This window comes from Macrotis lagotis, chromosome X (assembly GCF_037893015.1).
Source record: "Macrotis lagotis isolate mMagLag1 chromosome X, bilby.v1.9.chrom.fasta, whole genome shotgun sequence".
NCBI lineage: Eukaryota > Metazoa > Chordata > Mammalia > Peramelemorphia > Peramelidae > Macrotis > Macrotis lagotis.
This window is the reverse complement of record NC_133666.1, coordinates 332,561,479-332,633,567: the sequence shown is the minus strand read 5'-3', so window position 1 is coordinate 332,633,567 and position 72,089 is coordinate 332,561,479. Positions and strand designations below refer to the sequence as shown.

The following is a 72,089-nucleotide window of genomic DNA, read 5'->3' as shown; positions in this document are numbered from 1 at the left end:
GACTTGTTCATTTCAAAGTACAATAATCAAAGATAATTCTAAATGATTGATGGAAAACACCATTCACAACCAGAGAAGGAACTATGGAGACTGAATACAGCACAAAGCATACTATTTTCAATATTTTAAATTTGTTTTATGTTTTTTTTTTCCTTCTCATGGTTTTTTTGGTTCTTATTCCTCTTTTACAATATGATAAATATGGAAATGTTTAATATGGTTATATATGTGTATAACCTATATTAGATTGCTCTCTTAAAAGGGTGCGGGCAGGGAAAGGAGAGGGGGAGAAAAATGTGAAACTCAAAATCTTTCAAAAATGATTCTTCAAAACTATCTTTGCATATAGTTGGAAAAATAAATTAACTCAAAACTAAAAAAAGAATAAAGAAGTGTTTAAAGTAAAACAGTCCATTTAGACCTCTCTCTTCCCAGTAGGAAATTGTTTTCCCTTTTTCTTTTAGCACAAGGGTGTTTTCTACTTTTCTACTTTCTACTTTCTACTGTGCACAGAAAAATAAATAAAAGGTAACTTGAGAAGGGACTAACAATAATTTCAGGCTATACTAACCCAAGGAACATAATGCATTATGTGTCCTTTCAAGATTGGTAGGAGGGTGGAACCAAGATGGCAGCAGGAGAACAGCCTTTCCTAGGAGCTCTCTCAAAAATATTCCAAAACACAGACTTCTGGCCAAGATGGTGGAGAGAAGACAGGCCCTGTGCTAAGGTCTCCTGATCTTCCCTCATATATAATATGAAATAAACCTCTTAATTTGGTCAACAAAAGCAAGAAAAAGAAGCTAGGAGGAGAACATCTACAAACCAAGGTCTGTCTTCAGGGATTGTGGGTGAACTCAGAGCAGAGAGAAGAGAGCCAGTGGGCAGGCTCCTCACACCTCTCAGAATGATCAATATGACCAGAAAGGACAATGATCAGTTTTAGAAGGGATGTGGGAAATCTAGGACACTAATACATTGTTGGTGAAGCTGTGAACTCATCCAAACTTTCTGGAGAGCAATTTGGAATTATGCCCAAATGGCAATAAAAATGTGCATACCTTTTGATCCAACAATACCACTACTGGGTCTATACCCTGAAGAGATCATGGAAAAAAAGGTAAAAACATCACTTTTACAAAAATATTCATAGCAACCCTGTTTGTGGTGGCAAAGAATTGGAAATTGAGTGAATATCCATCAACTGGGGAATGGCTATTGTGGTATATGTATGTTATGGAACACTACTATTCTATTGGAAACCAGGAGGGATGGGAATTAAGGGAAGCCTAGAAGGATTTGCATGAACTGATGCTGAGAGAGATGAGCAGAACCAGAAGAACACTGTACACCCTAACAGCAACATGGGGGTGATGATCAACTTTAATGGATTTGCTTATTCCATCAATGCAATAATCAGGCACAATTTTGGGGTATCTGTGAGGGAGAATACCATCTGTATCCAGAGAAAGAATTGTGGAGCTTGAACAAAGATGAAAGACTATTACCTTTAATTTAAAAAAAACTCATTATCTTATTATGTAATTTTGCTATCTTTTATACTTTATTTTTTTCCTTAAGGATATGATTTCTCTCTCATCACATTCAACTTAGATCAATGTATACCATGGAAACAATGTAAAGACTAACAGACTACCTTCTTTTGGGGGGGATGGGGGGAGGGAAGTGAGATTGGGGGAAAATTGTAAGATTCAAAATAAATTAAATCAAAAAGAAAATAAGGAAAAATATTCCAAAAACCTTAAAATTATGACTTGAAATTTCCAAGAGATAGAATCCACAGAAAGATCCAGTAAGGCAATTCTCCAGCTCAAGGTAACCTTGAAAATAGTAGGAAAGCTCTATTCCATGTTGGGGCACAGCACAGCCAGGATTATCATGCCAGAGGGAAAGAGTTATAGTCTTCTGGGAACAGTCCGCTGGGCACCTAGATGCCTGGGTCACAGGGAGCACCAGCTTCCAGCAGCAAAAGCAGTTTCCTGACCTGGCAACCCAGGGAACACCAAACACAACTTGGAAGATCAGCAAGGAAACCTCTGGCTAAGTGAGTAGGAGCCAGCATGGCCCTTAGCATAGCCATTGCCATCAGCATAGCTGTGGCCCTCAGCACAGCCCAGATCCCAGGAAATGGAAGCAGGTACACAGAGCCGACTGGCACTGCTCCCAGAGTTCTCTAGGCCCATGGAAGATAAGGGGGTGGGGGAAGACTGCTGATGTCTCTCCTCTGGCTCTGGGATAAGACTCTTGTGCTTTATCCATATTCAGACCCTGGTCACAGTCTGGGGTCCCCCTATTGCCAACCACATACCAGAGCACAGGTAGGACAACAGTCAGAGCCTCACATAAGACCTTTAATGAACTGGACACCTTTCAGAGTCCCAATAATATTCAAAAACTCAGAAAGCACCCCAAACTAGGCACAGGCTGGGGAATTAAGTAAACAGGAAAAAAAAAGGAACCTGACCATAGACAATTACTTTGGTCCCATGGAGGACCAAAACACACTATCAAAAGATGAGAAAGTTTCAGCTTCAGCATCTAAATCCTCCAGGAAATATAGAAGTTGATCTCAGGCTATTTCAGAACTCAAAAAAGATTTTGAAAATCAAGTAATGGAGGTAGAGGAAAAATTGAGAAAAGAAATGAGGGAGATGCAGGAAAAACATGAAAATCAAGTCAACAGTTTAGTCAAGAAGATCCAGAAAAATGCTGAAGAAAATAACATATTAAAAACTAGTTTAGGTCAAATGGAAAAAAACAATTCAAAAAGTTGATGAGAAGAAAAATACCTTAAAAATCAGAATTGGTCAGATGTAAAAGGAGATAAGAAAGCTCTCTGAAGAAAACAAATCCTTCAAATGTAGACTGGAGCAAAAGGAAGCTGATGACTTTGCAATGAATCAAGACATAATAAAACAATATCAAAAAAGAATGAAAACTAGAAGAAAAGTGAAATATCTCATTAAAAAGCAACAGATCTGGAAAACAGATCCAGAAGAGACCACTTAAAAATTATTGGGCTACCTGAAAGTCATCATCAGGAAAAAAGCCTTTATTTCATTTAAAAAAAAAAGAATTTCTACAAGAAAATTGTCCTGATATCCTAGAAGTAGAGGGCAAAATAGAAATTGAGAGAATCCACCAATCTCCTGCTGAAAGAGATTCAAAAAAAAAAAATAACCCCCGGGGTCCAGAATTCTCAAGCCAAAGAAAAAATACTACAAGCAGCCAGAACAAAACCATTTAAATATTGTTGTGCTACAGTCAGGAATACGCAGGACTTAGCAGCATCCACATTAAGGACTCATAGGGCTTGGAATATAATATTCTGGAAAGCAAAAGAGTTTGGCATGCAACTGAGAATCAACTACCCAACAAAAGTGAACATTCTCTTCCAGGGGAAAAAGATGGACTTTCAATGAAACAGGAGAATTTCAAATGTTCCTGTTGAAGTAGCCAGAGTTGAAAAGAAAGTTTGATCTTCAAGTACAGGACTCAGGTGAAGCATAGAGAGAGAATGGATGAGAAGGGTAAATTATGAAAGACTTAATGATGATGAACTGCGTTTATTCCTACATGGAAAGATGATACTGATAATACTCATATGAGCCTTCTCATTTAATAGAGCAGGTAGAAGGAGATTTTATAGAGGTGACACAGGAGAAAGCTGAATTTGAAGGTATATATATTACAAATATATTATATATTTTTAAAATGGAGTCAATGGGTGAAAAGGAAATGTAGAAGAGAAAGGAAAGGAGACCTAGAACAGACTAAGATATTCCATGTAAAAGAGTCAAGAAATAGCTTTTGCACTGGTATGGAAGGGAGGGGGGAAGGTGAGGGGGATTGAGGGAGCCTTCATTCTCATTGGAAATGAATCAGAAAGGAAACAACATATAAACTTAATAGGGCATAGAAACCTAGAAGAAAAAGGAAAGAAAGGGGATGGGAGAAACGGGACAGGGGCAAATTGAGGGGGGGGTAGGGAATAGAGGAGAGAGTAGATCATGGGAGAGGATAGTCAGATATAATACATTTTCTTTTTTACTTTCTGCAAGTGCTTGAATTAGATAGCCTGTCCAGACCACAGGGATGGGTAGTTGCTGGGTCTCTGGGGTGGGATGTAAGCTTGGGGTCTCTTGGTCTCAGGGCTAGTGCTTTGTCCACTGTGCCACTCGGCTGTCCCACAGCACACTTTTGATGAGGGACAAAGTGAAAGGACAGAGAAAATATAATAATTGGTAGTTGGGAGAAATGGATGGAGAGAATTACAATTAGCAACATCAACTGTAGAAGTATCTTCTCTAATGGACTTATGATAAAGAATGTGATCCACCACAGAGACAGAGCTGATGGTGTGGGAACACAAACTGGAGCACATTTTTTTCTTTCTTTCACCTTATTTCTCATGAGGTTTTTTTGTTGGTGGAGGGGGGATAATGTTTACTCTTACAGCAATACTATTTTAGTAATATATAAATAATTTTTAAAATAAATAAATAAATATGTTTTTAAAAAAGATTGGTAGGAGATGATGTGGTAGTAATAAATGGTGGGCTAAGGAATATAGAGGCAAAATTCAGGAGTATAAACTGGAAAAAGATGGTGACCATCAAGGCCCTCCAGTTCTGTCTTTTGCACAGCATTTCAGAGGCAATAAGACCATACTTCCTTGTCTGCCAAGGTACATCCCAGAGTGGAAAAAAGGATTGGGCAAAAACTGTTTACCTACCTAGGTTCAAAGATGAATGCATAAAAATTACGTATTATGAAATATTTAATTCTGTCTGGGTCCAAAATTACAAAACTCTTCAATATCCCTAACTCCAAATTGTGTTTAATTACATGTAGGTGTTTAATTCGTTCCTCTTTGGTTGGCAGCACATATATTTTCCATGAAAAGTGAAAGTTGGGGCCAGACTACCAAGGAGCAAAAAGGACTATAATAAATAGGACCACAAGAGCCAAGGCTGGAAGTTGTGGTTCCAAGGCCAGGAAAGTTAAAGTAGGAAATAGGAATCAACTGACCAGGAAAACAAAAGAATATAGAATATCCCTTTAAAATGTTAGCAGCCAAAGAAAGATAAAGAAAATTATTGTTCCTTTCTGAGATGGAGAGGAAAAGGTAATAAAAGGAAAAATCAAAAAAGAGCCATTTAATATCCAGTTATCACTCAATTAGCAGAATAAATATATGTCAGCAGAAGGTTTCTATTACAAAAACCCACTGACATCCGTTAAAAAATTGAAGGTACTTCATGTACAGATAATATTGACTCCTAGATAAAATAAAATTGTAAATAAGTTTACAATATATATTGAGACACATGAAAAGGGAAAATATGGTAAATTTTCCATAAAAACATTATCTTCACAGTGCAGTGGGAAGGGTCCTAGATTTAGAAGGAAAGATTTAGGTTCAAATCCCAGTTACACTAACTAAATGCATGACCTTAGTTGAGGTACTTCAGTTTTCTTGATCTCAGTTTCCCCTTTCCTAAAATGAAAGGGGTGGACAAGATGATCTGTAAGATCCCCTTTTAGCTCTAAATCATACAGTATTTTCCTAACTGTATTAACTGTAATATTGTCTAAATATAAATTATCAGAAACTGACAATATGATATTGTTCCCACAAGAGAAAAAAGCTCTAAAACTGGAAGTAATTTCATATTTTTTCACTATTATCAGATTCCCATGCCACTTTTACCTCTATATCCAAAAGATTTATCTCTTTTTTAATTGCATTTGTAACACTTGGGCATACCTCAAAATGAGAAGGTCCTCTGGACAAGTCCATCCTCAGATTCAAGATATGCTGTGGGTTCCCATCCACTCAAAACTATAGCTTATGAGCTCTAACCAAAGTGTTTAACTCTATTAGTTTGACAGAGGACATAAATCAAAATAAAACACTGAGTGAAATGGTATATTAAAGCATTTCACAAGTATACATCCCTTAAGCCTCTAAGCAAGAAGACTGGTCTCACATGAAGAACATAGCATAAAGACATCCAAGGGGGCCACACCTGTAGGAAACATGGGCCCAGTCACATATGGAAGAACAACTCAAATCCAATGCCAGAGAGTTGCTTGTATCTTCTGGTGATGTTAAAGCCCTGCTCTTGCAAGACTTGCTCTTTGTTGGTCTCTGCTAAGTGCATGGTCTCTATCAAACAGTGCTAGGCTGAATATGTCTCTGCCAGATGTTGCTCCACAGGATACATAGTTCCAGGACACGCTGCATTAAAGCTACTCTGCTTAGTTTCTGTCTTCAGTTGGAGTTCCCAGCTATAGTATTCCCTTCTCCATAGAAAGAATGTGCTCTAACATGTTTTTAAGTTCAACCTCGAACACTTTGAAAAGTTCTTTTAAAAAAAGAAGCCCTTAACATACTAAAACCACACCAGAAAATTAGTTTCTTATGTGGAAGAAACCCTCATGGTGTGGTTTGTCCTATTCCTTTCAGGCTTGAAAATAGACTTTTTTCATTTTCAGCAAGCAATTCTTTGCCTCATACACCAAGCTCTTTGAAATACAGGAAAGAGGCTTTACAAGCTGACTAGAAACAGTATCCTTGAATTTGCTTTTTGAACTTTGTTGTTCCTCATATGCAGCTTTTTATCTTCCATTTTCATGCTTTAGCAGATTTATCCCCATAATTGGAATACACTTCTCACCTCCACCTCTTAGAATCCTCAGCTCAAATATCATCTTGAGCTGTGTGGCCTTTTCTAAACTCTCTCTTCACAGGCTAGTATCTCACCCCCACCCCCCAACAAATTTCCTACTATGGAAAGAATGTCTCTTGAGGGGAAAGACTCTTACTTTTGCCTTTTTATCCCCAAATTTAACATAGTAACCAGGACTTTTGTTGTTTTGGGACTAGACTTGAAGATATTTGACTTGTGTTAGGAATGTTTAGAGAGGAAACTCCTTCTTTCAATGCATATGGATATCTGCTCTGCAACTTAAGGACAGAAGAGAGTTGTCTAAGTCCTAAGAGCTTTAGTGACTTGCTTAGGGTCACAAAATCAATTTGTGTCATAGGAGAGACTTGAGAATCTTTCCAGTCTCTAAGGTATGCCATAAATGCCTTAGTCTGGAACATAGTAAACTCTTAATAAATGTTTCTCAATTGATTCACTGATCAACTGGTTGAGTTAATTCCATTTCTTTTTTTTAGGGTTTTTTTTTTTTTGCAAGGCAGTGGGGTTAAGTGGCTTGTCCAAGGCCACACAGCTAGGTAATTATTAAGTATCTAAGGCCAGATTTGAACTCAGGTACTCCTGACTCCTGGGCCAGTGATCTATCCACTGCACCACCACCTAGCCGCCCCTTAATTCCATTTCTTAATAACTGTAGTTTGCATTTCTCCACTGACTGCCTCAGTATAGCTTACAATAGAGATTCTTTGTGCTTTCCTTTTTGTCTATGATGGTTAAACTACTAACCATCTCCTACTGTGGAAGTCAACCTCCCTCAAACTGCTAGGACTCTTGGTTTCTCTGATCCCAAGGATCCAGTTTTTCAACGTCTTAAGCTCTGCCATGCAGATGAGTGGGGATAAGGGAAAGCATAAAAGGGGAAAATTAAAATCAAGATTGAGCACAAAGTTATCTTCCCCCTTTTGTGTCAATGTTCTCCCTTTTGTGTATCTCCCTTTTTAAGGTTTTCCCCAACATTTAAACTAACTTTACTCCTTCCAAACCTTTTCTCATGACTACTGGGTACCATTTGTTACTGTCTTGTGAATGAGAAGAGGTAACACATAAGGACTGATAATTTTAATTCATTCTTAGTAATGGACACTTGCTCATCCCAAAATCTTTTTGACAGGATAAATTTGTAGGTTGGGTCTGTGATGAACTTTCATTTCCCAATCTACATGAGTTTGTTCCCAGTTTGTCCAAATTAGAGTTGTTAGCACATCAAACATCTTACCCCTACTTCCAATCTGTGATTTCACCTGCATAGAGCTGCAAACTTGCTGCTCTTCAATTTATAATCCTGGGATATTAAAAGGTTAAATTGATTGATTCTGATCTTAAGTCAGAATGTGTCAGAGGTAGGAATTACAGAAAGGTCTCACCTTACTTCAAGGCCACCCCTGAATAGACTTCTCGATGCTGCCTAAAATGTTTGCTGAGTCTATCAATCATGCTGATCTTTGTTATACACTAGCTAGTCATGAAAGTGTAGCAGGTGGAACAGGTATTGAGGAAAGACAATACTCTTAACTGGCTGCAACAATAGAGGACAAGAAAGAAGAAAGATATGAACTAAACAATATCTCCAGCCCCACTTCAAATCTAAAATTCTATTATGATTAGGCTAAAAATAATTCCTCTGAGCTTTATATGAAAAAGACAGAAAATCTCAAAAAGGAAAGTCAAATAATATAATTATTAAAATACATTTGAATGTATATGAAATAATCCACTTAAGCATCAGTTAGTTCAGATCTCCCTTCTACATTGTATCTCAACTCCTATCTCTGCTTTTTTATTTCCTAATGTCTACAGTGTGACGTGACAATTCCAAAAGCTGATCATCTATATGAAGATTAAATTGTTCTAAAAGTTCTTAAGACTCCTTATCCATATTTTATAAGACTTTTGTGCATTTGGAGAATGATCAACTGAAATTTAATTGGGTTAGACGTTATCATTTTAAATTTTAAATAACTGCACAAAAATGAAATTTTAAATCTAACCATGTCTAATAAATTAGTACTGTAATACTGATATTAGCCTCTCAGGAATCAAATTCAGTTTAGCATGACTAAAGAGGTACTGTCAGATGTGAATATTCCAGTAATCTGTCATTGCTACAATTCATAATGGGCTGGAAGTCATTGAAAGTTCTAAACACTGTTTAATAAGGTATGCATCACTTTCTGTTCTGGATAAAGCACCCTTAGATTTCAATGGTTCATTTTGTAAAAGATCTCAAAATAATTTGCTAGAGTTGTCATTACTGAGCAGAGAGAAAGAGAAAGAGAGACACAGTTGGGGAGAAGGGAATAGGGAGTGGGGAGGGAGAGAGACAGAAAGAAGGGAGAGAAACAGAAACTGAGAGATGGAGAGAGAGAGAGAGAGAGAGAGAGAGAGAGAGAGAGAGAGAGAGAACATATATATATATATATATATATACATACATACATACATACATATATGTCCTACTTGCCAGTGGATCTATTCAGTATTTCCAGGTCTTCTCTCTAGGTCAAGTCCAAGTCCAAATTAATTCTCTCCTTTGGATTCTCCTTAGTAGGAAAAAACATTTCCAAGGCTCTGTTAACCTGGGAACCTCAGACCCTAATCCTTTCACTGGAATGAAAACGGATTTCACTGAGTTACTAATGAGATACATTAGCAGGGATTTCTTTCAATTCTTTATTATGGTGATAAAACAGACTACCTTGAACCAGAAGTTGGTGTGTGAAGTATCTGATTCTGCCAGACTCTAAAGGAACAGTGGCAGGAAGAGCAAACAGGTTTTCCCCCTAAACCACCTATTGCATTCTAGGACTGACTCAGGCCAAGCATCTAGTAGTCTAGGTTGAATATCAAAATGTAACACATTCATTCATAGGTCTCTCATCAATCAATAAAAGGAGATTCTCATAGGTTAAACAAAGCTACAGCACTTAGCCCAGGTAGAGCTGCATGTCTGGTCAGCATGGCAGGGTAAGGTCCCCTGTCCTTGGGACATCCACCAAGTATGATACCTGACTCCATGTGGATTGGCTTATCTACATCCATAGATAAACAGGTAACCACATCAACCATAATGCTGCATCAAGCATGAAGGGATGAAGCCTTAGCCCTCAGGCCCATCAAACCTTGAGGGAGCCTAAATTACCGTTATCTATGTGTGGTTAGGTAACTATATGATACAAAAATGTAACTGGTCCGCATGTGATGATGCATCAGATATCTGGCTTGGTATCTGACCCACTCCTCATCTTTAAGGAAAATGGCAATTTCCTCTTCTATGGAGAACTGTGTCAGCAGATCCAGTAGTCTAGTGAGAAAAGGAAAAAGTTTCCAGGACTAATCTTTCCTTCACTCTCTTATCTTCAAGAGATTTATTGAACTAGAATTATATCTCTCACACACAAAAACATGTAGTCTAAGAGTTCAGAATGAAAAGTGATCACTTTCCACCAGACTGGTTATACAAAAGATCACCACAAAGAGCTAGTAAACCTCTTTATCAAAGTAAGTAGTAAATAGAAATTGGAGGAATTATACAAATTAGAATAGACTAATGTATGTACAAGAGTCTGTGTTCTTTAGTTATGTAAATTCTCATATCTCTCAAGAAGAGATAGAATGATCTTAGGAGATCTTAGCGGTCTCTAGGGTTGCAGGATCTAGGAATCAAGGAGCATGATTGGGACCAGCTTCCCAACATGCATTCAGCTCTGGGTAGATCTCCAAACCACTATTCCAGAGTGCTCACTTGCCTCTCTTAATCTGTCTCTTCTCTTCTGATAGAATCTCCAACAATCTGATAGTCTTCTTCACAAATGCTAGAGGCATCTCAGGTTCAGAGATCTATCATCCAATTAGGAGTCACATCCCCTTACATATATTTAGCATAGTATGCAACATGGGGTATTACAGTGTTCTCTTATGGGGCACCACTCAATCCAAATAGACAAAGATATTGTACTCTATGGCAGGGGAAAGGGAACCATTTGATCCTATCTAATTTCCCTTTTTATGTCCATCCTTCTAATCAGATTCCTAGCCAAGAACCATCCTCAACTCTTTACTCCCATTTGCCCCCAACCCCACCACATCCAATCAACTGCCCAATCTGTCAGTCTTATCAATTTACCTCCACATCATCTCTAGTATCAGTCCTATTCTCTCTATTCAACCCACAGTTCCCTTGATTCAAACTTGTTCATTGAGTCTTCCATGCTGTTTACCTGCATTCTCCCCTCTGCAACCACCTTTCCAAAGATGTCAAATTGTTCTCCTAAAGCACAAGTATGACCATGTCATTACCCTATTCAAGAAGGTTTAGTGGTTTCTGTTTGACAGGATAAAGTACACATTCATTTGTCTTTTAAAGCCCTTCACAAGATGGTCCCCATCTATCTTTCTGGGCTGATGATTTCTCTTCACACACTCTAAGTTCCAGGTAAACTATTCTCTTTGCTGGTCCCTGAATATGACATTCCCATCTCATTGCTGGCCTTTGAACCAGCTATTCAACATTTCTTCAGTGTTCTTCCTCATCCTTTTCCCTAATTCCCACCTAAGTCTAGGGAGGGGATATTTCAGTAAAATGTATTGTGCATTTTTTCAGTGATGCTCTCTATGTCAAAGTTCTATCACTTGCTCATGTCTTGAATTTTGATTCCTGTGAACTTCTGGGTATTTCAGATGCTACTTTTCTTTCTTTATTATACATACTCCCCAACTTTATGACTATACATTGGCATTTTCTTTTTTTTTTTAGTTTAACTTTTCACAGTTAACTATGCACTTTTCATCTGTGAGATCCTTGGGAAAAAGGACTGCCTTTTATCTTTTTTATGTATCCACAGAACTTAGAACAACACATAATAAAATATATATTATTGATAGTCTGATTTGCAAGGTATGCAGGAATTCTTACCATCCTTTACTAGGTGTTATCTTCCTGGTCTGAAGTTTCTCATCCATATATCTTAACCTGTGGTCCAGAATTACAAATTGCATTGCAAGGAACCATCTTTTTGACAGATGTTCAATTCTCAAATCACTTTTTTTCTTCTGTATATCTTCCTTTGAAGGAGCAACAATGAGGAAAATATAACCTATACCCCATAATCTTCTGTTTCTTGCCCCAAACTGCAATGTTTTGATACTTTTAGGTTCCTCCTGGAAGTGTCATTTATGTCCTAAGTAAATAATCATATGTAAATAACAACAATGTAATCTGATGATGGGAAAATAGCAGACCTCTCCCCCTTATTATTGCCAACAGGAGTACAAACAGAGCAGAAAAACCCCAACCAATACAATGACTCTTCTCTTCTCATTCTAACCCTTACTAAAAATGGTCTCTTACCTTTTAATTAAACAATTTTCTTAACCCTCATCCTTTTTGACCTCTCTAAACATCTGATTCTGCAGATCAATCCTTTTTCCTAGATAATCTTTCCTCTCTAAGTCTTCATGTCATGACTCTCTCCTAATATTCCTGTGTCATCTCTCTCTCTCTAGTCTCTATGGCCAAGCCATCATCATGCATCATCTGGGCCACCCAAAGGGCTGTAAAACTTCTCCAAACTCTTTGACTCACTACACCTAGGTTCATATGCCAAAGAAACTTAAAAAAAAAAAATAAAGGAAGAAGACCTATATGGTCAAAGGTATTTATAACTGGGTTTTTTGAGGTATGTATTGTCAGAGAATTGGAAATTGAGGGGATATCTATCAATTGAAGAATGGCTGAAATATATGATTGTGATGGCATAATATTATGCCATAAAAAGTTTTAAAAAGGATTTCAGAAAAACCTAGGAAGACTTATATGAACTGCTGAAAAATAAAGTGAGTAGAACCATTAGATCATTGTACAGTAACTGTAATATTGTAATAATAATCAAATGTGAAACTTGGTTGCTCTGATAAATACAATGATCCAAGAAAATTTCAAAGGACTCATGATGAAAACTGCTAACCAACTTGAGAGAAAATTGACTACTGAGTGCAAAATGAAGCATACTTCTTTTTTTTACTTTTTCTTGATTTATTTTTGGTAATGTGACATATGAAAATGTTCTGCATGTTTTTACATGTATAAATTATAAAAATTTTCCTGTCTTCTCATTGGGGGTGTCTGTAGGAAAGGAGATATTTAGAAACTCAAAAAAAATTTTTTTAAATGCTAAAAATTTTTAAAATATTAAAGTAACTGAGCATATTTAGCCTGGAGAAAAGAAGCCTTTAAGGGATGTAGCAACAATTTTCAGATTTTGAATTGCTGTCAGGTGAAGGGGGAATTAGACTGGTTTATTTTTAGTTCCAGAAGGCAGAATTAGGAGAAATGGATCAGAAGTTGCAAAAAACAGGTTAATTTGGGCTTTGCTATTGGGAAAACTTTCTAAAAATTAGAACTGTTCAAAGTGGAGTGGGTTGTCGCAGGAGGTGATGGGTTCCCCATCACTGGAGGGTTTTAAACTGGTTAATCACTTGCTAGGTATGTCATAGCAAGAAATTTTCTGTTGGACTAGGGGATGCTGAGATCCCTTCCAGCTCTTCAAACACACACATATAATTGTCTGCTTTAGGAGCTGCAAAGAAAAAGAAAACTGCACTCTTGGCTTCAAATCTAGGAAAAACTATCATGGAGTGAGATTGCTTTTACAAATTTCAGGGCCTCTGAGAGATAAGTTTCCTTATCTGTAGCTTGAAGAGTCTACAGTTATTATGATTCAATGAGATTACATACAAAATTTTAATAAAAGTTTTGCCCACTATGAGACATTATATTAACATCACATTATTACTGACATGAGAATACTGCCAGTAATTTTGGAAATCTTTAAATGATTTTCTAGCTTAATTTCAGTTACTGGAGTCTTGGTGGATTTGGAAAAGATAGTTATAGATGTCTTTAAGAAGTTAGAAAGTCTAGTGGGATCCTGATTCTAAAAAAATCTATTTTTAACACTCTTTCATTAATACATATAGCTATAAATTATAGAATATCATAATTTACAAAGAATTGGCATTTCAGATCACTCAGAGGGAAAGATATATGGCTGACATAAGTAGATCAGGATATTACTGACAAGTTGTGAGAAAGAAGTAGTACAAAAGGTATAATTAAAAAGATGTATGTCTAGAAAAGATAGTGATAGTCAATAGCAATAGCTATGGACAAGATGAGTTACTGGACTGATGACCATGAAATGTTAAGAGCGCTAGAGCAGGAATTATCTACAGAGGTTCCTGTGAACTTCGTTTCAAAAATATTTTTATAATTATATTTCAATATAATTGGTTTCTTCTGTAATCCCATGTATTTTATTTCAGGCATTTAAAAACATTACTTGGATAAGGAGACAAAAAAAGGTAAAATAAAGGAAGGCCCCTCAGAAGTTGGACTAACTCAGTATGGAAGTTATGAGAGGACACATATAAAATAAAAAGACATGGATGATCTGTAAGCTGTACCTATGGAGGGAACATTTATACCCATGTGATAACCTGCCTATTAAAGTATTTCCCACATTCTTGAGGATAGAGCACAAAAGTTCATACTTAAAAAAATGTCCACTGAATAGAAATTGAAAAGGTAAGAAAATTGAAAAGAAAAAAATCTGTCTCATTCTGGCAACAATTTCAGTATAAGATTATACTGGGAAAAAGAAGAAAGAAGTGATGAGCACTGAAAATATTTGTATTGTATGTACAAGAAAGTTGGTAGATTCTCTGGAAGGCTAATGAATTTGGTGCCAAATGATAATCCAAAATGTCTGGGGAAAAAATAGCCAATAATATATATATATATATTATATAGTAGTACCTCTGTAATTAAACATTCAGGTATGTGAGGTTATTTTTTTAAACACTAGGTATACATAATCTTTGGTTCTGGGGTTGTCTAATCATCATGGTTTTTAAAACTTTCATACCTCCTACTCCTACCTTTGACTCCAGATGTGTTAATGTACACATATATGTACCAAAAGCAAAGGTCCCTCATTTTAAAACAAGGGTGAGGAATGTCCAGTCTGATGCCATATAAGTCCTGTGGTCTATCACTGCCACAGCAACCACAGGTAGGAATCAAAAACTCAATAAATCTAGGAGCTTTTTAGGGGTGAATTGATGTTATAAATATAAAAATAAACCTTGACAGAAAAAAGATTCCCTATCCCTGTTTTAAAATTTATTGTTTCTGGTATAATCATAAAATTTTAAGTCTCCAAAGGATTTAAACTTAAATCATCAAAAAACAATGGGGAAATCTATGGTAGGTTTAAGCAGGTTACAACGTATCATAAGAAACTGCAAAGAATTGGAAATTTGTTCAGTTTGCTAGATAAATCATTTCATTGTCCCATTCTCTCAAAAACCCGATCCCTTCAAAAACTCACTAATCAAAACATAAACTCCCCTTTCCCCAAAAAATTTCTCCTCTGCTTGAAGATAGTAGCCCAATCCAGTTTAAAGAAATACACTTACTATTGTCAAATTGCTTGTTTAATTGGGATAATCAACTTATTAAACCTCAAAGTATTGCTTAAGTGTTTTATTTATTAGATGAAACTTATTAGATTTACTTATTAGATGAAAAAAAATTTTCCCTTCTGGAAAGCAGAAGGTATCTCTAAATGAAAACTCAAGCCCTAAGGCTATAGGTTTTCAATTTCTCCTCTAGTAGCATTCTGCTCTATTAAAAGAAATACCACTATTTGAATGGTCCAATTTTAATAGCTTTTCATTCTTCTTCACCTCAGCTTCAAAAATAGTTATTTCCATTTTTATATCTCCAGATTAAATGGCAGATATCACAGGTAACTTCTCTAAGTTCAGATGCAAATTATTATTCAACTATTGTGTATTTGTTCAGGGATAATCTATTTCTTTTCTGGCCAAATTGAAGGAAGTGGATAAGAGGAGAAACATCTATTTTTTTTTTGTTCCATACCTTTATGAAACTGCTTGACTGATTATAAAAACTTTCAACTTGGTCACAGGCTCATGCAAATGATTTAGTCCAGCTATATCTTAACAAAAGCGCAGAAAAACCCTAGAGTTGGCTAGAGCAGTACTTGATTACTTAAATCACTGCCCTCTTATATTTCTGGCTTGGCATGTGGTGTCCTTTCATAAGGTGACCTTGAGAATGTCATTCCCTTTGATACAGATAACAGTATTCAATAGTGACAATGGAAAAGGAACAAGAGGTATTACTGATGAGGAAACAAAAAGACTGAAACCATTTTAGGATGATTTTGGTCACCTCAAAGAAGATGGCACATTTTGAAGTCAACAAGAAGTTACTTTTGTTAACCTAAAATGTTATCTATGATTATATTAATCATATTAGGATTACTTGTGTATGTGTCATATTAATCTACTAGGCCATTGGACCCTAAAGATAAAAGTTCTGCCTCATTTTTAATAGTAAGAATGTATGATGTGACTCCAGGAATGGGTTACTTGATGTACCAATCGTAATGAGGATTCATTTATGGAAATGTGGGCATATTACATTTATAACAAACTGACATGATTATGGAAATGCTTCTTGGTTCATCATGAGGGAAATGGCAGTATACTTCATATTAGGTAAACGAGTTATATATTCAGTTTTCTTATGGTTTCCATACCTTTGCTTGTATTCTATTCATAGAATGTCTTTCCCCTTCTCCTGCCTATTATTTTCTTAAAAGTTATTTTTTCTTTATAACCATTTACCTCTTCAGTCCCATAAAACAGTGTTTTTTAAAAAGAAAATTTAAACCTTCAAAACAAGTATGTTTAGTACAACAAAATAAATCCCCACTTAGGCCACATCCAAAAATATATATCATTCTTTATGAACCTAATCTCTCTGGAGATGGGTTTGTTTTGCTTCATCCAGTTCCCTGAAATCATAGTTTATCATCTCAATGACCAGTTTCATATATATATAATATATATATATATATACACCATATATATGTATGTTTTCAAAATTATTTTGTTTTAATAGTATCAATGTATAAATTTTCTAATTCTGCTCATTTCATTCACTTCTTCCTCTGAAAATCTAACTTTTTTTTTTTACCATTTCTTATGGTATAGTAATATTCACAACACTCTAACTTTGGACATCCCTCCTCATCACCCCATTTAGTTTCCAGTTTGGGGCTACTACAAAAAAAGTATATTCTAAAGTATTTCTGTAAATATGAGCTCTTTTCCTTTTTTTTTTATTTCTTTGGTGCTCTAGGCCTACTAGATGGCTCTAAGAGACTACACAGCTTGGAGATTTGGGGGGTTGAGAGGGGGGGAAAGGATAACTTAAAATTTCTTTCTAGAATAGCTGTACTTATTCACAGTTCAATCAGCAGTCCATTAATATGCTTGGTTTCACATATACCCCTCCAATATCTGTTATTTTCCTTTTCTGTTATTTTTGCTAACCTATTAGATACGAGATGGAACCTCTTAATTCCTCCAATTTGTATCTACTTGAATTTGCAGCATTTTTTCAATTAGGTGGCACAGTAAATAAATTGCTGGGCCTGGAGTCAGGAAAACTCATCTTTCTGAGTTCCATTGTGGCTTCAGACACTAACTTTGTGACCCTAGGCAAGTCACTTAACTATTTTTTTTCACCTGTAAAATAAGGTAGAGAAGGAAATGACAAAACACTCCAGTATCTTTCCCAAGTGGGGATACAATCAAACATGAATGAAAAATGACTTTTCATGTTTGTTGATAATTTGGCTATCTTCCTTTGAAATCTTACCTGTCGTCATCCTTTGTCCATTTATCTTTTGGGGAATGGATCATATAAAGCTGAATCATTTTCTAAGTTACCTTGAAGGAGAAATTTATGGAGAAACTCACTACAAAGCCTTTTTCCAGTTACCTATTTTCTTCCTAATTTCAGTTACCTATTTTCTAATTTTATTTCATTGGCATTGTTTGTGAAAAACTTTTATTTTAAATAAAATTGTCTACCAAATTTCCCCATGTATAAGACATACCCTTTTTTGAAAAATTTGGGGTCTAAAAACTGGGAGCATCTTATACAGTGGTTGTAGTATTTTTTTTTACTTTCATTTCCCGCTTTTTCACGCCTGTTGTCTTTGTGCTCATTGTTTCACATTTGTTACCAGTATATTAGGCTACGCTTTGCCACTTTCTGCCCAGAAATAGCTCAGAAAAGATCTCTGTACAGTGCTGAATTCAAGTTCAAAGTAATCCAGTTTGGGGGCGGCTAGGTGGTGCAGTGGATAGAGTACCAGCCCTGGAGTCAGGAGTACCTGAGTTCAAATCTGGCCTCAGACACTTAAAATTTACCTAGCTGTGTGGCCTTGGGCAAGCCACTTAAACCCTATTGCCTTGCAAAAAAAAAACTTAAAAAAAAAAAGTGATGCAGTTTGCAAAAGTGAATGGAAATCGTGCTGGAATGGAAATCAATTTGGTCCTCCTCCAATTGAGAAAACAATCCAACACTGGCTAAGAGAAGAAGAAACTCTACAGAAAATGCCCCAGCAGGTCATGAGAGGCAAGTCCACAAAATGGCCTGATTTAGAGAGGGGATTGAAGAGATGGATTGAAAAGCAAAGGGCAACTAGAATTCCTGTGTCCACAAAGATGGTTAAGCATGAGGCAAGAATTGCTGATGAAAATAAGTTCCTGATTTCAAAAGAGGACACAATTGGTGCTTCAGATTCATAAAACGGAATGGGCTAAGCATGTGTCCTCACACCAGACTTGTCCAAGGAGTGCTTGTGGTCAACCCCAGACCTGAGAACAGGCAAGGGGAACAGTCAAAGCTTCTCCTAAGACAGTGATTCTTCAAACACAGATGAGGACAAGTTAATGGATGGAAGTTTTGACAGTGATGAAAAGTTGTATGAATTTTATGATGAATAAAATGAGTTCAAGAACTCAATGTGAGTTCTTGTTTTCAAATTTCAGGCCCCAAAATTAAGGTGCATCTTATACATAGGGAAATACAGCATTTTATCTTCTGTGCTTCTCTATCCCATTTAGTAATGAACTTTTATCCTATCCTTATGACATAACAATGTTGCCTATTGTCCCCTAAATTGCTTATGTTGTTATATCGTCTAAATCATGCATCCATTTGGAGTATATCTTCGTATCCAGCATGAGATGCTGCCCTATACCTAATATCTGCCAGACTACTTTCCAGTTTTCCCAACAGTTTTTGTCAAATTGGAGTCCTTACTCCAAAAACTGGGACCTGTGAGTTGATTGAAGTGCTACTGTGTTCCTTTACTTCTGTATTTGTGTAACTCATTTGTTCCACTGATCAAAGATTACCTTAAGCAATATGAACTAGTTTAATGTAATATTGAATTATTCCTCAAATGCTTGGTAGAATTCACCATCTCTCATCTTATTTGGTTTCTGCACACCTAAGCACACTCAAATGCCCCTTCTTCTATGAAGCCTCCCCTTATTCCACCCTCCCTATTAACTAACATCTCTTCCTTACTCTAGAATTCATGATTTGCATGTAGGATTATGATTTGTGCATTTCATATGACAAATTATCTCTAACAAAATATACTATACATGTGGTTAATAAACTAAATCAAATTATGGAAATATCTTTAATAAGATGAAAACGACAAAAATGTGATAGCTAGTGTCAATAAAAGGCAAATCTAATTGAAGGAAAAGAGAGTCAAGGGTCCTAAAAGAACTATAGACATAAGGAAATATTTCTTTCAAAGAGGGGACCACATGTATAGTCCTTGGAAAGTTTTTCCCTGGAAGCAGGGTCCACTGTGGGAAAACACACACACGATTCAGAAATCTAATCAGAGTAATAGTAATAGTTATAAGGATGGATTACAGGCATTTTTTAAAATTACATGGAGATATTACTTTTTTTTTTTAGGTTTTTTCCAAGGCAAATGAGGTTAAGTCGCTTGGCCAAGTCCACACAGCTAGGTAATTATTAAATGTCTGAGGCCAAATTTGAACTCAGGTACTCCCGACTTCAGGGCCAGTGCTCTATCCACTCTGTCACCTAGCCGCCCCCTAGATATTCCCTTTTTATAGGAAAAAAACTAAGTCACGAGTAGAGGAGAGAATTTTACACTCTGTAATTTGAAAGCCATTTTTTTTGTAGATTCCAAATACAACTGATATTACTTTACTAAGTATCAGTTTTTTCTTCTTTGAAATATCCAAATCTATTAACAAATGTCGACCATAAAAAAAATCTGACATAAAAAAATCAACTGCAGTTTCATAGAACATGAAATCTTTAAGATTTGAAATAATTTTTTTTGTCTAAACAGCAGAAGTAAACAAACAAAAAATCTGGTCCTTAAACTTGAATAGAAACCTTTAAAATATTTTGAAGCATAGCTGAAGATATAAATCAAAACAATTTAACACATAGGAACCACAGAGTCAAAAGCTGACTTCCTCTAACAAAAACTCAAATTTCCATTTCTGTGCAAAACTACAGCAGCAAGATATTCCAAAAAATACATTTGGTTGATCAATTAGTGCCTAATAATTAACTACTAAAAGATATCAATCATATGGTTTCTAGCTTAAAGACAATCATTTTCACCAGTTCCATGTTACATATATCCTACTGGAGAACAAATCCCTATAGATTCTAACATCACTTGAATTTATGGCTTTAGAAGTTGAGGGCTGAAAATCACAAAAAAAATATTTTCTATTACTTCCTACTTCCCAGTTCTGCAAAATTCAACAATTCACTATAAGTATCCCTAGTACTTTGATGGTTTAATTGCTTCAAATTAAGAGAACAGGGTGAATTTCACCAAGTTTCATTGTCTTCCTCAATATCAAGGTCTTTTCTACTGCAGCTACTTATAGGCTTGAAGGATGATTCAAGGAGGTGTGGGGGGGTTTTCTTTCCTAAAAATAAACCAAAAAGGGGGGGGGGGGCCTACTGAAAATAGGTAGCTCTCTGTGATCCCATCTCTGTTTATCAGTTCTTAAGTCTTCTGCTTATATGTAGTAACATCTAAATTTGTTACTAGTTTTATTAAGACATAGTCATAAGGGAGTCCCAGGGTTCTAGCTGAAGATCTATCATCATCCCAACATAGTTTCTTTCCAATTCTTACAAAGACATATAAACTGTATACTAAGCTATTCAATCAGATTAGTCTACATGGGTCCCAACAGTGAATCCTGATATATCTAGACAATTTTGAATTCATGGCAAATGAATCTCCCACTACAAGCCTTCCTAAACCACAAGACTGACCATGTCCCCTTGCTCAAGTTTCAGTGGTTCCATATTGCCTTTAGGATAAAATGATTCCTTTGCATGGCATTTAAAAACCTTTACAATTTAGTTATAGCTTAATTTCCCGGGCATATTCTTTTGTGTTCCAGCAAAACTAGAATACTCATTGTTCTCTATACATGATCTTCCATGTCCATGCCTTTGTTCTAGTTGTCCTCCAGGTTTGGCATGCTCATTTTCCTTATCTCTGCTCCTTAGAAACCCAAGTCCCCTCTGAGGATCAGTTCAGATTGGCACCTCTGATATTAGGCCTTTCTGAACTGAGTGGTACTACTCCCACAAAATTATTTTGTACTTACTTATATACTACTTCCCCCAAGTAAAACATAAACACCTTAAGCACTGGAATGGTTTTGTTTTTAAATTTTTAATAGCAAGAGACTAGCACAGGCCTAAAAGTTTGAGACTGTGATCAATTAAATTTCCCAAAGCCTTTTCACATAAACTTATTGCCAAACTATGTTTCTAACATTCTAACAATGAAAATGATTTTTAAACAGAGATCTTCACATACATTCATTCAACCAACTATATGAATACCTATTATAATGTAAAGCACTGTGCAGTACTATTTTTATACTGATAATAATATATTTATACTAATATTTTATACTGATTCCTTTGGAATTCAGTTTGTTGTTTTCTGCTCAAGTTTCTAGTCAGTTCTATTCATCACATGTTTATTTATAAGCACCTTCTATAAGCAAATTCTTGGGCTAAGATACTAGGAATACCAAGATAGAGTAAGTCTATTAATATTATGCTGACTACAAATTGATTCTATCATCTGCCAGCATTACATACTTCTTTTCAGAACTGAGTCATATACAAATTTGGTAAGAATGGCCTCTGTATCTTCATTCAAGTTACCAATAAAAACACTGAACCAGGTTTAAGACCTGAATCCTGTGACACCACTAGAAATATCCATACTGGTTGACAAAGACATTAATAATATTTCTTGAGAAAGTTCAAGAAACTGTAAATTCATTTATATGCACTAATATCTAGCATATATTTTACCCTCGCCTTCATTAATACAGCACTCATGACTGTTCAAATGCTTTGTTGAAATCAAGATAGATATCTATAACATCTCCAGCATACGATCACTGAACCTAGCAAAAAATTCAGTTTGATATGACTTGCTCTGTGTCAGTTTATGTTACCTCCTTATCATCATCACTTCTCCACCTTAATGCTCACAAGCCAAACCTTCTAGAATTTTGCAAGTATTAAACTTACTGATTAGAACATATACTAATGAAAACTGAAATTTTGGCAAAATTCTGTGCTTTTCCCTTCTTTATCAAGATTACCAATAGTAATTCTGTGATTACACATTTAACTATCTGGACCTGAAAATTTGTTTTACCATTTGTTTTACCCTATCCAATCTGAAGACCAATTCTTCTTAAAACTTTTATTCAAAATTTTTTATGAATATTTAACACGTCTTTTAAAAATCATGAATAAAAGAGGCTGATAAAATTAAGTTTTAGAAAAAAAAATCATACCCTAGGCATTATATTTTAGTTAACATGAGAAGTAACATGAATTGCCTGTTATTTTGTGAAATAAATATTTACCAGGGGAAAAATATTCAGTGCTGCAAAAGTCAACATAAATTTCTTACGTAAATTCACAAAGGCACATAAGTGCACTGAATGTTTTTTAATATAAAATTTAATGCCCAACATTATTTAACTTCAGCAGGTAAAATGCCTCTCAACATAATGTATCAAAATGGATGAAGGATTTATCTTAAGACTCAATACCTCAGTTCAGTATCTACGTCTAATACTTATTAACTATGTGACTATGGTTAAATCAGCTTCTCAGCATTCCTAGTCTACTCAAAATATGTTAGAGAGAGTGAAGAAACAAGACTGTCTCCCCAGTCCCATTCCATACAATTTTATCATCACACTATGACTGATAACAGTGGGTAAAAGAAGTTGGGCATACAAACTATGTATGTAAGTTTTTAGAATGTAGATTTACATAACACTTAAGGTTTACAAAGGCTTTTCTCACAACCCTCTAAATTCAACAGTGATATCAACTATTAAAGCATAACCTCCATTTTAGTATTGATTTCAGCATCAGACATACTAAAATTAGAATATAAAGAAAATTAGCATGACCTCTATATAAGAATGAAACAAATTTGTTAAGAGTTCTGTATTTTTTTGCTTCTCAAAAGAAGCAATGGACTAGGATGCACAAAATGAGGAGTACATATTTCAAACATGGCCAATGTATCAATTTATTTTCTTTGGCTATAGCTGGTTGTCACAAGGAAGGGCTTCCCCTTACTGGAGACAAGAACTGGATAGTTGATAGTAATAATGCCAAAAAAAAAAAAAAGAAAAAAAGAAAAAGAAAAGATCATCAATGACTTTTAAAAATACACAAAAAAGCAGAAGTACAAAAGGTTTACAGACAAACATGGCAGATTTGTTACTAAAATGTAAAATTTAATCTATACATCATTAATTAAACAATATATATATATACATATATATATAGGCACCTACTATGTGCAGGACACAAACACAAACACACAAATTTATATATACACACATGTACATATGGACAACACATAAGCTATACATAATACATTGTTTAGTTTCAATTTTCTTTTTCATTCTCGATACTAAAATGTTTGTGTTTGACATAAAGAAAAAAAGAAAAAATTCTACTTTACAGATAAGAAAATGGAGTTCTGAGACATTAAAGGTTTTGTTTGTGATCATAAAGCTAATAAACATCAGAGATGGAAATCAAACCAGGTGTTTTGATTCCAAATCTGTGCCCTCTCTATTACATAAGGCTGTCTTTATAATCTCTAAACTATTACAAATAATTCAATACATAAATATCTGAAGAAACATTATTTTAACATTTGCTGATTGATAGAAAGGTTTTAGTTTTTCTTGAAATAGAGCAAACCAGATTAATTGATAATTCAGTTCAAGGACTGTATTCCAAGGGGGAAAAAAAGTCACCTCAAACTTAAATTATATTTATCAATTATATTTTATTCATAGAATATTTTTTAAAACAAAACTTATGTTGCATGATTCTTAAATAAGCATCTTTTTTAAATTACTAAAATCCTTACATAAAGAACATGGTACAAAGTCCAAAGAATATAACTGGTTTCAGTGGTGGTGATGATGTTGTTTAAACTGAAGTCCACAATACCCACAAGTTCCAGTTTTAGTCTCTTTGTCCTGTTTAAAAAAAAAAGAAAGTACACTAAAAATAGGTAACAATATTTTGTTACAACTTTATAGAAAAAAATCTAAAAACATTATAAATTAGTAAGTTATCAAAAGTCATAAATTTGAAATGAACAATTATCTTTATAAAATTTTATAGGGTCAATTACTTGTATGGTGTATGTGTGTGTATGCGCACATTCCTAACAAGTGTTTCATCACTGTATACCACTCTTCAGAAGAAAACTCAACCTCCAATGTAAATTACCAACTTAGCTGTAATTTCTACCATAGGAATTTATATAGGGTATGGATAATTTAAATCATTTGCCCCTCTTAGAATCTGGGTCAGCAGTGCTGGATACAAAGGGAGGCAAGGTTAATATGGCCAGATCTGACTCTAAGGGAGGGAAAAATCTAAAGACAGAGAAGCCAAATTAGAAGACTAGCTAGTAGTCACCTGAGTGATGAGAAGGGAACTTAAATGTGCAATGTTGTAAAACTACAAGATCTGCAATAAATTAGACACATGGGTTAAATGCAAGTGAGCTGCTGTGAGATGTTTCAAGTCTTTAAGGCTAGGAAGATGGTAGTGCTGCTCTCCAAAAGTAAAAGAAAGATAAGAAATACTCTAAGGGGAAAATAAGGAGTTATTTTTCTAAATTTGCAGCTATCCAATTTTAAATCTTCAAACAGCAGATAGTGATGTAGAACTGGATGGAATTCACAACAGAAGCTAGGGCTAGAGTTAAACTACAGAGAAGGTCCCAGGGGCCTTCAAAGCTCATTCCTGTGGCATTATTATTTTTTATTATTATACTCATTTGTAACTTGGGTTGCACTGTAGTCATAAATATTAAATTCTATGTGTGACCCTCAACAAAATTTGTTGGATGATGAGGCCCAGAAGACCTAAAAGGTTGGACACCCGTGTGTCCTTAAGCTCTGGGAATTATCTATATAGAGATAGATGATACAGTTGATTAGGTCACCAATCTAAATGTATGAGTCCTCTGAAATCCATCATAAATTGCAGATTAGGAACTTCTGGAATAGAGGAAAAGATAAAGGGGCTCAAGACCGAATCTTGAACAATTACCCAGAGTAGACATAATCTGAGATTCCACAAAGGAAAATGAGAAAGAACATGTAAGTATGTAAAATGTTTAGTATAGATTTTTTTTAAAGTTTACAATTTGCCAATTAACAATTTCAATGACTACTGTTCAAGTCATGAGTATGAGTTAATCAAAGGTAGTATAATAAAAAATGCGTGCAATTCAAGTGAACTGTGAAATGTAAAAACCTTTTTAACTAATGGTATACCATTACAGAAATGTCAATCAACAAGCATTTATTAAGTGGCTACTATGTGCTAGACACTGTGCTAAGGTACTGAGAATAGAAAGACAAAAAAAATAAGAATTTTGTACTCAAGATTATTTAAGTACATACAAATAAATACATAAAGATTACAAAATAAATGCTGTCTAGTTAGAAAAGGAAGGCATTAGCAAGAATTAAGGAAATGCAGTAAGAAAAAATTGCTAGGGGCAGCTAGGTGGCACAGTGGATAGAGCACCGGCCCTGGAGTCAGGGGTACCTGAGTTCAAATCCAGCCTTAGATACTTAATAATTTCCTAGCTATGTGACCTTGGGCAAGCCACTTAATCCCATTGCCTTGCAAAAAAAAAAAAAAGGAAGAAAAAAGAAAAAGCTGCTGCTTGAGTTGATCTTGGCAGAAATGAGGGACAATGAGAAAAAAGTTGTTATTACCTGCATCTCTATTTCTCCCCTCCTGCCTTCTTCAACATTCCCTTGGACCTATAAGGAAACTAAGCTTTCTCTTTGGGCCACCCCCAATTGTACTATAAGATTCTCTTAACTCCTAGACACTCCAGATGCAAAAAAAAGGCAAATCTACACTTTAAGAAGAGTTCATTTCTAAACTCTACATGCATCAGCAGGGGATAAGGGGCAAAGAAGAAAGAGAAAGCACGGAAAAAGAGAAATAAATAACCAGCTTACAAACAGGTTATGTTCTAAATGTTTGGAACTTGAATATAATGTAATAAAAAAAAATTGTTGAAAATGTACCCTGCCTATATTATAGGTTTTGTGGGCTAACTTGAGAACAGTCCCCTTCAATGTCCACTCCTGAAATTTTTTGTAGTATCAAAGACTTGGAAACAAAGGAAATACTCATCGACTGAGGAATGGTTAAAAAAAAGTACAGTGCATTAATTTAATAGAATAGCATTGTGTTATATAAGAAAAAGAGTAGACACTATGAATACAAAAAGTAAATTATGTGTTTGAATTTCCATAAGTAAGCTCAGTTTTGATTTTTTGCAACAAGGAATTTCAGGAATTGACAAATATAAGGTATGCATTCTTTTTTAAAAAAATTACCCCTTATAAATAAGGAGAATTCTGATTAGCTTTTTTATTGATGTTCTAAAGACTGGGGTAGTATGCAAAATTAGGTCATAATATTCAGAACTACCCGATTTATTTTTTTTTATTTCTTGATATAGAACCATAGTACGTATGCTACTATTTACCAGTTCTTTCTCTAAAGGTGAAGAAAATCTTATCGAGTATTTATAATACTCAGAAAAACTTATTTACATTTTTTCTTTGAGCAGTACTGCTGTTACTGTACACAACATTTTCCTAATTCTGCTCATTTCATTCCATTATTTCATGCAAGTCTTAGAATGCTTTTCTAAAATCAATCTATTTATCATTTCTTTCAGCATAGTATTCCAGTATTCCATCACAATCATATACCACAATTTAACCATTCCTTAATTGTTGGGCATTCCTTCCATTTCCAGTTTTTGCTACCACAAAGAGGACTACTCTAAATATTTTAGAACGTATGTAAACTTTTTCCTTTGTCCTTAATCACCATTGGAAACAGAACTAATAGTGGTATTGCTGGGTCAAAATGGATAGTTTTCTAACATTTTGGGCATAATTCCAGATAGTTTGTCAAAATGATTGGATAAGTCCACAGTTCTACCAACAGAGTATTGGTGTCTTGACCACATTGCCTCCAACATTTGTCATTTTCCCTTCTTTCATTTTAGTCAATCTGGTAGGTAGGAGATGCTATCTCAAAGTTGTTTTAATTTGTATCTCTATTATCAATGATTTAGAACATTTTTTCATGGCTAAAAAAGCTGCCTGTTCATATCCTCTGACTATTTGTCAACTGAAGATGATTCATATTCTTATATATTTTATGTATTTGAAATATGAGATCTGTATCTGAGAAACCAAATCCAATTCCACCTTGACTTAATTTTCTGTTCTCCTAATCTTGGCTACATTGATTTTATTTGTATAAAAACCTTTATCAAAATTATCTATTTTGTATCTCATAAGTCTCATGGTATTTAATAAATTCTGCTCCTATCCAAAAGTATGAAATGCTCCATGTCCTTTTAATTTATTTATGGTACTTTTATATCTAGGTCATGTATCCAATTTGACTTAATCTATTCTTACAACAATCTTTTCTAAATATCATCCACACTAAGGACTATTCACAAATTTGGAAGAGCATATTTTCATTCTACCATTCAGTTCATCTCATGGCTGCTTTCTTTTCTTTCTAAACTCCCTGAAAAATATTTTTCCTGTTATCTCTACATTTTTCTTGATATCCTTGTAGAATCTAATAAATCTCCCAGTCAAATAAATTACCTATATATGCAAAGTGCTAAGAAGAGACTGGTGTAATGGTATGTCTACAAAGGTACAGAGCTGAAACTGAGAGATAGACAAGGTAGGTGGACAGAGAAAACTATACATTGCTAATACATAACTATACGTAGCCTGGTGGCTGCGATATAAAATAAACAGAAGAGCCTGAAATGGCAAATGGTTAGGGAAAAGATTTATCCAGGAAGGTGATTTATGAACAAAGCAATCAAAACACACAACTTTAAAATGTAAGCACAATGAAAGGCTAAACTAGAATACATTACCAAGTTTATATACACTTTTGGATGACCCAGAGCCCCTCCTCCACCATCACATGATATCACTCGACTTTCCACTTCACTCACTGGTTGCTCTGCTATCAAATCAATTGCAAAGTTTTCATTTACCTGAAGTTAAAAAATAAACAATTAGTGCTTTTTTTTCCCCACCAACAGCAATTTTGAAAATTAAATATATGTAAGCAAAATTTTTGAATTCTAAAAATTCAAGATTTCTAGAGACTCAAACCTTTCCAAGTGATGGCCAACCTTCTAGTGATAAGCCTTTCTATTTGTATATAGCTTAGTCCAGAGGTAAAAGCAAAACAGTTTTTATTAGTTCAAAATATTTCCAGGTTAATAAAGCCTAGCAGAGTCTGTGTTCCTATATTATGATCCTCAAAAAAGTACAGTCACCCTTTTATCCATAAGGCAATAGAGCAGAAGTTTAAGAAATAACATATCATTATTCTATAGATGATAAAAAGTCAGTTTCAAATTAAGAGAAGTAAATTTTTAGCATTTGTGAATTTTTTTTAATTTACAAAGGGAAAATAGCAACAATTAAATGGTGAGAAGATAATTACGACAACTACTGTGGACATCAGGAACTACAGACATGATTTTTAAGAAAACAAAAAATAATTTTAGCCTAATTCAATAGGATCTTTTTTTTTTTTTAGTTTTTGCTAGGCAATGGGGTTAAGTGGCTTGCCCAAGGCCACACAGCTAGGTAATTATTAAGTGTCTGAGGCTGGATTTGAACTCAGGTACTCCTGACTCCAGGGCCAGTGCTCTATCCACTGTGCCACCTAGCCGCCCCTCAATAGGATCTTAAAAGGAAAATATGAATACTTAAATATTTTAGAGACAAAAGCTCATTTACTCAAAAGTTAAATGAACAATATACTATTTTTCAAATAAGAATATCAACTGTTTTTCTATCCTGACTCAAAGAAATCTTTTTTCCTCAGGAAATAATGCAATTTAACATCTCAACTTTTAAAATCTAAAATAAATGATCCAGTAAAATTGAATAAATTATTCTATTTACTTAAATATTCTGGTTAGAATGGTGTCATATTTAACAAACATTTCAATTTTCAAAAGTTCTAATTTTATAAAACTAGGTGCAGAGTGGTTTGTTTCATGTTTTATGACCTTTTGATAAAAGAAAAAAATTTTGGCCTGACCACTTAAAAAATTCTATAGATCATAACTTCATCTTTTAAAACTTCACAGATCTCAAGTTCCTCATTATAAATATTAAATATCACTTTACTACAGATTTACAGAAATTCAGGTTATAACACGGCTACAATTAAAAGAATATGTTAGCTAGCAGAGTGTACTTAATAAAAGAGGCAAGAAACATTCTAGGTCAATTTTCACCTTCCCCCAGCTTCTCCCCCCAAAAAACATTTATAAAATTAACTGGAAGAGTAAGGTCAGACAGTATTATCAAAAAATCTATATCATTTCTATATCATTTTTCAAGTTAAAAAGTTTTCACTACCCCCCATCCCAGAACAGACACTGAAATGAAATTAAGTCTTATTTATTTACAGTATAAATGGCAGACAATCTATAAAAGCACTGAATACATATAATTTTGTTAAGATTATAAATTTTAAAAAGGCATATACATTTTATTTGGTAATGAAAAGAAAAGAAGAATAGAAGAACTTAACTTTCTTTTATTCCGTCATGGAAGATGGAATTTCAGGAGTCTGGCAAATTGACAGAGGGAAAAAAGTATTCTGGTAGAATGAAAGTTAAGAAAAGGCTTGGAGGCATAAGTAATAAGGATAGAATATTAAGCAAATCTTTAGAAAAGGAATAAAAAGGGAATCAGTTGAAAAACAAAAACAAAGATTAAGCAAATATTATCTAAGGTAGATTAAGAAGGTTTATTATTATTATTGTTATAACAATTTGTTTATATAGATTTTTAAGGTTTATAAAAGATTGCACAGTATAAAATGCAAAGCTTGTTTATTATCATAAAGCAATAGCATATCAAAGATGATGATCATAATATAATAGTAACTGGGTTTTTTGCATAATGGTTTTAAGATTTGCAAAGTTCTCTACATAAAATCACATTTTCATCAGATCCTCAGGACAAGAGGGAGTGGGGGAGGAGAGAAAAGTAAGTACTACTAACTATCACCTCTATTTTATAAACTGAGATTTAAGGAGATTAAGTAAGCAATCCATGGTCACACATTAAGTAAAAGTCTTTGGCAAGATTTAACCCTCAAGTATTCCTGACTTCAAGATATTCAGAGTTCTGTGTCAGACTGCCTCTCTAAATCCAACAATGAGTCTTAAAAAGGTCATTTGATCAAACAAAAAAGAGTACAATTCAAAACACCGTTTTAAGAGGGACTGCAGTTAGACGATGACATATAAAAGAGGGGAAGTGCGAAGGAGAAGTTTCATTTTCTTAAAAGAGATAGCCACATTACAGATTAAGTCTCTGGATATGAAAGGAAGGAGTGGATCTGGGATATGTTACTGAGGATCACACAGCAGGATAAGGCTAGAAAAGATAGATGGAGCAAAAGGACAGTGACACTTTCAAAATGACTGAGGTTTCTGGGCTCAGAAAGATGGTGATAAGGCAGAATCATCTACTTTATGGCAAAGGCAGGAGAGGGTAGAAAATGAGAAGATTTGCTTTGGACATATTTGAGTTAGTGATAAGACATCCCACTTGAGATGTCTTGTGACAAGTGCGATTAGACTACAGAGTAGAGACATAGGCCTGTGTGCTTTCCATATTCTGACTGATAATAGCTGAACCTTCAAGGAAGACAACAACTAGGGAAAAAGCAGCAGTCATCTACTGATGCAGATCTCAGGAAGGACCAGAAAGTATGCTGAGACAAAAGAAAGTTTATTGAGCACAACGCAAATACCACATAGTGAGAAATAGGAGAAGAGAAAATAGCATAAAATGGATATACTGAGTACAGGAATATTAACAGGATTGGGAAGGATGGCAGTAACATAGCAGGATGAACAGAGGGCTTGAAAAAGAATATTTAGAACCAGTGAAATCTTGTATTCACTATTAAATAAATCATTTTATTAAATAAAACAATTTATTAAATAAAAAATTTTAAAAACAGCAGCTTGAGAATTTTTGCAGTCCTATGTCAATAGTCAAATTTGTCATAACTACAGAAAAAAGTTGAAAAAGAAAATATGCATAAAATACTGAAAGATTAAGTGCTTCAAAAATGCTCTAAAACTTGTGTGTGATGCCAGGACATAAAAAAATACCTGCCTACATATAATTTAAACTGTCTATTAAATTTTGGTAAGCAAATAAACATGAAAAACACATGATATCTAAAACTGAACTTATCTAGTTAAAAAAATTGTATTTTCACTAATTAAAATGGAAACACAATTCCATGACAACCAACAAAATAAAATTCCTTAGACTAAATATACCCTCTGAACTAGTCCCATATTTCTTCTATTTTCCCATCCCTGAATATTTCCCCCATTTTCAAATGTTCCCTAAACACTTCAACAGAGTGTATTCAAACCTGTTTTTCTTCCAACTTAATATTTTACTAATCAGATTAAAAACACCAATCTCCTCCATCCAAGGTCACATTTATATTAGCCAACAGAACTGAAATTAGAATCCATGTCAAATGAAATAAAGAACTTCCCACATAGGAATGTTAGAACATTGACTGCATAAGAGTGGCAAGGTACATATTCTCTCTATATTCATTTACTTTAGTAAATAAAGTTGAGAATTGCTAAAATATGCCAAATAAATACAGACTAATTAATAAGACTGTCCTATCTTGCCCATAACACAATGTTCCTAAAAATCTTCCCTTCTGTTAGATCAAAAATGCCCCTTCCAAAAAAAAGTAGATGTGTATCATTAAACTAAAACCAATATAATACCTCCTTAAGTCATATGTTAAATCAGCTTAGTGTTTAAGATATATTAATGGGAGAGAGAAAAAGACAATCTTCCCCTATTAAACAACTATTTAACATCAATTACAACACTTGCTAAATTCATACTTCATCAGAAATAGACCAATCACAGATCACAAAAAACACACACATACACACACACAAAAATTTTCTCCCAGATATAGAAAAATACAAGGTTTTAGAGAAGTAAAGAAATATGAAAAATCATTCTACAATTTATAAATTACTATCATTGTTATAATTTATAAGCATTCCTCTTGAAGCTCAATTTGAAGGTGAAAGAATTTATGATAAAACACAGTTACAATAAAACAAAAATATCAAGTTGTGCAGCATTATACTAATGCTGTATTACATGGTCTTTTAAACAGAATATATTTGTTGACAGTCTTGTCTCTCCCCTTACAGTGACATCCTTATAGTGTGGTATGAAATGAGTGATGTACTGCTCACCTCTGCTACTGATGGACAAAGCAACTAACCATACAAATGAAGTCTTATAGTTTAAATAATACAATGCCTAAATAAGTGACAAAAATGTCACACAGGCCACACTAACAAACAGATAGGCACCAATCATGGCAGTTAAAGAGACCTAGCCATCTCCTTGAGGGAAGGGCATTTGATGCCTTGACATTTCTGACTGACAAAGGGTATACACTACTGTCATTTATTGCAGTACATCTGAAGGGAAATCATGACCCTCCAATTATTAATGTCTGGTTCCTGAAATTCAGTTCAACTGAAAGAATGTAAAGAACGAAGCAACAAAAACACATTCATCTATGATACAAAAAAATGTTATTAGATGCTAATAGTATGTCAAAATAATAATGTTTTTAAGACCTTCAATTTCATTTACTATCACTAAGAAAATTTTAACAGTAAAATATTGTTTTATGAGTAACATTAATGGACTGAATGTCATATGCCTTGAATATTTCTGATTAGCTGGCATCATTGGTTAGTGACAAATCATATAAACTCCACACCATCCAACTCCTGATTTACAGCAAGAAAAATACTTCTCTGCTTTGTATTTCACTAACAAAGAAAGCCTTAAAGATATGCTTTGGTCTTTTTTTAAATCATAAGCTATACATATTTAGTGTTAAAATATATTTCCCCACTGTTAAAAGATGGGATTTTGATTTAAATGATATATTTTAGGGATAGCAATTGCTACGGAATGCTTACTTTGTTAAATTCAAATCCTACCAAAAAGAAGGAGGAGCACAGAGGCAAAATCACCATTTAAGGCTCTTTAGATAAAAAATGAACAACAAAAGATCAATGTTAAAGTTCAAGTGAAAAATAAGGTAGATTAACCTTGAGAACTCTAAAATACTAAACTGTCTCATAAAAGTATTTTAAAAATTCATGATTCTCATTAAATTCCTAAGTTTAAAATAATGAGTTAAATCATATTTTAAAATTAAATAAGTTAAAAATTTAGATCCTAAATGAATACTGATTTTAAAAATAAAAATATTTATATTTATACTTTCCTGAAAACTAATTTTTTAATAAAAACTAGTTCTTTATATGAATTTAATTTTTAAACAAAAAAAGTTTAAAAGATAATTCAAAAAAAAAGGTGAATTGAGCCATTTGTACTAACTTGTTCAAAGAGGCTTTGGGGGACATGGAGTTGTTCAGTGATTAATCTTTACTGGTGCCTAACTAGAGAAAGTATTAGGGGAGAAAAAAAGGAAAGAAAGAAAAGAAGCAAGCAAATAGTTCTGGACCAACCATGAAGCGTAAAATTAAAGGACAACTCACCAAGTTTACTGACCAAACCACAAGTTTCATTAAACTTGGGGTTTATGAATTCATATTTTCAAGTATCTTCCTTTGAGTCCTTGAGGGTAAATAAATTTTTCTTCTATCCTCATTATTTTTATTAGATTAGTCTTTGAAAGCAGGCAAGAGACAAAAATTCAGTTATTCACAGATTTTAAAAATGAAGATACTTATACATTCTTACTGGAGACAAAAAAAATCAAAATTTTTATGGAGATAATGGAACACAGGCTCAAGAGATGAAAAAGCTTAAAAATAAAAACTTTAAAAAACCTCTACATGTGTTGTTTCTCAAACATCTTATCTAAAAGGCATCACACTTTAGAATAATAATGATAAAGAAACCTACAGTTATATGGAGTTTACTGTAGGTTAAGCACTTCAAAGTTATCATTTCACTGGGTCCTAACAATCCTAGGAGGTAAGTGCTATTATTTCACAGATAAGGAAAGGAGGAAAGTGTGACTTGTCCAGGGTCACAGAGTTTGGAGAAGTCTGAGAACAGATTTGAATTCAGGAATTTCTGAATCCAAGACTTGTTTACTGCAAAAAAATTGCCACACGAATTAAAATATAGATAATATAGATTATTATTTTTTTTTAGTTTTTGCAAGGCAAATAGGGTTAAGTGGCTTGCCCAAGGCCACACAGCTAGGTAATTATTAAGTGTCTGAGACTAGATTTGAACCCAGATACTCCTGACTCCAGGGCCAGTGCTTTATCCACTACACCACCTAGCCGCCCCAAGATATTCTTAATATCCTAAAACTACAAGGTTTTTTGATGTTTGACATAAAAATGATTGGGGTTAATCACCTGCCTAAAAAGCACAGAATTATCTAACTTTGTTTTAGATGATAGGTGACTGTCATAAGTAACCTTTGAAGCTAGGATGGTGAAATGGGTGAAGACACTAAACTGATAAGCAGCCAATAACTAAGGCAAGTTCTACTACCTTCTCAGAAAGGGGACTTGGTGATACACAAAACTCAGAAAAAGTAACAGCAGCAACAATAGTAGTAATTATATCAGTGGTGGTCCTGTGGTTGTTATAGTAATGATAATAATAGTAATAATTACCACACATTTACTGTTTTAGAAAACGCTTTCCTCACAATTCTGTGAGATCTTACCAATATTAATCAGTATTTCCATTTTACAAATAAAAAAACAAACTCAGAGGCAGAGTGATTTTAATTATAACAATTTTAATTACAATGGTATATATAGCAATGCAAAGAGGCTGATGTAGTTTCTTGGTTCTTTCAGTCTCCCCTCATTGTCATAATGGTTTTATGTCACCAAAACTTATTTAAAATATATATACATGCATCAGGAGGCACCATGGATAAGAGCACCAGCCCTAGAGTCAGGAAGATTTGAGTTCAAATCTGGTCTCAAGACACTTAACAACTGTGGGACCCAGGCAACCCAATTTGCCAATACAAAACAAACAAACAAAACACAACAAATGAATTGGCCAAATAGGACTAAGAATGAGAAAAAAGCAGAATTACTAAACCAGTATCATGATGTCATATCTTATTCAGAATAGTTAGAATCACAAAGTAAGAAAAATAATGAAATAAACTGATTTCACAATTGTCTATAGCCTACTGTGTGCTGAGTAATATTTGAAGTTCTATGGGAGATACAAAGTACTCTGATAAAGTGTTTAAGTTCCAAGAACTTAAAATCTCACTGAAAAAATATAACATTCATACATAATATACAAGCAGTACATATGTCTCACATGAATGGTACAGACAAATATCAAAATAGAGAAGGTAGAGAATGGCATAATAATTGAAACATTATAATGCTTTAAGTTTACAAAGATCTTTACATATAATATCTATCATTTGATGAGATACTGTATTCACAACTGGGTGAATACAAATAAGGATCATCATCCTTAATTTACAAATGAGGAAACAAAAGATCACACAAGTTTGGCGAGTTGTCCAAGGTGCCTCAATTACAAGATTCAAATTTGCATCTCTCAACTTCAAATACAATGGGTCTTTCTATTAATCTATACTGTATCTGTATGGTTAGGTTACAGATGAAAAAAAGTTTTATGGACTAGGAGAATTTTAAAAGGAGGAGAGTATTTACCCTAAGGAGAAAAGGGACTCCAGACAAGGAATTAACAGATAAGCATAAGTTTAAAGGAAAGAATAATAAACAGTGAATGGATAGACTACTAAACCTATGATATCTCTGATTTATTCATGGGAAATGATATACTACACACATGGGAAATCCCATATAAACAAATTCCCTCTACCAATTCAGAATGGCACCTTTTCTGCAAGCTGACTTGAAAGAACCAAAGGAACTAAGAGGTTAAGTGATCCACCCAGGGTCACAAAACTAATGTTAAGAGGTAAGACATCAACTCCTGTCTTCCTGCTTTTGAAGTCAGCTCTCAAAATTACTACCTTGAAGAATAAAAAATGGGAAAAGCCAGATCTTTTTGTTGTTCCTCACACATCCCTCCACTTTCTAGTTTCATGCCTTTGTACAACCTGTATATGACTAGAATGTACTCATTCCTCACTTGTTTCTATCTGTTAGAATCCCAAATTTTATCCAAAACTCAATTTACATGTCACATTCTACAAATCTTTCCTGCCTCCAGATTCTAGATAGCTGACCATCTTGCTGCCTAAACAATTCTTTACCCGGCTAGTATGATGCAAAAAGATTGTCACTGTCAGGTGGATTCAAACACATTTATTTTCAATATCCTAAAAACACAATTTATTTTGATATTTGAGATTATAATGAAGAGGGAAAAGGGTGAATCACTTACCCGAATAGCACTGAATTATCTAACTCTATTATAGGTGACTTTGGAGCTAAGACAGTAAAATGAGTGAAACAACCCATCAATTAAATAACCTTGTATTTATTTTGTATATAATTAGTATGTTGCCTTTCCTAACCTAAGGTCAGAGTGGGTAAAGCAAACAATTGGAAGGATCAGCATGGCAAAAACTCAAATTGGCAAAGAACTCTAGGGTGGCAGATTAGGCAGAAGGATGGTCCGGTCATGGACCAAGCATTGTGAAGAGTAACCAGAAATAAGTGATTGTGTGAAGTTTAACAGAATGATGTACAAAAAACTGGTTCAAGGGGCAGCTAGGTGGCGCAGTGGATAAAGCACTGGCCCTGGAGTGAGGAATACCTGGGTTCAAATCCAGTCTCAGACACTTAATAATTACCTAGCTGTGTGGCCTTGGGGAAGCCACTTAACACCATTTGCCTTACAAAAAAAAAAAAGAAAAAGAAAAAAGCTGGTTCAATAGAAAATAAAAAAAAAGAGTTGTAATTACATTAGAATGAAAGTGACAACTGGTAACAAAGTTAAGCCTTTCTTCAAAGCAAGAAATTAAGCGAGCATGTGAGTTCCTATGTGCTAGACATTGTGTCTAGGGCTGGGGGTACAAAGATTGAAAACAAAACAGTCCCTACCTTCAAGTAAATACAGAGAGAAGAGAGTAGCAGCAGTTGTCAATGGCAGAAAATCATGTAGGTAGAGAATATTATTGCCATTTGAAGTAAGAGAATAAGGGGGAGAGAGGTTAAGAAAGACCATTTACTCACCAGTAACAAGAAATAGTATTGGGAGGGGTAGCTAGGTAGCACAGTGAATACAGCACCGGTCCTGGAGTCAGGAGGACCTTAGTTCAAATCTGACCTTAGACACTTAATAATTGCCCAGCTGTGTTTCTTAACCCTATTACCTTAAATAAATTTTTTTTAAAAAGAGAAAACTTATGTTTAATTTGTCACATTTGATCTAGACCTCAGCATAGAATGATTCATATACTATTTCCAATAGCTAACAGAATCTTTATGTCCAAATAAGAAGCCAATCCAATCTATTTAAAAGAAGCTTAAAAAAAAGTCATTTTCCATTGGATGACTAAAATAGTCGGTTGGACAAAAAAAATTTGCAATAGAATTTGTGGACTTGGAAAAAGCTTGCATGAAATTTAAAAAAGCAGTAATTTCAGTTTATAAGTAAAGGTCATTTTCTTCAAAAGAACGACATAGTCACCCAGACGGTTCAAAATCAAAAAAATCATGGTATCACAATTGTACTGTCTAAAATAACTGAAAGAAATGTGTAACTTAATAGATTAAATGATTTTAAAAACTTTCAGTGTCTTCCTTTAAATGTGCAATTTAGCATACCTATTTCATTTTTCTTGTCATATCATTTAGTCTTAACTCTCTAATGAAAAATATAAGCTTACCTCTTTCTGACGACCAACAAAGCGAATCTTCCTGTAATCTTTATCATCATAAACCTTTAAAAAAATGATTTTTACAGTTTATTCTTTAAAACAAAAAAATCTTGTCTAATTTTAAGCATACCTGTCAAAAAAGAAACTAAAATTAATTAAATCATGCTTCCTTGAATTATAGATATTAATAGTTACACCTTAATTTTAGTTTTTTTAGTCCCTTTCAAAATATGTTCATGTTACCTGATGAATGATCTTTTTTACAAGCTTTTTACATGATCTTAATACAAGCTTAAAAACTTAGTTACTTAAACAGTTAAAGAATGAGTTCTCCAATCTAATGATCTTTTTAATGATTTCTTAATACAAGCTTAAAAACTTAGTTACTTCAATGGTTAAAAGAATGAGTTCTCCATTCTAATGTAAACGAAGAGGTAAACTGTCCTTTAAAACATACACTTCAATCTTAAGTATTTCAGTTTAAGAAAGCTTTCCCTCAATATTTGGATAACTTTTGCTTAACCAACCAAATAAGACAAAATGAAGAAATCTGAAATCATATGCACCCTCAATGAAGATATAAACCATTTTAAAGTACATATTGCTTGCATCTGTTGCAATGTATTTTTTAAGTTTAATTTTTTATTTAAGGCAATGGGGTGAAGTGACTTGTCCAAGAACACACAGCTAAGTAATTATTAAGTGTCTGAGACCAAATTTGAATTCAGGTCCTCGATGCTCTATCCACTGGGCCAACTAGCTTCTCCACAGTGTGTTTTTAATGAAGCATCTGGGTGGTGCTGGGCCTTGGGTCAGTTCAAATCCTGTTTCATTTATTTCCTAGCTGTGTATTCCTGGGCAAGTCACTTGAAACGTCTACCTTGGTTCCTCCATCTGTAAAATTAAAATAATGATAGTACCTCCCTCTTGTTGCAAGGTTAAAATGAGAAATTTGTAAAATCCTTAGCAAATTTTAAATTATTATATAGTCATAATAATTATTGTTGGATGGGCAACTACTATAATGTAGTTAATGAATACAATCAAAATAATTTAAATGCGGCATGTGTTAAACCTGCAGGTCAGGTGACTTATTCAAACTTCTACTATCCATAACGAAACAAAATTTTAAAATTTTCCAAAGGAAGACTAAATGTATTTTGACATGCTGACATATGTGAAGTTGTTCCATCATAATTAAAATAACGGCACAAAGAATAATCAGCATGGTTAGGGGCAGAAGGGGTATTAGAAAGATTAGAATATTACAGTTCCATATAGGGTACTTTTGCAATGCAACAAACCTAGACCTAAACATGCTGTCCACTTTCCTGTTGCTGCTAAAGGCAAATTCAGCTCTAATAGTTTTTTCATTCACTGAGACTCAAAAAGCATTAGCACGCTTTTATGTATTTAATTCTAACCAAGACGGTCCACTTTGCGCTGCTTTTTTAAACAAAGTGGAACAGAAGGTAAGAAAACAACAAGCAATTGATAAGAATTTTATTCACGAGCCTTCTTTCTCTGGGCCTGGAACTTGTTGGGAATACATATTAAAACCAAAACAAAACAAGGCCGCGTTCAAAGCAGAGACCCGGCTGGAGACCGGATCCCTTCTTCTCCTGGACTTGGTGGGGTGCCCCTCGGGAAGGGAGCGGGGCTAAGGTTACTGTTGGGGGGCCGGGGAGAGGATCTGAACACCACCAGTCCCCGGGTCCGGGCACGTCCGAGCTCCAGAACTGTATGTGGCGGGAGGGGGCACAGAAGAGAGAACGGAGGAGGAAAAGGGGGGGAGGAAAGGTAGAAGGGAAAGAAGAGGGGGAGAACAAATGGAGGGGGAGGGGGGAGGGAGAGAGGAGGGACGCTGGGCCGGCCTGTCCGCCCCGGCCCGAGGGGCAGGCGCAGAGACGCCCTCTCCCCCTCCTCCTCCACCCATTACCTGGCCCGTGTGGGTAATTTTCTCCCCCGAGGGCGATGTCTTCACACCCGAACATCCGGCGGTCAGCCGGAGGCCCCGGACTGCCCCGAGCCCGCGGCCCAGAATGCGCGCGAAGGTCAGCGTCCCCGCCGCCGCTGCCGCCGCCATCTTCCGCGGGATGACCCCTGACCCCGGCGCTTTGACAGCGCGAAACAACGTCCGCTTCCGTGAGTGGATTCGCGCATGCGCAGAACGTCGGGCTGGAAGTTTGTTGGGGGGAATTATTTCTCGCTGGGGGAGGGGAGGCGGAAGTGACCCGGGACGGCGTTGCGAGGAGGTGGGAAGGAGACAAGCGTCCTAAGTCCGAGGTCGCGACTCGGCCCAGAGCGGTGACCCAGCTGCGTCTTAGTCTTTCCAGAACCTCTTAATGAGGCGAACAAAAAAATTGCGAACTTCGACCTTGAGCTTGCCCTTGACCCTCTGGCAGACCATGAGCTGGCCTCTGAGATGCCCGCAGCCGGCTGGCTCTGACCCCTGCCACCTCCCTTAGGATGCTGACCGCAGTTCTTGCGGCGTGTGCCTCAGCACCTCGGCGTCGAATCTTTGTGGGTGACACGTAGCTTGGCGTCAGCTCAAACGAAACATTTTTAAAACCTGATTGACGATTTCCCCCCCCCCAACAATAATCAACACCCCTCTTAGAATTTCCATTTTCTGATATTCATATCACTCTTCTCTAGGCTACAAATCTAGATCATCTTTAATTATCCTCAGTATTCAATTACCTATCAATAATCACATTGAGAAATTATTTTTTATAAGCACTTTTCTCAGAACCGCCCTCTGAGGAAGTCAATGCAAACACACTAATATGTTCATTCGACATGAAATTAAGGGATTAGAAATTTTAGGTTCTTCCCCTATAAATGAAGCAGTTGGACTAGATAATCTCTGATCCCCCCCCCCCAAACACTAATATGTAATTCTGAGATCTCCCTGCTTCTACTCCTGCCTTTCAAACTCCTACTACACACTCTTGTCTGATTAGTTTTTCCAACAAAACAGATTATCTGGTTCAAAATTTTTTCAGTGAGCCTGGTTCCCTACAGTAAAAGAAATCATTCTTTATCTTGGCACCCAGGGACTTCCATACTTTAGACTCTTCCACTGCAACCATATCACTACTTTGACTATTCATAGATTTTTTCTCTTTTTGTCTTCTCTCTACCAAGAATGTCTTCAGACCTCTACTTCCTAAAATTTTACTACTTGGTTCTCTAGCCCCAAGTCTTACATCTTCTCTACAGCCTTCCCTTCCTACCTCAACTCTTAATAACAAGCCATCTTCTGGAAATTCCTAGCTCTTCTGAGCAGTTTTCACAAGATAAGAGAGCCCAGAACTTTTAAGAGCAGAGAGCAAATACTCAATGGAAATCAAGAAAATTGGAGGGATCTCATAAAGTATGATGTTTTTAATGGATGGGTCTGCACCTGGGGTACTGTGAAGGCAAAAGTGACTTCATAAAGCACAATATTTTATTTTAATTAACATTTTTTATTTGTTTTTCTAGTATTCATCAATCATTTTTTGGCAAGGTTTGGAGTTTAAATTTTTCTCCCTCCCCAACAGAAAGCAATCTAATATAATATCTGCTAGTGCAGTTATGACAAACATAGATATATGAATCATGTTGAAGCACAATATTACATTAAAAGCTCTTCTTCAAAAAACTTCTTCCATGGCTATATTTAAAACATCTTACAAAATTCCTTGAAATATGAAGTAGAATATGATGTCTTTAAGACTATAAATATCAAACAAGTCATCAAACAGGAAGAAATGCTCACCAAATGTATTTGCAGCTTTCCTCCCTTACCAGTTTTTGACCCTACAATTTACTAGGTCAGCTTCCTAATGTCCTCTAATCTCAAATACTTCATCCTCTTTTCCTTATTCCTTGCAAACTCCTAACCCAAGATTTGATTTTTCACCTCTCATTCATGTTACCTAATTGTGCTGGAAGAAGTCACAAAACTCTAAAAGAAATATGCATTATCTATTCTTAAACTGAAATCTCAGTATCTCACAGCAATCTCATACTTTACTAAGAAAAGAGGCAAGTTTGCTGTGAACTCCCTGTTCTCCCATTTTCTCTTCGGTCTCTGATTCAGAGCTGCCTTAACCACCACTCCCTCCCCGACCCCCCTCCAGTCTATATCTTTGATTCCATAGTTTCACATCTCTTCGGGAAAATTGTTCTCTAATTTTCAGACTTTTTTTTTTCTCCAAGGGCAAAGAGGTTAAATGACCCCCCAGAGTCACACAACTAGTAAGTGTCAAGGACCTGAGGCTGGATTTGAACTAAAGTTCTCCTGATTCCAGAATTGAGCTCTAATCTTAAAACTCTTTTAGAGAAAGCTATTACTTTTCCTTTACCTTTCAATCTGGCTTCTACCTTTTTGTTCTACTGAACCTGCTTTCTCCAAAGTTACAATGATCTTTTAATTGCCATTTTCAAAAGTTGAAACCTCTACCTTTTAAACAACCATAGCTACTGAAGACCCAGAAAAAAATTCCTTGACAGTATTAAATGCCTAAACATTTTTAATGGACATGACATTAAAGAAGATGAATTACTTTCTGCTTTGTTCTTGTACCCTAAGCACCATAAGACCATTCCTAAAATTTTTTATATTGTTTTGTTTCCTCCATTAGAGTATGACCTCTTTGAGAGCAAAGATAGTTTCTGTTTTTCTATTTGCCTCCCCAGCATTTAATAAATACTTTTTTTCATTCATCCAGTTCATTTACTTCTATCCACTGGACTTTACTCAATCTTCAACATTCTTGACCTCAATGAAGCATGTGGCATTCTTGACACTGGATTCTCTCATCACACTGGGTTTTGGTGACATCATTCTCTCTTGTTTCTTCCACCTGTTTGGCCAATCCTCAGTCTATTTTGCCATAAAAATAATACATTTTGGGGCAGCTAGGTGGCATAGTGGATAAAGAACCGTCCCTGGAGTCAGGAGTACCTGGGTTCAAATTTGGTCTCAGACACTTAATAATTACCTAGCTGTGTGGCCTTGGGCAAGCCACTTAAATCCATTTGCCTTGCAAAAACCTAAAAAAAAAAAATGGAGGAAAAATAATACATTTCCCTCCTCCTAAATGTGCCCTGCTCCCAATGCTTTGTCTGAGACCTCTTCTCTTTTCCCTCTACAGCCACTCTCTAAGTTCATCAGGTCACATGGGTTCAATTATCAGCTCTATGCAAATAATTCTTTCCTATCTATCCATACCTGGTCTGGCTTAGGAGTTCCAGTCTCATATCACCTAGTAAACATTTTCCACTGGGTGTCCTGTAAGCCTCTCAAATTCAAGGGGTCCAAAACAACTCTTTCCCTAAAAACCAACCACTCTATTAAAAATCTAAATTGTTTTCGATCTCTAACCTGTGAGCTCAAACTGCCTACTGATTTGCACCTGCTTATTGCTAGAAGGAATTGTGGAAAAGGGCTCCAGAGGATCATTTTGTAACAAAATCAATGAATCAATCAAAAAGCTTTTGATTGAAGTCAAAGGAAAGAATATATATGTCTGAAATTGTTGACACTTGCATTCCTCTTTCCTTCCTGTTGCATTTTCAGCTTTAGGTCAAAACATAAAATGAACCTCTTGACAAGTTTTCCTAGCCTCTTATCTTCTGACAGTACTGATGGACTAGATGAAGGATGTTTTGCCCCCTCACCTCCACCTTTTAACTTCCCTAGCTTCCTTCAAGACTCATCTAAATTTCACTCTCTGCAGAGGCAGAAGTTCTCCCCATCTGCTAGTGCTTTCTCTTTTCAGAATACTTTTATCTTTCCTGTATATATCTTGCATGTATCTAGTTAGTTATATGCAATCTCCGACATTCAGATGTTCACTTCTTGAGGGCAGGGATTGTTTTTATCTTTCTTTTTCATCCCTAGAACTTGGCACAGCACCTAGCACATATTAAACCCATCAGTCAATCACTCAATAAAACTTTATTAATCACCTTCCTGTTGTCAATCACTGTTCTAAGAGTGATACAGAAAAAGGATACAAAAAGTCACAAAAGACAGTCCATTCCCCACAAAGAGCTCATACAAGATAAATAGGAAATGATTTTAAAAGAGAAGGCATGTGTTGAGAAAGCCTTCCTATAACAGAAGGGATTTTAGTTGGCATTTGAGGAAGCCAATTAATGTAAATGGGGAAGGAAGCATTCTAGGCATGGAGGTCAGCCAGAGAAAATGCCTGTAGACAGAGATGCAGCCAGAGACTGATGTCACTGAATTGAAGAGTTTGTATTGGAAACTAAAGTGTATGAAAAAGGGAGGTGGATGAGCGGTGGGTAAATTGTTAGTCTTTGAATGTGAAACACAGGAATTTCTATTTGGTCCTGGAGGCTATAGGGAACCACTGCAGTTTATTGAAGTAGGAAGGTGAAACAGTTGGACCTGTGTTTTAGGAAAAATCATCTTTGCATCTACATAGAGTCCTGAAGTAGGCAGATCCTTAGGAAGAAAGGGGTTTGATAATAATAAGGGTAAAATACAGGTGATGAGAACATCAATGAAGTATTTTTTAAATACTTCTGTTATTGGCTAAGAAATAGAGTGATGGATCAGTGGAATAGACTAGGTGCAATAGCAGGAAATGATTATATTAATCTACTGTTTGATAAACCCAAAGAGTCCAGCTATTGGGATAAAAACTCTCTCTCTTCAATAAAAACTGTTGGAAAAATTGGAAGTTAGTATGGAAGAAACTTAGATTAGACAAATACCTCACACCCTATATACCAAGATAAGATCCAAATGAATACAGGATTTAGACATAAAAACAATATAAGCAAATCAGAAGATGAAGGAGTAGTTTACCTCTCAGATCTATGGAAAGGGAAACAGTTTATGAACAAGGAAGAGATAGAGAACATCATGCAAAAAAAAACTAGATAATTTTTACTACATTAAATTAAAAAATGTTTGCACAGACTGTAACCAAAATCAAAAGAAATGCAGTAAATTGGAAAACAATTTTGTAACTAGTATTTCTGACAAAGGACTCATTTCTAAAATATACAGAGAACTCAGTCAAATTTTCAAAAAAAAAGTCATTCCCCAATTGACAAATGGTCAAAGCATATGCAAAGGCAATTTACAGCTGAGGAATTCAAAGTAATTCATATTCATATGAAAAAGTGCTCCAAATCATTACTTATCAGAGAAATGCAAATTAAAGCATCTCTGAGATACCACCTCACACCTCTCAGTCTGGCCAATATGACCAGAAAGGACAATGATCAATGTTGGAAGGGATGTGGAAAATCTGGGACACTAATACATTGTTGATGGACCTGTGAACTCATCCAATCTTTCTGGAGAGCAATTTGGGATTATGCCCAAAGGGCAACAAAAATGTACATACCCTTTGATCCAGCAATACCACTACTGGGTCTATACCCTGAAGAAATTATGGAAAAGGGTAAAAACATCATTTATACAAAAATATTTATAGCAGCCCTGTTTGTGGTGGCAAAAAATTGGAAATTAAGTGAATGTCCTTCAATTGGGGAATGGCTTAACAAACTGTGGTATATGTATGTCATGGAACACTATTGTTCTATTAGAAACCAGGAGGGATGGGAATTTAGGGAAGCATGGAAGGATTTGGATGAACTGATGCTGAGCAAGATGAGCAGAACCAGAAAAACATTGTACACCCTAACAGCAACATGGGGGTGATGATCAATCTTGATGGACTTGCTCATTCCTTCAGTGCAATAACCAGGGACAATTCTGGGCTATCTGCAATGGAGAATGCCATCTTTATCCAGAGAAAGAATTATGGACTTTGAACAAAGACCAAAGACTATTACTGTCAAATTAGAAAAAAAAAGTTATATTATTATGTAATTTTACTATCTCATACTTTGTTTTTCTTAAGGATATGATTTCTCTGTCATCATATTCAACTGAGATCAATGTATAACATGGAACCAATGTAAAAACTAGCAATGCCTTTTGTGGGGGTTGGGGGAAGGGAAGCAATAATGGAGGAAAAATTGTAAGACTCAAATAAAATCCTTCTTTAAAAAAAGTACCCAAAACAGAAGGTCCCAGAGGTAAACAAAGGCAATTAAGATAGTTATGGACCTAAATTGCTAGATGTAATTGTCCTTCCTGCTCGAAGAAGACCAAAAGGACATCAGTCTGTTGGATCAAGGCAGTGTGTCTGTGGCTGATCAGATAAACTCTCTATGTTCTACCACAGGTCAGGCACAAATAGTCCATATGAACATTTGGGGTAGAGATATCTATAAATTTGCCCATCTCATGCTTCTTTTGAGCTACTTCAAACAGAATCTTCTTTGAAGCAAGCATACCATGCCAGGTCCTTTTAACATTCTTCTGAAAAAATGAGATATAAAAACCAAGCAAAACATAAAACATTATCAGGGCTGGTTCGACATTAGGAAAACAATCAGCATAATTGACCACATCAATAATAAGACTAACACAAATCATCTCAACAGATGCTGAAAAAGCTTTTGACAAAAATACAGTACCAATTCCTATGAAAATCACTTGAAAGCATTAAAAATAGAGTTTTTCCTTAAAATGACAAGCAATACTTAAAACCATCAGCAAGCGTTATATGTAATGGGGATAAGCTAGAAACACTCCCAATAAGATCAGAGGTGAAACAAGGTTAACATCATTATTATTCAATATTGTATACCAGAAATGTTAGTTTTAGCAATAAGAGAAGAAAAAGATAAAGACCTGTCAAAAGTTATGACTTTATATTGATTAGTAAGACTTTATATTGATTAGTATATATGTAATGAATTTAATAATAATAATAATAATAATAATAATGATTTAGTTTCCAGAGATCCTTTTCACAGGCAGGCTTTGGACATGGAAAAACAGTGAAAACCAAGTAATAGAAGTCATCCCTCAATCATAACAGGTCTTGCCCTGAACTATGCTTGCATGTGTTAAGTAAAGTATAACAATATTATTTATAATCCTATAACCTCCAAACTGTATCATCAAGCCAGTCATTCTCACAGGACTCCTATATGGATAGTCACAAGTGATAGAATCATCGCATTGTCTCACATAATGGGCTTGTCCTGGGAAGATCACTCAAGCCCCAAATTTGCTTTTTCTATGATTTACCTTCCCACTAATGATCATGCATAAAATATCTGACTCCACAGCAGCAAAACAGAGTTCTAAGGAATGGAGTAATCCATGATTTGCAAATTGGTTCCTTACAAAGAAAGCAATTAATAAACAGCTATCTGTTTTTATCTATCAGATAGCTCAATAAAACTCAGTTAACAGGCCTCATTTCTTAAACAAATGTCATTCCCTAATTTGATAAATGATCAAAGGATATCAACAGGCAGTTTTTAAGTGAAAACTTAAAACTATCTAAATTATATGAAAAAATACTCCAAATCATTATTAGAGCAGGATCAGGAATGTTTGTCCAAGAAATTATTTGGTCTGGCTCTACCAAGGCAACCACAAGCAGGACTCAAAGTTCAATATATCTATGAGCTTTTTAAGGATGAATTAATTGAATGTTTGACCAACTATAGCAGGCTAATTTTTAAGTTGATAATTTTCTAGGCCCACAATTGATGTTACATATATTCAAATGACTCTAGACAGAAAAAAATGTTCCCCAACATTTAGAATTAGAGAATTAGAGAAGTGCAAATTGAAACAACTTTGAGGTACTACCCACCTATCAGATTAGCTGATAGAAAGGGAACATGTAAATAATTTAAAAGGAAATAAAAAAGGAAATAAAACTAGGGGACAGCTAGGTGGCACAGTGGATAGAGCACCAGCCCTGAAGTCAGGTAGAACTTCAAATCTTGCCTTAACAATTAATTATGTGACCTTGGGCAAGTCACTTAACCTCCTTGCCTTAAATAAATAAAATTTAAATAAAAAGAAATAAAATAATTTTTTTTTAGTTTTGCAAGTATATGTCAAGGTAACTGAATAACATGGGATTGTATTTATGGCTTACCTTTTCTATATTGTTTAAGATTATGAGTTTGTTAGGGGTGTATAGAATATTCAGAAAGGACTAGCATCTCAGGTGTGAAGGCTTTCTCAAGCCCGTTTCAGGGCTGCTCATCCACCTTTGAGGATCACTAGTTACTCTCATCTGTGGCTCCAAGAAGCCATAGCATGTATAATGGCCACACCCAGTAATTGGTCACCAGAGGGTGACCAATGGACTTGAGCTGAGGAGTGTCTATCCCAAGTATGTGAAGACTGTCCTGAGAAATGGGCAGGTGGGAACAATTTGTTCAAATGACCATGAAGGTGGCGGAAGCACTTAGAATTGATCAGACATCAAAAATGCCATGGTCATCCACTGAACCCTGGACCAAAGCCAGTTATCCTGATTTTTGTCTTGATGACTCTGGAAGAGCGAGTAAAGTTGACGTTTTTGTGCTGCCTCTCTTAAATCCAATCCATGAAGAAATAAGATATCACTGATTTCACTAGTCTTTAAAAATGAAAGATCACACAAGTGCCTTCAAGTCGGGCATTGTCTTTTCTCCTTTCTTTGTAACGTAAGCCCATTGCTTAGCACTGCGCTCTTAATAAATATTTATTAACTGACTTCCTCTTCTTTAGTATCATTTCCATTTTAAAATTGTATCAGGTTTTGATTTTGAACTGCAACAATACCCAGGATTTTGGAGGTAAAATCTTTCTTTTCTGGTCTTGGTAGGTTTGGTTGTACTGCTTGCAGAAGCAATTGCTAGGTTACAGAGACATAGAGGTTCCTTTTCAAAACAATGGCTGAGATCACTGCTGGAAGCACCGCTGTTCTCAAATCTCTTGAGTTCAGGGTTGTAGGCAATTCCTGTCAGTTTGTCTAGGGAGTTGGTGCTCAAGGTATGGGACTGAGAAGCAGCATGATATAGTAGAAATGCCCCAAGGACCTTGGATTCAAGACATACTAATTGTGTAACTGGGAAATTCACTTATCCTCTCAAAATTGCAGAGAAGGTATGACCTGCATTGGTAAAGGAAATTTCCATATCAGGAAGTTCCCTTTATCAGGGGAAATCATGGATCTAGTCCCTTATCCCCTTTCATATAATAAGTGCATTGGAATTCTGTAAAAAAAAAAAACCTTCCCATATTTATTATCTTTACTGCTCTCGGGCAGGAAACTTCACATTGTCCATATTATTATCCATTCTATGTTTTATATGTGTTATCTCTACAATGAAAAGGCAAGTTCTTAGCAAGGAACCAATATTTATAGGTCCTTCTGAATTCCCAGCAGTACTTATTTCAGAGATGAACATATACTGTATTTTGAACTGAACTTAGTTGAATTAAATCAAAAAAACCTAGAGCTCAAAGTCAGGAGGTCTTTGTTGTAGTTCCAGCTCTGTCTTTAAATAGCTACATGACTTTAAGCAAAAACAAATTACTTCTTTGTTCTATAGCTGTCAAATGAGGATAGTTTACATTCTACAAGCTACAAGAAAAACCTTGCCTTAGCCCTGACTAATGATCTAATTCATATATATATATATATATATATATATATATATATATATATATATATATACTTGCTCAAAAAACATTTAGTAATTTCTTATATTAAGAGTACTTCTATATGCTGAGGAAAAAGACTAGACAGAGTATGGTCCTTGACTTCATGGAACTTACAATTTAGGAGGGAGACAAAAAAAAGTAATACAATTATATTAGATGCATATATCTGGGGGAAGTGATACCATGATTCTTTGTAGGGAACTCCCTAGTGAGCAAACACCCTCTACCAATGAAGAGATATAACTGAAGAAATTGTTTTTAATCACTTGTCTGGTTTAAAGGTTTATATTCTAAGATGATCAATACCTTAACGGAGAGCCAGAAACTGGGAACGAAGCCTTAGTTTCCTAGGAAAGAAGAGCAGAGACCCTAAATGGTCCCTCCAAGTTTCAAGTGGAAACTCTTAAGAGTTAAGAGTCGGGCTATGGTGAGAAGACCACGTGTATGCATGTAATGTCTCAAGGGTGAGAGTTGTTTCTGACAGGTCAGTTTTTTTTGTTTTTTGTTTTTTGTTTTTTGGCAAGGCAATGGGGTTAAATGACTTGTCCAAGATCAAACAACTAAGTAAGAATTGTGTCTAGGGTTGGATTTGAACTCGGGTCCTTCTGTCTCCAAGGCCAGTGCTCCATCCACCATATCTTCAGGAAAGAAATAACTTTTATGTTGGACAAGGGTGTATAAAAGAAGTTCGACAAAGAAGGATAGGGGATGTTTTAACCAAAAAGAATAGTAAAAGCACAAGACATGTTCAGGGAACAGTAGAATATTTTTATAATGCTGAGGTATAAATCTAGATAAGGTCAGAAGAGCTGGGTTGGAAGTTCTCAAATGCCAGGTTAAAGGAATCTGAACAGGAGGAAGACACGGGATTTTTGAACCAAGGTGTTACATCACAAAATTAGTATGTAATATCCATTGCAACCAAATTATAGAACCACAAAAGAATATGAGCTATTAAAGTTCATTGAAATGTGATTTGGGTTGTATAGTCACTCTCTCTGGTTCTAACCAAACCTTACCAGTCTCCCCCCTCTAAATGCCACCCCAACCCCCATGCAGGAAATTATGGACATAGAGATGTTGTGATTGGAAACAAATTTTGTAGAAAGGACAAATATTGTCTGTGCCTATCTGGAGAACTTCTTGTGATTCCATTGTTGAATGTGAATTAGTCAAGTTGGGAGTGGAACACTCCCTACCACCACCACTACCTTAAGGTACTGCCATGTGCTCCAGGCCCAGGCCCTCTGGAGAGCTATAGGCCTCTCTGCCACAGCCAGACTAAACCAGCCCTTATGACTCTCTCTCTCTCTCTTTTCTCCCTCCCATTAAGCTGTCTGGCCTCCTGGCTATTTTCCTTTTTTTCACTTTCTATTTCCCTCAGGCATCTGGTCTGGTCCTTAGTTATTTAACCTGTCCCCAAGCTGCTTGCTTCTTCTCCAGGAGGAGAAAAGATTTTTAATCTGTATACTTTGCAGGCTTATATAATAAATACTGTGTGGTTTTAAAATTCTGAGACTGTATGTGAATTCTTTCACCTTCAAAGTCTCTCATTCTTGAATTGGGGATAGCAATCCACAGCAACATCCCCACTATACAGTTTACCACAGAGATTTTGGAGGATCTTCCCTATCATAGAGATTGACTGTGCTAAAATGTACACGTTAGGGGGATACCTGTTTTGGTATCCTTGCAGAGTACTTCCATTCAGCAACAACTCAGCCCCTGCAGACAGAAAAGGCAGGTTCCAGATCCATGCACCTGCTAGCCAACAGTACTAGGGTTATTTGAACCAGTTTACAAAGTGTCCTTTCCATAACTCTTTTATCCTTCTCTTTCCTAAGACAGCAGTTCTTGGAAAAATTTTATTTGGGGTTTAAATCTCAGTCTCTTTTCTTCTATTCTCCTAGGCCTGCGTAAAAAGAAAGGGAAATGCAACTTTATTCAACTATTCTTTTATTCAACTGTTCCTTTTAATATTTTGTGGCATTATCTACTCTATTTGAATTACTTGGGATAAGCATTAATTTCAACAATTTCATTTTTTGACAGCAGTGAACATGCATCTGATTTTTACTTTTGCCAGACTAACTCAGAATGTTAAACCTTTATCAGATGAGACTGGATTGAGCTAGTGGTTTCTTTACTTTTAGTTAGTTTTCTGAAAGTTGATATCATATATCAGTACTTCACTGCTCCATTTGTTATGTTTATAATTCTGTGGTTTTTAAGAATGTAAGCTACTCCCAAGCAATATGCAAAAGTTGTAAGTCTTAAAAGTGTACACTTCAGTGACTTAGAGATATTACAATGACTGTTGATATGGGGAAGTTATACATTTCAAGGGTCATTAAAGTCTGAAATGAGCCAGGATCAGTTTTTAAAAAAAGTAGAACAGAAAACATAATGGAAAACAAATAATCAACAATAAAAAAAATCCCAATTTCAAAAAAACCCTCACCACTATTTTTACTGGTGACATCATCTAAAAACAAATATAAATTTTATTGGCTTCTTTTTCTTTCTAATAACAAATATAAATCTCCCCATTGTATCAAAGTCCCTGGATAGTGCAGACATTCTGTAGGCGGTGGTCTTAGCATAATTGGTAAGGCACAAAGGTCCTGAATTGGGAGGAGAAATTCCTCCTAGCCTATGATATCGAGCTCCATCCTAAGTTGAGGGCCGCCCCTTTGATGGACAAGCCAGAAGCTTTTTCAGATCTGGCCTTCTGATCAATAGAACTGTGTAAGAATCTCTCTCCAAAACTCCATTTTGGGGTCTGATTTTCTAGCTAGGCCTCCATGCATTCATAGGTAATCCCCAAGTTTAGAAAAAATGTAATAAATTATGTACTAATTCTATTTGTTCTTTCTTGAGATCAACCTCTGGAAGTTAACACCATATTTAAAACCATTATCTGAAGAGGAGCAAGTGAGTTTATAAGGATCTTCAATTTCATCAATATAAAATATGCATCCCCAACATTTTCTGGGGACATTTTATTTCCATCAGGGCTGAAAGTTTTGTTTCCATTGAGGAAATTATGAACTCTGATAAATATGCTGCTGTATTGAGAAGCAAAATTTTTCTGGAATTACAGAAATTCCCAAATTGAAATACAGTATCACAACATGATTTTGTACCATGCCCCAGATCCCCAAAAGTTAAGAAATTTACCCAAGAGATGGAAATAAAATTTTTCGGTGGCCTGAGACCTTTTCTGATTTAAAATTCATTTAAATCTATGGACTAGAAGAAAGGATAGATAGACTTCAGAAAATGGATTGTTTATCAAAGGTATGTTTAGTAGACAATGGGATAAAATTGTTTTCATAATGAAGAATTAAAGAATATGTGACACAAATCTTGTGAACTCAATATCAAATCAAGTTTTTAAAAAATGATTATTGCAAAAGAATGTACAGCAATTTAAAAGTTTTTAAAAGGGGGCAGCTAGGTAGCCCAGTGGATAGAGCACCAACCCTGGAGTGAGGAGTACCTGAGTTCAAATCTGACCTCAGACACTTAATAATTACCTATCTGTGTGGCCTTGGGCAAGCCACTTAACTCCATTGCCTTGCAAAAACCTAAAAAACAAAAGTTTCTAAAAGTTGTTAAAAGAAATTTAAGATTTACTTGTCTAAGTCAAAATATTTAATGACTTCACTCTATCCCTGGAAATTTGCCTGGCATTTTGCATGCCCCATTAATAGTGATTTTGTTGAGAGAAGTATGAGATTAAAGGGGAAAGCTAGACAATGGGAGAAAGATGGGAGTTCAAGTCAATTAGAGAGAGAATTTTGCAATTTTGATAATTTTCTGAATCCATTTCAGAGCATACTCACCATAAGACCAAAACTTAGAGAGAATTAGTAACAAACAGGATATGACCACACACACTTTAGGGCTTAGTGCAGTGATTCCTGAGTGTACCTTTTAGCCCTTTGTTTAGTCTGACCTCAAGAGATCTACTTCTCTTAAATTCACAGGACTTCAGATAATAAATATGTATGGGTTACTGACATGATTGGTTCTTGGAGTTTATTATAAATATATATATACTAAATGTTTAAAGTTTTCAAGTTGTAACAAGAGGGATTCTTGAGAAGATATGACTACAATAATTACACTTACAAGTATATGATTGAATGTATTCCTTTGCTATTGTATTCAAACATTAGGTGCTTACCATATGCAACATATTATATTACCAGCTGAGGATTCAAAAAAAAATAAAACTTACACTGATCTTAATGAGATTTCAGATGGTGGGGGGCATAGGGAGAAAGGAGGCAGAATATAATATACACAAAAATAAATAAATGGGGGATCAGAGAAGACTTCATTGGACAAGACAATTTTGAAGAAAAAATTCAGAAGCAGAGGAGAGGAAGAAGTGAATTTCAGGGAACCAGGAACTTAATAATATAGAGAAGAAAATAATTTGTATATTCTCTGTTTTCTTTATGGGTATAAATTGGTATCATCTTTATTGAGAAATTAAATCTACTTGATAAATGAAGAATCCAGTTCAGAAAGACTGTAAGGAGTAATGAATCTATTCATTTGTAATCAGTAAGAAAATAGACTAGTCTTTTTAAAAAAGTGAATAAAGTGAACATTAATCTTATATATAGAGAGAAACATTTTGCCTTGTATATAATTTTAAGTGGATTTTATTATTCATCTAACTGAACCTGTATACAAACATTATTGAAGAATGTATGTTATAATTTTGCTTTACACAAAGTTTTAATTTAGTCTTAAAAATACTGACATGTTTTTTCAGAAAGACTAACAATTTCATGCTGAGAAGTAGTAAAAGCTGCTGATTCTACATAATCTTTTTTTACTCATTATATAAAGGAAGCCTGATGGCTTAAAAAAAAAGAAAAAAAAGATAAATATGAAGCTCATGATATGGAATACATTTAGTACCTGTCACTTAAAGAAGTTCTTTTAGGCTACTTACATTTGTGTTTTTGGATTATTTTAATTGTTCTATTTCCATGAATTATTTATAAAGAAAATTCATGAGTTTTCTTTAAGGTATCTACTTCTTATTTGAGATTTGAATATTGTGGCTAAAATGATAAACAAGAAATTTATAGAACAAAGAAAACTGCTTTGCAATGCATGAGAAATTGACTCTGACTATGGTCATATCTGAAAAGGGATCTGTCATTTTCCTAACTCTTATGCCTCACTGATTCATTCAGAAGTAGAGTTCATACCTATTTCTCCCCCTGTCTTTATTTCAGCAATCAATGTATTATGTCCTATATATCTGTCAGCATCTAAATCTAATATTAATAAATTATTATGTATATAAAAGTCAACATTCTCTTTTCTGTCATCTAGTTAGACATATACCTGCTGTTTTGAAGTGTGTGGAAGAAACAGTCTTCCTTTAAAATTTTTTCCTAAATAAGTGCGTATTTTTGGCAGTGATAAAATTTAATTATGAAACTATAAGGTTTGTCTGGTAACTAACATCAGAAAATTTATTGCTATATCACTTAATAACAAGCTAATTGGTGATTTTCTAACTTAAAATGTATTTCTCCTTTGTTTAGTTATATGAACTCATAAATAAAGAAAAGATATGCATGATGTACTCATGCTATTTTAATGCTAGTGATGAGTCCAGAGTTTTCTTCCACATCTCCAGGACTGGAATTTACTTAGGATTAGGATGAATATGTATGTTAAAACAATAAGTACACACATCAAGATTTTACCCTCATTTATTTTCTATTTTGTCAGATTAATATCTATGCTTTTGCTATGTGTTCAATCTGTAACTATCTAATAAATGTTTCTGTAATTTATCATAAGAAGTATGACAGATAAGTAGAAAATTAAATGCAACAAAAATGAAATATTAATCTAGGAGTATCATAAACACATAATAGTTAATAAGGAATTTGAAAATTGATTGCAATAACAATTGAAAAAATGTTAATTTTATTTTAATAGTAACTTTAAATGGAAATGGTCTGTTTTTTTTTTAGAAAAAGTGATAATGTTTTCATAAGAATTGACATTTTGCTTATTTTGTTCATAACTGTCAACAGTGGAATCTCTGCCCTTGGGAACAACCCAGCTGAGGAGCAGGAAGACACATATCCTCAATGTCTGTCCTATGTCCTTAGGGAGTTTGGGCTAGGCAAAAGGGAAACAGGTGTACCTTGAGAGGTTCAGTGATTATCAGGTATAGTTATATCTCTCCTCTCTGACTTTCACCTATGGGCAACCCTACTTTCTCTTCTTCTCCTAGAGCTCACATCCCCCATGTCAGGGCTTTAATGTCAGTCTGTGTACCACAATAAGAAAGAAGTCCGTCTGACTACATTCCAATGTTGCATTTAAGATGATGCCCTGACATTTGCCCTAAGTGCAGATCTGTCTATGGGTCACATATAATGCTTATGCCTCAGATATATATGTTTGGTGGTTCAATCGAAAGAACATATGTAATTCACCATTTTTGTGACATCAGACAAACAGATGTCCCAGGGGTTAGATGACTGGGTCTGAAGTCTCATCTTCCTGAGCTCAGGAAGCTTTGTGACCTGTGGCAAGCCACTTGATCCTGTTTTCCTCACTTTCCTCATTTGTAAAATGAGCCGGAGAAGGACAGGGCAAACTATTCCATTATCTCTGCCATGAAAACATAAAATGGGGATGCAAAATGACTAAACTATCATGGACATCACATTTATCTTATCAGTAAAATAAGGGGGAATGGATGAAAATCATTTAAGTTTCCTTCTAATTCTATTATTTCACAATTCTGCTTAAATGTACCAGTTATACTATTGGTTACTCTTTGTTTGCTTTTTTTTTCTCTCTTTAGTTTTTGCAAGGCAATGGGGTTAAAGCGGCTTGCCCAAGGCCACACAGATAATCATTAAGTGGCTGAGGTTGGATTTGAACTCAGGGAGTCCTGACTCCAGGGCCGGGGTTCTATCCACTGTGCCACGTAGCCACCACTGTTAGTTTGCTTTTCTGTGAGGTAATGGGGTTAGGTGACTTGGCTGCTGCTTGGGACCAGTCCTTCTGACTCTAGGGCAGGTGTTCTATCCACTACACTCCATAGCTGCCCCTTCTGGTTGTTACAGAACATGGGATCAAACATTTTAGAGTAGGGACTGACCTCAGCTATCATCTAATCCAATCTCCTCTTTTTTTGCAGATAAGAAAATCCTAGCCAGTCCAAAACATTCTTTGCAATTCTTTTGTATGCTTTTATGTATATCTTCCATAGTAGAATCATCCAATACATTAGATGAAAGGTTTTTAAACCTTTTAACTTCTTAGGATTATTAATGTTTTTTTAACCCAGATGTTGGAGCTATATCTTATTGAAATCCAGAAACAATAGGGCTCATTTCTACGACTCCTTATCTTTACTGATTATTCATCAAGCCCCTCCCAGTTTTCCATTTTAGTGAATTTATACTTAATTTAACACATGAATGCCCTGCATATAATAGTCATGTAGATTATTTAAAAGATCTAGGATCATAAGCTCCCATATATACAATAGACATATAAAAAAATCATGTATGCAAATGAAGTTCTGGGATATTAGAAGTAGAGCTCCCATTTGTAAGGAAAGCTGTTTTAGGGAAGAGGATTCGTGTTTAAATGGAATTTGGACAGGGCTTCAGCTGTATGCTTGGACATGTGAAAAAGGGTTGCTTATGTATAATAATAATGGTGGTCCTTAGTAATAATTATCAGTCAAACCACTCCAGTATTTTTGCTAAGAAACCACGAAGCATCAAACACTACTGAACAACAACCAAATATGTGTGTATAATGTTTTTATTTTTGTATATAAAGTTTTTGAATATATTTTGTAATATAAAAATGTAAATACAAAAAAAAATTGTATCCGGGTCAATTATGTTGGTTTAAAAAAATTCTCTTTACAATTTTTCAAGGAATGTAACTGTTAGGTGGATCCCTGACAGGAATTCCCCCAAGGGGAAGGGTACAGCCCAGCGACCCACCACGTGACCGCCGAAGGCGCCATCTTTGCTCCTGGAAAGAGGGCGAACGCGCCTTCGTGCGTCTCCCTGCGTGGTGACGCAGAAGACGTAACCCGTGCGCAGAGTCCTCGAGAAGCCCGACTCCTCGGCGCGCCTTGGGCAAAGTTGTGGCGCGGTCTCCCCTCTGCCCGTGAATCGGTCGGCGCGACCCGGGAGGAAGGCGTCGCGGAGAGCTCGCACTCCGCCTCCAGCGCCAGGTCAGTGGCTTTGTGGCGCCGCAGCGGGCGGGGGCCGGCCTCGCGAGCTCCGGAGGGCCCCCCCCCCCGGCCGTGGGCGGGGCCTGCCGCCCCTCCCACGACCGTGGGCGGGGCCTCCTGTCCCTCCCCCGGCCGTGGGCGGGGCCTCCTGTCCCTCCCCCCGGCCGTGGGCGGGGCCTGCTGCCCCTGCTTCCGCCCGGCGCCCTGTTTAAAGGGACCGCGTCCCCGCCGCTCCGGCAGTGACCTGGAGTGAGCGCCCGGCCCAGCCCGGGCGCCGCTCCGGACTCAGTTCCCCCACCTGGAAAAGGGGCGCGGTGTGGGGCCGGTGGGCGCGGCCGCGCTTTCATTTACATCTTTAAAGGCCAATTTATGTCAACTTTCAGTTTTTAAAAGTTAGCGTCCCCTCCCCCTTCCCCCCCCCCCCCCCGCGAGGCCCGCCTCCTGCCCGGCTTCGGAGCCGGAGCGCTTGGGGTGTGGGGGGCAGCGGGGCCAAGTGGCTAGCGGAGGCCACACAGCTGGGGAAGTAAGTGTCTGAGGCCGGATTTGAACTCAGGGCTGACTCCGGGGCTGGATGCCCCTTAGTGTCATTATTGTAATATAAGGGACTCCAGGGCCAGCTAGGCCCAGTGCCCACCACCCATTTTGCAGCTGGGCGCGCTGAGGCCCAGGGAGGTTAAAGCCACAGAAGCATCCACGTAGACAACAAACATTTCTGAAGCATTTACCATTTGCTGGGCTTCAGGGACAAGATTTGACTCATTTGAGATGAAGGTGAGCTTGGACACAGCTCTTAACCTTTTGGTATTTTATTTAGTATTCTCGTGGTGTAAAATACAGATGGTCACATTTGCATCTGCTCCCTCCCACATGGCTCCTTCTCTTAAAGCTTGGAAGGAAAGTGTTTGAAGGGCTGTTTATTCATTCATTCATTGATCAAACTCAACACTTGGCATTAAGTCCCCTAGAATGGAAGCTTATCAAAGTAAGTCCCTTGCCCAATATTAATGTCACCAAGCGCTCTTGTTATTACTTATGCAAAGGCATACACAGGAAGCTGCTAATCTCCTATAGAACCAGGGAGTAGTGGCCCTGTTCACTGACTCGGGACTGATGCAGACCTGATAATTCTCAGATTTTGAATCTGGCTTCTCCTGTATAGACCCGGGCCATGGAAACTTAGAAATAACGTTTTCTAGTGCTGTCCTGTTTTAATTATGGAAGTGTTTGGGTTGAAATTTTGAAGTCATCGGTGACATAGAACGGAGTATGTTACACAAGGTCATAGAAATGAATTGGAAAAAGATCCCATTGAGAATTCCCTTTACAACAAAACAGAGCTCTAGTGAAGGAGAAACCATTCTTTCTGGAGAACATCCCTTTTACTTTAGGACAGTTCTGTTATTATGTCTAAATTTGTCCTGCTCAATGTGCCTAGTTCTTCATTGTGAGACCAAGCAGAAGTTTTAATTTATCTTCAGTGTGACAATTCTTCAGATACTGGAGTAAAGTTGCCTTGACTCTTTTGAATATTCTCCAGATTAACTTTTCAACAATTTTTTCAACTCATTCTTACACGGCATTATCTCAAGACTTTCTTGGTTTCTAGTTTAGCAGTATTTCCCTAGAATTCTTTCTCTTTACACACACACACACACACACACACACACACACACACACACACACACACACAGTGTGTAGAGAGAGATACAGTTCTGAATCTCCAAAGAATAAAATAGGTATAAACATTCTATTCTTGGATTCAAGGATGATCTAACAAGTGCCAAATGGGTACAGAGGTCATGGCTCTAACAACAGTTAGTCTGAAAAAAAGGTCTGGATATTTTGGGGGCCTACAAGATCGCTTGAAACCTCCCAAAAGAAGGCTTTTTGTGCTTGATTAAAACAGCCACAGTTCACAGTAATAAGGATGTGTGAGAGAGTACAGCTTTGCTCTGCACTGGTCAGACCACTTCTGAAGGACTGTGTTCAGATTTGGGCTCCACAGTTTAGGAAAGACATTGATGAGCTGGAGGCTGTTCAGAGAAGGGCTACCTGATTGGTGAAGGACTTCCAGTATAAGGACTCACTGAAAAAATTGAAGAAATGTAGGATAGAGAAGACAATTAAGGGCAGGACATGATGGATGCTTGTCTTTAGGTTCTTGAAAGGATATTCTGTGGATGAGGGATTAGACTTGTTCTGTTTGTCCTCAAGAGATCAGAACTAGAGATGGTGGGTGGAAATTGCAGAGATGCATTCAGACTTGATGTGAAGAGGGAACATCTTCAATTTAGAACTTTGACCAAGTGGAAAGGTTGGCCTTGGTGGTATCCCCCTCACTGAAGTACATCATGCAAAGACTTGATGTATTGATTTTCAGGTTTGGATTGGACTAGGAGACCCCTGAGACCCCCTTCCAATACTGATATTCTTTACTTGACTGGGATAGAGTATATCAAGGTCACTTTAGTCTTTTTTTTTTAGGTTTTTTTGTTTTGCAAGGCAAATGGGGTTAAGTGACTTGCCCAAGGCCACACAGCTAGGTAACTTAAGTGTTTAAAACCAGATTTGAACCCAGGTACTCCTGACTCCAGGGCTGGTGCTTTATCCACTGTGCCACCTAGCCACCCCACACTTTAGTCTTTTTGACCGTAATTAACTCATTTAGCTTGAAGTCTACTAAAATCTCCAGATAGTTTTCCTATAAATAGCTATTTGACCATATGACCCCTATTCTGTTTTTGTGAAGTTGATTTTTTTTGAACCTAAATGTAAAAGTTTATTTCATCTTGTTAGATTCAGCTTAATGTTCTAGATTATAGAAAACTTTTTGGATCTCAACTGTTATATGTTAGCTCCCAGTCCTATCTCATGTAAAATTTGATAAGCATATCTATTCTTTATGCAAGTATTGATGAGAACATTAAACAAAGGACCAGTCATCTAAAGGAATTCCATCTGCCCTTTTATTTCAGTACATTACTAGAATTAATTTTATTAATTTTATAATCTGAAGCTTTGTATACTTGTTCAGCTGTTGATAAAGTCAGCTTATTATAGATGGAATTGTTTTACTGCACTTTACTTATGTAATTTTATTGCCAAGTACATAGTTAAATGTAATATTAGCAATGATAAATTTTTTACATATTCTGTAACATAGTGTGGATTATTAAGGGTGTCTAAATGCTGTGGTTGCAACAACATTCTTTAATTTTTACATTTATCCTCTCTGAGGAAAGTAGTTTATCAGGGGAACTGAGCAGGAGCTTTCTTAAGCTTTTGCTTTGCTGTCACGTATAAATTGACCTCATTTTCTTCCAGTTTATCCCAAATGGAGGTGCAGTAGATAGAACACTGGCCTTGGAATCAGGAGGACAGGAGTTTGAATCTGACCTCAGGCCCTTGGCAAGTCCCATAACCCTGTTCCAGTGCCATCTCCAGTTGTCCTGATTCATATCTGGACCCAGAGGGCTCTGGAAAGAAAGTGAGGCTGGTGACTTAGCACTATACCCCTTCACTCAAATCCAGTTCACATGCTTGTCATGGTATCACCTCCCTGATATCGTGGTCTTCTTTGGGAATGAAGTCAAACATTATTATTACAATCAACCCCACTAGGAAAATAAACTACTCAACAGAGACAAACACTAAAAAGATCTACAGATTTTAAGGTGTGTGTGTGTGTGTGTGTGTGTGTGTGTGTGTCTGTCTGTCTGTCTGTCTGTCTCTGTCTGTCTGTCTGAGTAGGTGTATATGTCTAAGTGATGCCAAGAATAGAAGTGTTGTCTGCCTAATAATATACCTTTTTTTTGTTGTTGCTGTATTTAAAACATTTTATTTGCTTTTTCACTATGGGAGGGTGGGATTTGCCCTGTACCCTCCTAAGCATCATCATTTTTAATAATGTCCATTTCTACCAATCCAAAACTATGAATGACCTGTGGTTTTTGTTATAATGGGTCTGGGGATAATAGTTGAATGAATGAATGAATGAATGAATGAATGAAATGAAAACATTGAATAAAATGGGGAAAGGCTATAAGTAGTATCAAATATAGGAGAAATAAAATATCTTCTTTCTTCTTCCTCAGGTTTGGCTAAAAACATGACATCTCTGTTTGTAAAGAAAATGATGCTTACGATCAGCAGTCCTCTTTTCCATCTGAGCAGATGTCCAGCAAAACCTTTCTCAGTCTCTGCATTCCTGTTTGCATCACGACAAAGTGCAGTTCCCAGAGATGCAGGTCCTGTGAAGTATAGCTCAGTAATTCATCCATTTCTTTCACGTTACTTGCTTCCATCTTTTCAACCTGCTCTTGGGTTTAAAACAAAAGCTGTTCTAAAGAAGCGCTGCAAGGACTGTTACTTTGTGAAAAGGCGTGGAAGATGGTTTGTTTATTGTGAAACAAATCCTAGACACAAACAAAGACAATTGAAGTCTTTTTGATTTCTGAAATGACTTGCAAAAACTTAAGCAGTCATATTAAATATTAAATAAACATCATCATAAAGTTTTTTGATAAAATAGTTTTTATTTCAACTATCATTTAAGAAATGCATTTTAAAAATCTCATGTTCAATTTGTTTTTCTCTGCCTCTATTTTACTTCAACTTTGTCTATAAATGCTTTGATCTTTGATGTTTAAGGCACTGTGTTAAGTGCTAGTGATAAAAATCCTTGCATGGAATCAAAGCTGCCCTCAAGGACCTTTTCATTTTGTTATTATGTAGAAAATTTAAGAGCCCCAAGCCTGTAGGCTAAGGAAGAATTTTGCCTGGAAGAAAGGAATTTTGAGAGATGGAGAGGAGAAGGAAGATAGTATCCCAGGTATAAGAGATGACAGGACATAGATCTTCAATTCAGAAAACTAATCCAACTTGGTTGGAGTGGGAAGTTCATAAAGGGAAAATAAGTATGCAAAGGTAGATGGCCTGAGGATTTTGTAATTTGTTCTTAAGATGACAGGGCACCCCTGGATGTTTCAAAGTGGTCAGACCTATCTGCTTTAGGAGTGTTATTTTGGCAGCTGCATGGAAGAGTGGATTGGAAATGAGGGTTACTGGAAGCAGGAAGATTAATTAGGAGGTTATTGTGGAAGTTTAAGTGACTAGGTCTGAAGTAGGGTAGTGGCTGTATGAATAGACAGATGTAGACAGAAATATTGTGGATATAAAATCAACAAGTCAGCTGACTGGAGATAAGGGATACAGAGGAGAGAAGAATGAAGAATATATCTGAGATTTTGAACCTGGTGACTGAGAGACTTGGTATTCTCAACAGAAATAGAGAAGTTTGGAGAAGTAACAAGTTTAGGAGATGTGGTTGTTATGAACATGTTGAGTTTAAGATAATTTAGAGAACATCTAGGAAGATTCAACAAAGATGCATTGGAGTTTAGGAGTGAGATTACAAATAGATACATAGATTTAGAAATCATCTTTAGAGAAATGACATTCAAACCTTTGGGGGAAGAGGGGAGGATACAACAGATAGAATTGCAGATTGGAGCCAAACAGAGGACTTGGTCTTTATTTCTTGAAATAATAAGCCATTGGAAATGATTATCTAAGCTGGGGAGGGCAAAAAATGATCTAGCATAGGAGATTTTATAGTTGAGAGACTATTGTTGACTTTAGAGAGAACAGCCTCAAATTACAAGGGGTTAAGAAGAGGAGGGAGTGAGTGTAGAGTCTTCCTAGGAATTTGGGAGCAAAAGGGAAGAAAACTAAATTGGTAACTTGAGGGGAATCAGGATCATGTGAATGTTTCTGGTCAAGCAGGTATGGAGGCAGTGGCAAATTTAGAAATAATTTTTTTTTTTGGTTGAGGGGGCATAGATAAAGATTAAGGATGACTGATAGGGCAAGATATTGGAGGAGATGAAGGGATGGGATCAAGGGCACAATTAAGAGGGATTGACCTTGACAGAACACAAGAATAAAGGAGGAGAGGATGAGTGAATATAGGGTTTTAATGTATAAAGTAGGGAAGTCAGAGATAAGGCCTTCCCTTGATGGTGGAAATAGGGAAGGATTGGGTTTGAGGAAAGAAAAGGTTTGGAGAAGCTAATTGAAGGGATTTAAATAGAGACAATCTAGATAATTTAGACAGAGACTGTTTTTCCTTGTATCACTGAATGCAGCCTTGGAATTAGATAGAAAGCAGAACCACTTGGATTGGTATGTGACTTTATATCCAATATGTTCCACAACTTGAAAATAAAGGTATCCTGGTAATAGTGACTCAAGCCAGTGGAAGGAGCCACTGCTTTACCTAGTTGTAAATAAACCTCCAAAACTATTTGATAGACAAATGAAGGCTGAAAATATAACACAAATGGGTTCAGGAAATTTTGGATAAATTTATGAGTGAATCTTATATAATATTATTAATGGAAGTTAAGTGAGTTTCTGTGTTTGAAGACCAATCTATAATTGAATTGTGAAAATGATTGTATTTAATGGCTTCCCTATCTAGTTACAAGCCTAGCTAGATTTTTAACATAGGAAATCAGAAAACTGGTTTAACTTACTAGCTGGGTGGCTTTGGAATTAAGTGAGAACTGAACCTAGGCATATTATCTCTGAACTTTTTTCTCTTAGTTGTTTTATTTTTTAAAGGATCAGTTAAATATTTATTAATCATCTACTATGTGGCAGACACTGCAAAGGGCTGGGGATGCCACAATGACAAATTATGCTGTTTCTGTCCTCAAGGAGCTTACATTCAATTGATGATGACAGTCTCTTCATGTATTAATACATGCAAAATAAACACAGTGTAATTTGAGAAGAAGGCAGTGGCTGAAAAAGCCTCAGGTAAGAAATTTACTTGAGTTGATTTTAAGAGACAGGTAAGGAGATGGATAACCTATGCAAAATCATGGCAATTAGGAGTAGAATCTTGAGTGAGGAATAGGAAGAGGGTCAATTTATTAAAGCATAGATTTTGGGTATATGGTTGGGAGGACAGGTTGGAATTGGGTGGTGAAGGGCTTTAAATGCTAAATAGAGGACTGTATTTCTCAAAGTAATAAGCCACTGGAGTTTATTAAGTAGGGGAATGACATGGTTACACCTGTACTTTAGGAATATCACTTTTGGCAGCTGTATGGAAGATGCATCAGAGAGGCAAGGATCTTGAAGCAGAGAGACCAAATAGGAGACTCTTGTAATAATTCGGGTGAGAAGTGATAAAATCTTTATCACTTGGGTAGCTGTGAAGATGCAAAAAATGTAGAGGTACCATCAACAAAATTTTTGGTTGAGAGAGATGAGGGACAGAAAGGACAGGAAGATGACTTCAACATTGTGAACCCACATGCCCGAATTGATTGTGATCCCCTCACAGAAACAGAAGTTCAGTGGAAGGCTTAAGGGAAAAGATAATGTTTTGGAGATAATGAAGGAAATATTCAATGAGCAGTTTACGATGAAAGACTTGAACTTAGGAGAAAGACTAGGTTAGGTTTATAGATTTCTCAAAAGGAAACTTCTCAAGGAATTGGCATGAGGAAGAAACACTTTTAAGTGTTAAAGTACTGTGTAAATGTACACTGTCAGCATTCCTTGCAATACTAAAACCAAACACAAGTAGTCCTGTGACTGCCCAGATCTCCTTATTATATTCATATAACCCAGCCTCCCTTTCCAGGGCAATAATTTAAAAAAACCTCCAATAACTTTTTTTTTTAATTAGGTTTTTGCAAGGCAGGGTTAAGTGGCTTGCCCAAGGCCACACAGCTAGGTAATTATTAAGTTTCTGAGACCAGATTTGAACCCAGGTACTCCTGACTCCAGGGCTGGTGCTTTGTCCACTGCGCCACCTAGCTGCCCCCAATAACTTTTTTAAAAAATTTTTATTTAGGGCAATGGAGTTAAAGCCTAAAGTCACACAACTAGGCAATTATTAAGTGTCTGAAGGTGTCCTCCTGACTACAGGGCCAGTGCTCTATCCACTGTGCCAACTAGCTACCTCCCCTAATAACATTTTGATCAATATTTTGTTGCATAAAAACTTTTTGAAAGGTGGGGATGTAACATCCCAATGTTCCTTTATCCCAGCTTTGAACAGAACAAAAGGACATGAAATTGGACTGAGAAAACAGCTTTGTATTAGTAGGTTGGGCCTATTTAATTCAAAACCTGAATTATTTTTTTATAAAGGGCGTAGCACTCCCTGTTGGATGTGATCAATTTGAATATTATTTTATTTTTTCCAATTCAATGCAAATGTAGCTCTCAACATGCATCAGTTTGTAAGTTTTTGAGTTTCACATTTTCTCCCTCTTTGCTCCTTCTCCACACCAGCGACTGGTCTGATATAGATCATACATGTAGTTATGTTCAATACATTTCCATTTTAGTCATGTTGTGAAAGAAGAATCAGAATTAAAGTGAGGAAAAAAATGTTTTAAAAAGTGAAAATAATGTGCTTCAGTCTGCATTCAGACTTGAAAGTTTTTCCTCTGCATGTGGATGGCATTTTCCATCACAAGTCTTAGAATTTATTCTTGATCACTGAACTGCTGAGAGGAGCCAAGTCCATCATAGTTGATCAGAATGTAATCAATTTGAACAATATAGTCTATAACTAAATAAAAAAAAATCTAGTCTTCAGAAAAATAGGTTTTATCTTTAATTTTTAGGGGGTGCTGAAGAGCAGGTTACAGAAGGAAAAGATAAAGGGTTTAGCTTAGTTTTCTTTCAATAACCTGTTCTTCAGAGTTACAGGAAGGAAGGAAGGAAGGAAACAAGCATTTCTTCAGTGCCCAATATTGTGCTAGCCACTGTGCTAAGTGTCTATCTCATTTTATCATCACAACAACCCTGGGAGATAGGCACTGTTATTATTAATCCCCATTTTACTTTTGAGGAAACTGAGGCAGGCAGCAATTAAGTGACATGAATACAGGTATTTGTGACTCCAGGTTTAATACTCTATCCTTTGTGTTAGCTGTCTGTCTCTGTTTTCTTGAACCCTGTATTTCTGAATTATTTCACTGATAATAAACATGATAAAAAGTCAAAGTGCTGTTTTAATATTCCACAAGACTTTTAGCACTCAGGGCTTTTACAGGCAACTTCTTTTATAGTTCAGTATTTTGCTACTGTCAGGAGTGTTCTAATAGTATTTGTCTTTTTTTTGTCCTCAGCATAATTTAATTTACTAATAAATTACAGCCTTTCTTAAATTTTAAACATTTCCCAGTAACAGCCTGTAAAATAAAATATGTAGATAAAAGATCATAGCTTGAATGTTTTTTTTGTGTAGGATAGTTGTTGCTGATCAATGGGGAGTAGGCAGCCTAAGGGATAGTTGATTTTGTGGTGATTGTAGAAAACCCCCGTATGACCCCCCCCCCAATTCTTCTCTTCATTAGCCTAAGGGTCCCTAAATTCCATAGAGATTAATTTGATAAGGTGTTGGTTCCTGGTAAAGTACAAATTTCCCTGGCAAAAAATAACAGATATTTGTGTCTTAGTATGAATGAGCTGTCAGGGCTTTTCCCAAAGGCAATTTTGATAAAAGGAGCTGAAGACTTTATTAGGGAATTGGGTTTTTTGTGGGAATGTTAATCAGTGAGAAAAATTCAGGAAACATGGAGAGTGTGGGTCTTAATTTTGTCTAGGGTTTATCCTTGAAACTGTTCTAGGAGAGGGGAGGGAAGAATAACATTCATCTCCTTTTAGTGGCATAAAGTATAGAAGAGATGATTAAAGAAAATAAAAGTTCCCCCAGCTTCACTTGTCCCCTCCCCTTCAAAAACAGCAGTGAACACAACTCCTAGGCATAAAGAAGAATTTTCTAAAAATGAAGACTTTTGATAAATAAAATAGTAATTTATTCTTCATATCTAGAGGTCAACAAGGTGGTGCATTGGGTAGCATGCTAGGCTTGATATAAGGAAAACCTGAATTCATTTTTGCCTTAGAATTTATTGGCTGTGTGACCCTGGACAAATCACTTAATCTCTCATTTTGAATTTTCTCATCTGTAAGATGTCCTCTCAGCATTGTTTTAAAGTTAAAATGGGATAGTATATCTACTTAGAGTGATATTAAAATATTTTATCTTCCTAGAGCTTTTAGAATCTACTTTTTAAAAGTATCTGGGATAGTTTAAATTTAATCAAATAGGTCCTTTCAGATCTTAAGATTCCAAAATTTCTTTAACTAGGAAAAAGCTAAAAATAAGTAATAATATTAAGGGAATAAATATCTCTAATTCAAAAGAAACCTCTCAGAAATTTGCCTAGAGGCTAAGAGTGTCTATCATATATATATATATATATATATATATTATTATTTTGCAAATTTGTTCTTATGGCTATCTCATAAATGCTTAGAAATAATTCTTTAGGGTGTCTAGGTGACTCAGTGGATAGAGCACCAGCCCTGGAGTCAAGAGTACCTGAGTTCAAATCTGGCCTCAGACACTTAATAATTACCTAGCTGTGTGGCCTTGGCCAAGCCACTTAATCCCATTGCCTTGCAAAAAAAAAAAAAAGAATTCTTTATGAGAGATCAGACAGATTCAGATACATAATAGTACATAAAATCTGTTATCTAGATAGCACTCATCCAACACAAGAGTAAGAAACTTTGGGGTGGTCAGCAGTTATCCTTTCTCAGAAATTTTCTTTGCCATTTACTTTTTTTTAAAAAAAATTTATTTGTGGGGCGGCTAGGTGGCGTAGTGGATAAAGCACCGCCTTGGAGTCAGGAGTCTCAGACACTTAATAATTACCTAGCCGTGTGGCTTTGGGCAAGCCACTTAACTCCATCGCCTTACAAAAACCTAAAAAAAAAAATTATTTGTTCATTTGGAATTTTACAATTTTTCCCCTAATCTCGCTTCCCTCTCCCCCACTCCCCCCAAGAGAAGGCAGTCTGTCAGTCTTTACATTGTTTCCATGGTATACATTGATCTAAGTTGAATGTGATGAGAGAGAAATCATATCCTTAATGGAAAAAAAAATAAAGTATAAGAGATAGCAAAATTACATAATAAAATAACGTATTTTTTTAAAAATTAAAGGTAATAGTTTTTGGTCTTTGTTTAAACTCCACAATTCTTTCTCTGGATACAGATGGTATTCTCATCCCAGATACCCCAAAATTGTTCCTGATTGTTTCACTGATGGAATGAGCAAGTCTTTGCTATTTCGTTTTGAGAATATAGTACTTACTTGTTAAGAACATATATAATTTTTCTAAAAATTATCATAGTGTTTTGTGGTGCAGTTTTCAAAATTTCTACCAACCTGAACACATTCACTGTGATTTTCTAGCTGTAATTTCTCATGTAAGTCAAAGCCTTCTGGATTACTTTTTCCCCTTTCCTTGTATGCTTCAAGTATTTGATCTTGTTTTATGTCATATGGTTTTTTGTTTTTTTAAAGTGAGAACAAAATTTTAAGGTAAAAATGGAGGGATTTTGTAAATTGATATTCCAAGAGCTTATCAAGCCAGTTTTTAAATAATAAGCAAAAAAATTTTCCTTTCAAGAAAAAATGTGAAATGGGCACTAATCTTAGTTGAAGCACTCTTATCTAATGTAGTACTGCTAAGAGCCCTTTATTATTTATTTGGATGATTCTGAAAGCAGCACACTCGGGAATGTTTTATTATTGTGTATTATGTGATGATCAGTCACTTGTTCACTGAGGGTGGGTAACAATTTAAGCCAGACAAGTAGAAAATAATGCTAATTTCATTTATTTATATTATCAGCCTGTCTTCTTAGAGGAGCCTGGACTGGTAATAAATGGGTGAAATAGAATATTTTTAATATTTATTTATTAGATTGTTCTTTTTTCCATTTACTCATTTTTTTCTATTTGATTTTCCAATTTATAAAGCAAATTGTTTTTCTATTTCTCCTTTGATATTAATGATTTTTTTTTTATTCAGTGTGTCCCAGATTGTCTTTTTTTCTTTTGGTTTTGTTTAAATACGATGGCAAAGCAAAGGAAAACATGAAATTTAAAGAACAAAGAAAACTGTTTTATAATGCATGAGAAATTGATTTGGGCTGTGTCAATATCTGAAAAGAGATCTGTCAGTTAGAGAGCCCTCACTCATCCAGCCTGACAAAGCTCCCAAGTGTTCCTGCAGTATTTCCCCATTACCTATCACAGTTAAGACCTATCGTTCCTTATGTCAAAGAACAATGCCATTCCTCTCCTCCCATTCAACCTCACCACTATCTAACACTCATGAATGTACACAGATTCCAAGATTTTTTCCCCAGCCAATTGCTTAAACATATAACACGTCTTTTAAGCATCTGTGGGAGTTCTATTTTCATTTAAGATTGTTGTCTAAATGAGCAGTTATGCTTGTTAGAATTTACTTACCTATTTAAAATATGCCTTGTTACTTTTATGAGCATATTCCCCGCCAACTTGTTTTAAGATTGGATAAAAGATACATGGATTTCTCCACTTTCAACCTGATTTCCCTAAAATTTCCTGCTCAGGGATGTAGGTATTCATGCATAAAGAAAAGCCATATAATATTTCATGGTATCTTAATGTTTGAGATAACCTCTAGTGGTCTAGAGACCACCTCTATTGGAATTTTCATTTAAATTAATTTGGCTATTCAATTATAAAGCAAGAGGTACAAAATCAAGATTATACTTTTTTTGTAATAGTGATTTCCAATCATAATTGGCATGACCCCTAAACTATCTTCCAGAGGCCTAACAAGAATAAGGTCAAAGGAACTTTAGATGCTGAAATCCAAAAGGGGGGGGGGAAAGTTTGGGATATTTTTTTTCCTCTCCTTATCAGCAACATGGAAGGGAGGGAGACATATTCTTTTAGTGTTCACATTACTAAGGGATCAATAGATTACCTATGTAGACATCTTGAGAGAAAGAAGTATACCCGAAGCCATCCTCACCTCACAAAGTTCTATTGCAGCCACACTCTTTCAGTTCCAGTTTTCTCTTTGAGGCAGACTGCTTGAATACTACTCGGCCTGAGGACCTGTACTAAACGGGCATGCCCAGATCAACAGTAATAGTAACCTGTGACTGATCTAAGGGTCTTTGTAGCCTTCTCAGCTCCCCTTTTCAACTGAATTTGCCACAGCTACTAGTACAGTTTTAGAGTTTTCCCTTAAAGGGGAACAACAAAGTTCTCAAAATAAACCATGTAAATTCTTTAAAGATAAAAATGTAGATAATTACCATACAGAACATTTTGGAGACCACAGAATATCATAGGATTAACAAAAATATTTGGGTCACAGTTTGTAATCAGTCATTTTTAGTTAATCTTTGAACTTTCCCTCATAACAAAAAGTAAAGAGCAAAATTATCTAACAACAGACTGCATCTCACCAATCAATGAAATAACGTGTAAATAAAGCATTTTGCAAACCTTAAAGCACTTTTAATATTAGCTTTTCTCATCTGATAGTATGTATAACATTCTGTTCCCAAAGTCTCTCACTCCTCTAAGAAAGAAGAAAGTTACATTCTCTCAACTCTTCTCAAAAGCCAGTATTGGTCATTGTAGCATAGATAGCTATATTTATATATTATAAATTTTTTATGGATTAAAACAAAAAGTTTTATTTACATTGTTAAATTTTAATGCTTTCTTTTCTACTTCCTCTCTGTCCCCCCCCCAAAAAAAACTCAACTCAATCTTTATTTAGAGTACAGATTCAGCCATTCAAATCTTATTAAAAGTAGCAATATCAATGGTCTGTCCATACATTTCAATTTGGTAATCTCCAGATTACCTGATATCCTTTGTCCCACTGTATCAGCAGCTTTGGAATGATATATCTAAAAGCACCAGTTTGGAGCATCTCTCGACTAAGTCCATCCAGTTGGATAGGATCTATATATTTCCTGAATTTTTCCATTCCTGTTCACCATCCCAAGACTTGCTATCTAGGGGGACACCAACACAATGGTGAACCCTGACTTTTTTTTTGTCTTCT

The 72,089-nt window shown here is 35.7% G+C and overlaps 2 protein-coding genes and 1 pseudogene across 3 annotated transcripts; 2 read left to right on the top strand and 1 right to left on the bottom strand.

The window, feature by feature from the left end:
• Positions 1-20,054: 20,054 nt before the first annotated feature.
• NDUFS6 (NADH:ubiquinone oxidoreductase subunit S6) lies at positions 20,055-40,400 on the bottom strand. Of its 2 annotated transcripts, XM_074208061.1 has the most exons (5): positions 40,235-40,400; positions 38,305-38,358; positions 28,265-28,387; positions 24,167-24,278; positions 20,055-23,370 (listed from the first exon to the last, which is right to left on the bottom strand). In XM_074208061.1, exons 1-4 carry the CDS (start codon positions 40,379-40,381, stop codon positions 24,207-24,209), a joined length of 396 nt encoding a protein of 131 aa, XP_074064162.1. In that variant the 5' UTR covers positions 40,382-40,400; the 3' UTR covers positions 20,055-23,370; positions 24,167-24,206. The 2 variants fall into 2 exon arrangements, with proteins under 2 accessions (XP_074064162.1, XP_074064163.1); XM_074208062.1 differs by lacking the exon at positions 20,055-23,370 and having other exon boundaries at positions 23,377-24,278; positions 40,235-40,398.
• LOC141503783 (U6 spliceosomal RNA) lies at positions 23,133-23,233 on the top strand (annotated as a pseudogene).
• Positions 40,401-57,977: 17,577 nt separating the features above from the next.
• MRPL36 (mitochondrial ribosomal protein L36) lies at positions 57,978-62,635 on the top strand. The gene is made up of 2 exons (XM_074199941.1): positions 57,978-58,121; positions 62,216-62,635. Exon 2 carries the CDS (start codon positions 62,230-62,232, stop codon positions 62,569-62,571), a length of 342 nt encoding a protein of 113 aa, XP_074056042.1. The 5' UTR covers positions 57,978-58,121; positions 62,216-62,229; the 3' UTR covers positions 62,572-62,635.
• The last annotated feature ends 9,454 nt before the right edge of the window (positions 62,636-72,089 follow it).

What these genes read in the sequence shown, in the direction of transcription:
- NDUFS6 (XM_074208061.1), bottom strand. Translation starts at nt 40,381, where the DNA reads ATGGCGGCGGCAGCGGCGGCGGGGACGCTGACCTTCGCGCGCATTCTG. An exon ending in AAATTACCCACACGGGCCAG is followed by an intron (nt 38,359 to 40,234) that starts GTAATGGGTGGA and finishes ATTTTTTTAAAG; the next exon opens with GTTTATGATGATAAAGATTA. An exon ending in CAAAAGTGTATATAAACTTG is followed by an intron (nt 24,279 to 28,264) that starts GTAATGTATTCT and finishes TTTTTTAAACAG; the next exon opens with GACAAAGAGACTAAAACTGG.
- MRPL36 (XM_074199941.1), top strand. Translation starts at nt 62,230, where the DNA reads ATGACATCTCTGTTTGTAAAGAAAATGATGCTTACGATCAGCAGTCCT.